The sequence below is a fragment of the Vipera ursinii genome, assembly GCF_947247035.1.
Source record: "Vipera ursinii genome assembly, chromosome: 5".
In the NCBI taxonomy this organism is placed as follows: Eukaryota; Metazoa; Chordata; class Lepidosauria; order Squamata; family Viperidae; genus Vipera; species Vipera ursinii.
The window spans coordinates 17,000,407-17,072,495 of record NC_139518.1 but is presented as its reverse complement, the minus strand read 5'-3'; positions in this window follow the sequence as shown (position 1 = coordinate 17,072,495).

Genomic DNA, 72,089 nt, shown 5'->3' with positions numbered 1-72,089 from the left:
AAACATTTTCAAAATTCATTAGTTGGGTGTGTCAGCTTTTTAATTTTATGAAATTGGCATCCTTGCTCTGTTGGATAGTTTCCAAACTACAATGAATTTCTTGCTCCAACCAAGTAAAACAAAAACACAGATATGCATCTATTAATCAGTAGAATAGAAGGTTTAAGATTAGTTACAACTCATCCCTCTGATTTCCAACAAACATAGGGTAGATGGATTAATGCATAATTATTATAAGTTTCATTTAACAAAATTATTTTAAAGTATGTTCCTACAATCTATATGTGTGTTTTTCTAGATTAGAATTCTCCTTGAAATATTTTAATAATAATTCATTAAAAAGTATTACTCAACAATCAAACTGAAACTTAAGTTGGTTTTTAATTTTGAAATTATAATTATTCTGGTTAGGTTTTGGTCAGGGCTTTTTTTGTCATAGAACGCTCAGAACAGAGTTCCAACACCTTTTTTGGATGGAACCTTGTAGGGTAGGCAAGGCGCGTTGTATGACATGTGTGAGTTCTGGCAAAAAAGCACTGGTTTTGGTTATGTTTTGATTATGGCATTCCCAAGATCAATCCTCCAGACATGCAGCCCAATATATTTGAGAACATCTGATCTATAGAGCTGTTGCAACATCTGATCTATGGAACCTTGGTGGCGCAGTGGTTAGAATGCAGTATTGCAGGATAACTCTGCCCACTATCTGTAGTTCGATCCTGATGGGCTCAAGATTAACTCATCCTTCCATTCTACGAGGTTGGTGAAATGAGGAACCAGACTGTTGGGAGCAATATGCTAACTCTATAAACCACATAGAGAGCTCTGCAAAGCACTATGGAGCGGTATATAAGTCTCTTTAAGTGCTACTGCACTTAAATGTCTTCAACATTCTTAAGCAGAGTAGCACAATGTGGAATGAAATATAGAATAGAATAGAATAGAATAGAATAGAATAGAATAGAATAGAATAGAATAGAATAGAATAGAATAGAATAGAATAGAATAGAATAGAATAGAATAGAATAGAATAGAATAGAAAGGGACCTTGGAGGTCTTCTGGTTCAGCCCCCTGCTCAAGTAGGAGAACCTATTCCATCTCAGACAAGGGACTGTCTAGCCTCTTTTTAAAAATCTCCAGTGATGGAGCACCCACGATTTCTGGGGGCAAGCTATTCCACTGGTTAATTGTCCTCACTGTCAGTAAGTTTCTCCTTAATTCTAGGTTGCTTCTCTCTTTGATCAGTTTCCAACCATTGTTTCTTGTCCTGTCCTCTGGTGCTTTAGTGAACATGACCCCTTCTTCTTTGTGGCAGCCCCTCAAATACTGGAATACTGCTGTCATGTCTTCCCTATTTCTTCTTTTCATTAGACTAGCCAAACCCAAGTCCTGCAGCCAGGGTCTGTTTTTTCCCCTTTTTTCCCAATCCTCAGGTACTTTCCCAGTGCTCCAGGATTTTTGAAAGTATGGTGCAATGGTTCTGAGATAACATCTGACAGCTCCTTCAGAACTCTGGGATGTTGTCTGTAGGGTTCCGGTGATTTATATTTGTGAAGGTTGGATAGGTGTTCTCTTACCATTTTCCTGCTTATTTTAATTTTTGTTTCTAGATTGTCTTTTGCAGTGGTTTTTTTGGTATGTTGCGCTATAATTTCTTTTTGTGTGAAGACTGATGCAAAGAATGAGCTAGGCAGCTCTGCTTTCTCCCTACTGCCTGTTACTTCCTTTCCATCTTCTCTCTTTAGCGGACCTACAATTTCCTTGACTTTTTTCTTGTTATTAATAAGTTGAAAGAAACTTTTTTTTATTATCCTTGATTTCAACTGCAAGTCTTTGTTCATTCTGAGCCTTTGCTTTCCTGACTTCATCTTTGCGTGTTCTGGCTGTCTGCTGATAATCAGCCTTAGTTATGTGCCCCTCTTTCCATTTTTTGTATTTGTCCTTTTTGTCTTTCAGTTTGTCAGAGCAGTCTTTGTGCAGCCATGCTGGTTTCTTCTTGAATTTCTTGTTTTTCTTTTTTAGTGGTATTGTGCTGGTCTGGGCTTTTATGATCCCATTTTTCAGTGTTAACGTAATATAGAATGAACTGTCAGCCCTGAGATCTATGCAAAAAAGTGGGTTAAAGGAGACATTGCCTCCAACCTCCCATAGCCCATACTTCTCCAAAGACCAAATGGGAAATGGAGAGCCCTCCTTTTTACATATAATGTTATTAGAATTTTGAATATAGAATAACAGGAAGGGAGGGAGGGAGGGAGGGAGGGAGGGAGGGAGGGAGGGAGGGAGGGAGGGAAGAACCCTCCTGAAAAAGTTTTCTGGCTTGTTTGGAGTAATTGAGTTTCTGATTAGAATCTGACTCTGGACTATCAGCATGATAAATGTTTGTTAGCCCAGTCAGAGACACCTAATAGAAACTGTGAACAAAAATAAGATACTCTTCAGCATCAAAAGGCCTTATATGGAGAAGAAATCCCTGGGAGATATTGTCCACTTGGCTGAAATCCCTTGATTTTTTTTTCTTTTTGGCACCAAGTCAAGAAGTCCATAATATACCACTATATTTAACATTTATGAGAAACTATGTTCACCGATAAAGGAATTTATCTTAGCATTTGGGGTTACAGTTTTAGACACACTTTGGATACATCTTTTTTCCTGCTGAAAATCAGTGGAAGATTTGTACCTTCAATGGTTAGTGTTTTTCCAGCAAATTTGACAGGTATAATCAAAGGTTGTTTGAACAAATTGGAAAAAAGAGGTTGAGTTATTCTTGATTTCTTTCAATTAGAAAAAAATCATGTATTGTTCACCCAAATATACTCCTATAAATCCTGGGTCATCTTGCAATCCAAGCAATTCTCACTAGATAAATGCTTATTTTTCTTAATACTTTAAACAAATTCATTTGCAGTCTGCTTAATTAATTCTAACACTTAGAACAATTAAAGATGATAATAACAGCATTTGCATAGCAGTTTGCAATTACAAAAAGCAATGCAATTACACCAATTAGTTAAACTAATTAAACTAATGCAGTACTCATTTATCTACCACTGCTACATTCATTTACACACAGTTCTCTGTTCTGGAAACAGCACTTTTGAAGGAAAAAATATGTATATATTTCTACATTGCTTCTTTAGTTTATCTTTATTTCTAGGTTATATATACAATCTCAGGGATAGTTGAATTGTTTTGATAAATAAATTAAATTTAAAATTATTAACACCTCTCTGGCATGGGAGGAACCAGGACTGAAAAGTTAACAAAATGACAAAGCTTAAAGTTGGTTAAGAACTGAGATGAATCAGACCAAATGCCTGTCTTGTTCATCATTTGGATCCCCCAGTGATCAACTCTATGCTTATGGGAAGATTACATAGTAAACCCCCCCCCCATTTATCTTAAACATAACTGGCATGTTATTACCTCTAGAGGTAATATATAATCCCCAACTATAGTATGAACTGGTACAGTTTCAATAAAGCTGTAACATGTGGTTTTTAAATATGTACATTGGCACTAAAAGGTCTTGCTGAGATCTGACATGCAGACTTAAGAGCCTATGAGGAAAAATATGGGAGTGGGCCATATGCCAAACAGAAAGGAACAGTGTAAAGAGGTTACAAGACCTAGTTCATCTTCTGAGGGTGGAAAAAGACAAAAAATATGAGAATAGAGGGTTATCAAGGGAAATCAACAGCATGGCTTCAAATCAAGGATATAACATGGTGATCTTCACCAACCTGGTGTGCCCAGTTGTACTGTCCTAAATGTCTCAATCATTATGTTGGCAGAGGATTATGGTAGATGTAGTTTATCACAGTTGGAGTCCTCTAGGTTGACAAAGGCCACAATAAAAATAATATTTTGTTGCACTGTGAGGGTCTTTTATACCAACTTTTCTCGGTTGGATGACCAGAGGAAAAGGGAGGGGGAAGCATTTTACATGCGTGCATGCACACGGGGCCACAAGCACACACGTGATGCAAATGGGGCAGGGCTAGCACTTGTGTGATACTTGCTAGGCCTGCCCCATTCTTGTGAGGCACAGTGCCATCCATTTTTGAGCCCACAGCACAGCGGCATCCCATTTTCCCCTGAGGCACAGAGTTGTCCTGTTTTCATGCCCCATGGCACAGCAGCCTGTTTTCAAACCATGCAGCACAAAGCCATCCATTTTTGTGCCCACAGCGTGGTGTCATCATCCCGTTTTTTTTCCCCAGGTGCGGCAGCATCACATTTTCACATGCTGCTACCGTGAGTGGGTGAGTGTGCATGCACACATGCACGCACTGGTCAGCCTGTCCTGTGGCCCGGTGGCCAGCAGGTCATGGCCCACTACCAGTCCATGACCCACAAGTTGGGGACCTCTGTTTTATATGCAGCAGATCTCTTGCCCTTGTCCTTTCATCTGTGTTGGCACAGAATAATCTCAGTCAACTCACGTCCATCAAACCAACTGTGACAGAAGAAGAACTACTCAAGATTTCAAAAATGATTTTGCAGAAGCTTTTTTTTTTTGAGATTGGCTGCCTTCACAAAAACACATGGTTTGGTTTCAAGGTGTTTCTGAAAGTTTGGGGGATGATAACAGCGACAGAATGGTGGTGCTGTTAACCTGAAGTTGCACATGACTAGTGAACAGCTCCAAAAAGTCATGACTTTTCACATTGTGATTTTAAGGAACAGCGGCAAAAGCATTCACTCTTGCGGAACAGAAGCAACAAAATTCACAAAGATGTTTTTGTACTACAGCTTAACATTTCTAAACTGTTGCTTCAGCTTGAATTGAATTCAAAATACTCTATTCAGATGTACAGTTTTAGCATTTAAGAATCTGCAGAAGCTATCAAAACACTGAATGTGAATTGGAAGCCCCCTTGTGGAATGTAACTATTTAGAAGAGACACCGTGGATTTTATTTAACTGCGGTTACACTATGGACTCTGTTATCATTTCTGGCACTCTAGATGATCTTTTTATTATTATTTTCATAATAATAGCTGCTACAGGTTTGTTTTTTTCGCCCCTCTGCAACTCAGTTTAACCCAGAAGACTTGGAATTAAGCTGATTTTGTGCCATTGATTTAATAGGACAAAATCATCTTAAATCCAATTACTTCAGGTTAACTGAGTTGTGGAACAGTCGGTAAGAGACAGACAGCAGTGAACAAAGGCAAATGCAATTATTATGAAGGGGGATAAAAATAAAGCTCCAAGCATCAGAATTCTACCCTGTCATTTTATGGAGTATCAACAGAATTCAATAATTCTACTCGATATTTAAAGGGCTTGTGTTGTTTGAAGCGTTTAACTGGGAATGAAGACTTGCCTGATCTCCTCTTTATATCTGCTGGAATCCAAGAATCTCCTAGTTGAGTTTTGCTGAAATGATATGCTCTACATATGGATCGCTCCTTGCACCACTCCTATTTTTAGAATTACTTCCATTTTATTAAGGGACAATGCTAAAAATGGTCTTCGCATACTTTCTATAGTACCAGATTTCTGCAAATTTTGCACTGTGCAGATTTCCCAATGATAAGTTCCCCAAAGTGACTGTCAATCAATATAACTGTCTCATTTTTTTTCCATTCCTCAACATGCAGCAAATTCCTTTATACTCACACACAAAAACCTGCAAACCTTTACAGAAGGTAAGCTGCTTCCATAAAACAAAGGAAGTCCATCCAACTACAAATGTTTGTCGATCAAAAACAGGTCAGAAAGCAATATCCTTAAAAATACCATTCCATCGAATTATTTCAGATAGCACCAGGTTTTAGAGGTTCCCCCAAAGGTGTGCCTTGCTAACTTTGACTGATTTAACTAAGCTGAATAGGGACAGGTAAGGATAGTGTATGGATGAGAGATATTGGGAAATCCCAGAAGGCAATGGCAAATATTGTTGCCAAGATGTATCAATAAAGTCATCAGGAATCAACCTTCACTTAAAAAGGCCTCATCTTATTTTCCTTGTTGATACTCAAGAAAGATTTTGGCAGCTGGGACAGTGGTTAAATACGGAAGGTAATATGGCCAAATTACTGCATACAAATAATATATGAGCTATGTCTGATATCTCTGGAGCAACACAAATACTGTACATTTGTTCCAGAGATAGATGGTATAGCTCATATATTATTTGTATACCAGTTGCATAAGAAAGATGAATCATTGGATGAATGGCCCATTGGCATCCACACTGTAAACAATATATTTCATGTGTGGTCAGAAACCAAATATTACATACAACACAGCCCTAGAACTGAGAACTGCATACAGATGTACAGTTTGTTGCAGATATAGGATTTGTATTTCCTTTACGTTCTGTATTTCCTTTACGCCTTTCTCTTTTGTTATAGGTAAAGGTAAAGGTTCCCCCGCACATGCGTGCTAGTCATTTCTGACTCTAGGGGCCGGTGCTCATCTCCGTTTCAAAGCCAAAGAGCCAGCGCTTGTCCGAGGACGTCTCCGTGGTCATGTGGCCGGCATGACTAGACGCCAAAGGCTCACGGAACGCTGTTACCTTCCCACCGGAGTGGTCCCTATTTTTCTACTTGCATTTTTACGTGCTTTCGAACTGCTAGGTTGGCAGAAGCTGGGACGAGTAACAGGTGCTCACTCTGTTACGCGGCACTCGGGATTCGACCCACCAAACTGCCGACCTTCCGATCGACAAGCTCAGCATCCTAACCCACTGAGCCACCGCGTCCCTCTTCTCTTTTGTTATACATGGTCTTATTATTTTCTATTTTGATATGACCTTATGGCTAATCAATAAATTATGGTGGTCACACAGTGTCTATACTGGGTTTGGCACTTTTGTCCACCTATCAAGTCCTTCCCAAGGACCTGGGATAGGCAGATGTGGATGTTTAATGATGTTAAAGGTATCATTGCAGGATGTAAGCTGTCCCAAGGTGCCTTTTGCAATTGACTGATGATCATTTCGTCAATGCCGATAGTGTTCAAATGGTGCTCCAGTTGTTTTGAGATTGCACCCAAAGAACCTATTACCATTGGGGCTATTTTGTCATGTTGTTCTATTTCTGTTTGCAGTTTGGTATTTTGTTATCTTCTCCAGTTCTTTCTCTTCTATTCTGCTGTCTATTCTCCCACATCCACCATCAAGATTTTTTTAGTCTTTCTTATCGACAAGTCTGTATGTCTGTTATGTACCTAAGGCACCTATTGCTATAGGGACTATCTTTGCTCTACTCTTGTTCTACTACTATTAGCAGTTCCTTTAATTTTGTGAATTTCTTCAGTTCTTTCTCTTCTATTCTGCTATCTCCAGATACTGTAACCTACATTATTATTATTTCTTTGTTTTCAGTCTTTGTGATTTGCTATGGTTTGTCACACAGATGTTCAGACTGGATTTGACATTTTTATCCTCCTATTGAGCCATCCCAAGGACTTGGGATAGGCAGAAGTTGGATGGTGTTAGAGGTATCATCACAGGATATAAGCTGTTCTGAGTAAAACCGTCTTTTGCAATTAATAGATGGTGAATTTGTCAATGCTGATATTATAGAATAGAATAGAATAGAATAGAATAGAATAGAATAGAATAGAATAGAATAGAATAGAATAGAATAGAATAGAATAGAATAGAATAGAATAGAATAGAATAGAATAGAATCAGGGCTTTTTTTCTCATAGAACGCTCAGAACGGAGTTCCAGCACCTTTTTTGGATGGAACCTTGTAGGGTAGGCAAGGTGGGTTGTATGACATGTGTGAGTTCCGGCACCTTTTTCTTTTACAAAAAAAGCACAGAATAGAATAGAATAGAATAGAATAGAATAGAATAGAATAGAATAGAATAGAATAGAATAGAATAGAATAGAATAGAATAGAATAGAATAGAATCAGGGCTTTTTTTCTCATAGAACGCTCAGAACGGAGTTCCAGCACCTTTTTTGGATGGAACCTTGTAGGGTAGGCAAGGTGGGTTGTATGACATGTGTGAGTTCCGGCACCTTTTTCTTTTACAAAAAAAGCACAGAATAGAATAGAACAGAACAGAACAGAATAGAATAGAATAGAATAGAATAGAATAGAATAGAATAGAATAGAATAGAATAGAATAGAATAGAATAGAATAGAATAGAATAGAATAGAATAGAATAGAATAGAATCTGGAAAAGACCTTGGAGATCTTCTTTTATCATTATTATTTATTGTCAAACTCCCCACTGCTGGTTGAAGAGAGAGAAGCAATTACCACAAAAAAGCTGCTCACTATTTTAAGGCAAACTAGTGGGTTAGGACGCTGAGCTTGTCGACCAGAAGGTCAGCAGTTTGGCGGGTCAAATTCCGAGTGCCACGTGACAGAGTGAGCGCCTGTTACTCGTCCCAGCTTCTGCCAACCTAGCAGTTCGAAAGCATGTAAAAATGCAAGTAGAAAAATAGGGAACACTACAGTAGGAAGGTAACAGCGTTCCGTGAGCCTTTGGCGTCTAGTCATTCCGGCCACATGACCACGGAGACGTCCTCGGACAAGCGCTGGCTCTTCGGCTTTGAAACGGAGATGAGCACCAGCCCCTAGAGTTGGAAACGACTAGCACGCATGTGCGGGGGAACCTTTACCTATATCCAAGAAAAGACTAAAAACCTTATTGCAAGCCAAAACATATAAAGGGCAGGAAGCTGTCAAATATGCATACCAGTGACAAAAGGAAACTTTCCAGGGTTGTGAGCTTTTGAGAGACATTTTCATGACCACAAACACAACCAGAAAGTACTGGACTGGGGAAGGCCTGACTCAATCAACTCAACTCATTTCATTTTCTCCCATAGCTCAATTTTATATCATCTGCTTTTCACCATCAGAAAAGCTGAACAACAAAACACTAAACATTTTCCCTGCACTGCTGGAGAACATAAGATATTGCACACATAGATAGCATTCCACTACCTGGACATGAGATTTTAAATCACCTAATGACTGGATTCGCATGTTGTGCTGAAACATATTTTTGTTAAGTAAAACATAATGCCTTGGTAAGGCCACACTTGGAATACTGCATCCAGTTTTGGTCACCACAATGTAAAAAAAGATGTTGAGACTCTAGAAAGAATACAGAGAAGAGCAACAAAGATGATTAGGGGACTGGAGGCTAAAACATACAAGGAACAGTTGCTAAAATTTAGTATGTGTTGTTTAATGAAGAGAAGGACTAGGGGTGACATGATAGCAGTGTTCCAATATCTCAGGGGTTGCCACAAAGAAGAGGGAGTCAAGCTATTCTCCAAACCACCTGAAGGCAGGACAAGAAGCAACGGATGGAAACTAATCAAGGAGAGAAGCAACCTGGAACTAAGGAGAAACTTCCTGACAGTTAAAACAATTAAACAGTGGAACAACCTGTCTCCAAAAGCAGTGAATGCTCCAACACTGGAAGTTTTTAAGAAGAGACTGGACAGCCATTTGTCTGAAATGGTATAGGGTTTCCTGCCTGAGTCCCTTCCAACATCATCATCATCATCATTATCATTAATAAATTATTATTATTATTATTATTATTATTATTATTATATTTATTATATAAAACTTTTATTCATAAAACATGAAACTCAGTCAACTGAACACTCAAACTGACTGGCACTATTGGTTGACACGGATTGCTGCCAGCATCCTAGGTATCAATCAGGTATCTCCTTAAAATGTATTACTTTTTAAATAATAATAAATAATAATAATAAAGTATTATTATTATTATTATTATTATTATTATTATTATTATTATTATTATTATTATTATTATTATTATTATTACTATTATTATTATGAATGTGTGAAACCAACAATGTGGGACTACAGTAATTTATGCCGGAGCAAATGGAATGCTTAATGGTATCCACTTTTTATACATGCAATCAGTGTAATATAATCCACCTCCCCATAGTGTAAAAACAAAGAAACAGAGAAGATATATGTGTAAAAATTTCAGACTGTGATTAGTTTAAACTTTCTCTCATTTGACCATTACCCACCAGGATAATAGCTGGATAGCAACCAGTTGCTTCCAGGTGCAATTCAAGGTTTTTACTACCTTGAAAGTTCTTTATGGAATGGGTCCAGAATATCTACGGAACCGTCTTTCCCCAATGAGATTGGTCCGCTCCACTGGCAGAAGGGGCCTATTGTGGATCCCGTCAGCCAAGGAATTCTGGCTGGTGAAATCTAGAAGGGTCTTTCTGCCTCGGCCCCTGCCCTTTGGAATTCCTTGCCACAGGAGCTAAGATCCACCCCCTCTCTTTTAGCCTTCAGGAGAATACTTAAAACTTGGCTAGGCATCTTGGCTGGCATGGGGTCCAGAAGAAAAAGCTGCTGGTTGGAGGTAATTCATACTCTAGCAGAGAAGCCAACCCTTGTATTTGAGATTGTTTTACTTTTTGTAATTTTAATTTAATTTAATATAATTCTTATATTTTTAATTGTCAAATGTTTATATGTCTTATTTTGGTTGTGAGTCACTCAGTTGTCTTAAACTGCAAGATCGGCAGCAAATAAATTTGACAAATAAATAAAGATATAAATATATAAATTTTAAAGGCTATCTTCTGAATGACCCAGCTTGTACTGAAGTTGGTCCTGTTGAGACCCATGACATTAACTTTGGCTGGATTTTATTCCTTTGCACAGATGTTATAAAATGTATCAATACAGAAAAGAGTCATAATTCATTTTTTTTTTAAAAACTTCCTGTGTTTTCATTTTATACACATAGCTATTAATTTCAAAATCATTTTTACGATTTTGGTCAAACCACCCCCCCACCCCCCAACATTTAATTTAATTTAATTTAATTTATTAATATTTCTATACCGCCCTTCTCCCGAAGGACTCAGGGCGGTGTACAGGGCAAGAATAAAACACAAAGCTACAAAAATTAAAAAGTAATTAAATACATGCCCATAAAAAAAACAATAAATACATTAATAAAACCCCAATAAAATGATAGTAAAAACCCCACCAATCCCCCCTCAGGCCAGGCCGGCTTGTTCGAACAGGTATGTTTTCAGATCGCGGCGAAAGGAGCGAAGATCGGGCGCCGTCCGGAGCTCAACCGGTAACTGGTTCCATAGCTCCGGGGCGCCCACAGAGAAAGACCTCCCCCTGGGGGCCACCAATCTACAATCTTATGTATGTATATATGTAAGCAAGGAGAACAAACACGTTTTGTATGAAAATTTATACAACTCCATATATTTTTATGCTGTTTATTTGAAAATTAATTTTGGTTTAGGGCTCTGAGACAGCAAACACTGTCAAGATTTGAGGGCTACCTGAAAAGCCTTGGGGACAGCATTACGCTTATGCATAAGAAACAGCAAAATAAAATAAAAATAAATGAATTTCCAAATACGTCATGGCTAATCCCTGGAGCTGCCCTGCAAATGAATTATGGAGGTTTGGCAGTGGGACTGAGTCGATCTTGTGAGTTTCACAGAGAGATTTATCTTATTTTCCCAACTTATTTTCATATCTTATTTCCTTTTCTTTTTGAATTAGACTGTAAATTAAAAAAAGCAAGCAAGCAAGCACAAAGATGGAATGAAGTCTCCTTTCTTTACCCTCCTCTTGGATTGATAAATTAAAATGGCAAGATGAGTTTTTGTATGACCCATCCTTGAGGATTTGGGAAAATTTAGCTGATGCAAAACAAGGCATTAATTTGAAGAGGCCAAGCCTCTTACAATGCTTAGAATTCTGACAATGATGAATGGCACCAGTCCAAGCAAATGGTAATTTCACTTTTTGTGACAGTACTTTAGAGCAAAACCGACTTTCTTCACACAAAGAATTTGCAATCCCATTGAAGAGAGGCTGTACCTGAATATCAGAAATCCTTCATTGTTTAAGTATCATCTGATATTCTTGATTGGCTTCAGACTGAAGGTTGCAGTTGAATTAGGAGAGAACTGAGGTTAAGTCCTAACCTTGAAAGATTTAGCAGCCATTGAAACACTGCCTTTGGGCACTTATTGGGTCTGTATTTATTAAAAAAAAACTTTTCAGTTCAATGAGGGGAGGGAGAAAGCACAAAACTTGTCACATTCATCAAGTGAAGCCACTGGAAAGACATCTACAGAAGAACACCCAAAAAGCATAATCTTTCAGAAAAGCTGATAGAAATGGTAATTGGATGGGTGAGGGATAATGCCACTAAAGCATGGGTAGGAAAGAATATAGTTAAACACAACAAAACAACACAGAGACAAAATCAAGGTCACTCACAGAGAATGTAACCTTTTTAATTTATGAAAATGTACATTTGGCATTTGTATAGTAAAAAAAACAGTGATTGGGCATCACATAAACCATTACATTGATAGGAAAATTATTTCAAGATAGAGAGAAAAAAAATCAGGCTAGAGATCAAATCTGCTTTTTTTTAAAAAAAAAAAAGAATAAGAAGAAGAAGCATATTGTAAGGTGATATTAAGGGCATCGTATTTCTGACAGTTAGCAAACTGACATTCCGAAATGTGCATCCTTGTTTTAAAAAAACATTGTCCCCAAGGTATAGAAAAATCCTCTTTGACGACTGCCAAAAATTCTAACATTGTCTCCTTAATAGGGAGCAGAAATGATGAATCATAAAAACCCTATTGCCTACCTTCCTGCTTTCTTACAAAAAAGCTAATCAGAGCCAGCAAAGCAAGTGACATGTATAAACAGATGAGCTGTACATGGATGCAAGATTGTCCCTTTGTTATCTTACATAAACACCTCTTGCGTGGAATATCAAGTATTTCTGGCACATTGCAGAGCCTGTGTGTCATGGGTCCCAGCCAGCTGTGCACAAAGAGGAAGCACTCAAGTGTTATGTCGATTCAACTTGGGTTTTATGGCACGGATGCAGGTGTCTCCTTTTCTGACGAAGACATTAACCAAGGAGATACTTTACACAAATACGTGCACAGGCAAGAAATCTGTGAAAAGTCAACTTTCTACAGAAATCAAACTTCCCGAGAGTTATCTTGAAATTCAAAAATCATAAGATATGAATAGCCCTGAATTCTTTAATAACCCCAGGAAACTATGTTGTTGGCTGTTGTTAGTTGCAAAGACATGTCCGACCCATCACAACCCCGTGGATAACGTTCCTCCAGGCCTTCCTGGCTTTATCTACCTGAATCTATCTATTCCTGGATATTTAGAGTAATACAGCTCATCACTAAATGGGATCCCTCATCCCCCATCTGTACCAGTGGAATCTGGCTGTCACACCAAAATTAAAAAGCTTCAGAAAAAGAATGTCTTCAGGACAATGGAAAAACGAGGCAAAATTCTGAGCACCATCAACATCACTCTTTTTTCTGCAATATAAAAAAGAGGCCAGGCTTTGATGAGGTGGTTCTAGCCACAGTGCTGACTTTTTTTGTCACTCTTCCTGATCCCTAAGCGCCCTTAGTACAGATAGACTTCGTCATTAAAATCTGCATTGACACTCTGTCTGCTTTTTATTTATTTATCTGCTCAGACCCTAAAAGTATGTTTTTCCATCTATAATGAGAGGCTGCTCTGCCTGATGTGAAGAAGAAAATGGCATTTTTCCATTCCATGTACTGTACAAGTAACAACTGGAATTTGGGATTATTGTTTTCATGCTAGCAATGGGGCAGTTTCATCTAAGCAATTAAAGGCTAAATGCCTGTGGAGATTTTCAGCCATCCAGGTCATGGTCCTCCCAAAAGTGCTTTTTCAAAAGGCAGCTGGACTTTCCGAGGAAGCTTCTTGGATGAGAAGCGAAATGTTTTCAAGCAAAAATAAAGAAAGCCCAGTTGCCTTTTGAAAAAGCAACTTTGGAACAACTAAGGGCTAGTTTAGGGCCCCAAAGATCAGTTTTTCATTGTTTTCAGTTGTTTCCTTTGCTAAGGAGGGTTTTCTCTTTCAGCCCTGAATTAGACCCTTTTTATGTTTCCTTTTTTTGGTTCAAGAGCCAAGGTCTGATATGATGACAATCACAGTGAGATCAAGAAACTGGGGAAAAGGTCTTTGGTTTTGAATGGTGTGTGTGTGTGTGTGTGTGTGTGTGTATCTTTGCTTTGTTTTACTTTTTAGTTGTATTAGGTCATTCCAGTCAACCTATTCTCCAAAGCACCTGAGGGCAGGTCAAGAAGCAATGGATGGAAACTAACCAAGGAGAGAAGCAACCTGAAATTAAGGAGAAATTTCCTGACACTTGGAACAGCTTGCCTTCACAAGTTGTGAGTGCTGCAACACTGGAGGTTTTTTAAGAAGAGATTGGACATCAATTTGTCTGAAATAGTATAGAGTCTCCTACTTGAGCAGGACGTTGGACTAGACGACCTCCAAGGTCCCTTACAACTCTCTTATTCTGTTAGTCATTATTCTTTTTAAGTTATGAATAATTACGGTACTTGTATTCTTGTAGGCAAATCTCCAAGGCCCCTGGAATGCCCAAAAAGAGACTCCAGGATTCACATGGGACTTAGGAGCTACTGTACAGTATATATGTGGGGTCTAGAGGAGGGTGTGTCAAAATCAAAAGGACGGCAGACAGCACTGCAATAAAAAAACCTCACTCCTTTTGAACATACATGGTTAACATGACATTCCATCTGACCTCCATCTTGCCAGTTCAGGCCTCCCCATACAGACACCACTGCTATCAATTCCTGTTCTATGATTTAAGATGACAACTGGCATCTACCTGGCATATGCATGAATGCAAACACATCCTTAATTTCTAAACTGCATGAATAGCTAATAAATAGTGATGGTTTCCTTACTTCAGTCATAGGTCCAGGTTGGGGGTTCTTAGAAGGATTATAAGGTTAAAATGTATATGAAGAACTTAAACTTTCATTAAGTACTTGTTACTGGGAAATTACAAGGCACCATTATTCTCTTTATAGCCTTCTCTTTATGTGTCATGGAATAGCTGCCATTTCTGATTAGTTGTTGGTTTCAAACATAGCGATAACTGGATGTGACAACTGTTTTGGATGTGAGAAATACAGGCCACCTTATGCAAGAGTTACGATTACAGCTATTTGAAATGGTAACTGTCTCATTAACAGACTAAAGCGTCTGAGTAGATTATCCAACCACATTTTGCACTCATCATGCATTCACCTCAGATTAAGAATAGCAAGGATTTTCAGTGACTGAAATACACCGAAGAGGAAACAACCACAAACCTAAGGCAAGTGTCCAGTTAAGAAGCTCAAGGTGGGAATCACCACCTCAAACTAACTTTCAGTTTGTTATGTGAACATAGTAGGTAAAGTCGATAAGTATTGCTAAGCACATTGATTTGTGCTTTAGATTGTAAGCCACCCTGAGTCTTCGGAGAAGGGCGGGATATAAATGGGATTAAAAAAAGAAGTAAGTCAGATTTTAAGGCATGGGTAGTTGATCTTCATCAGCAGTTTTCCATATGCAACCTATTGGCTTTTCTGTGAAGATTCATCCTGAAGTTATAGCCCTTCCTGTTCTTCTGCAATAAGACACATCAACACAATCTCTTCTTTTCTTGGACAAGAGATAATGGATTCATATAGTTAACTCCAGGGGGGAAGAAACATAAGTGGTATTTTATTGCAAATCTTGGAAAGGAAAAAAGAAATGTCTGTATTCTTCGGTGTAAAAGCTGGAAAGATTTATTTGTGACCAAATTCCTTAATCAAATTTATATTGATTTGCTAAATTTGTGCAGGACAAGGCTAAAATGGGACATAACTACCATCATGCCATATTACAGTATGTGAACCAAGCCAGATGATGTATTTCAAGTTTGAGAATATCTTGAAGTTATTTCTGTCCACATACAATAAGCAATTTATAAGTAAACTGAAAATGTTGAAATCGCTTCTTAAAATGTAGTCATTGGAAAATTACAGAATCGCACTGGATTTGCCTGAAATAGAAAAATAATCTGATACACTCAAGGGTATTCTATGAACCTCATGAATACATTACAAAATGCCCTGATTGGCACAACTTCCATAATTTTGGTTGTGGAACTAACACAATTTCCAGGAACAAACAATATATGGTTTGTATAAAACTGCAAATGAGTTAATATTAAACTAGCCAAAATGTGCTTGTTGTATAAATGCAAATGCTTTTATTAATTATCCTCGTTAATTATGTTATATAAATGCAGCTGAAGAATAAACAGAATAACAGATACATTACCCAGATATGCATATTTATATGACTAAGGAAAATCCCAACCCACCTCATTGCATTCACAAGGAGAAAAATATCTGCAGACTTAAGGAAATCCGAAGTTTTACAGAAATATGAAAACTTCTCTAGAAACAAAATCCTAAAGGGCAGGGTAGGAAAAACAATAAAGCAATGAGTATTTTCTAGGCTAGAAACTGTGAAATCTAATCCTGGCTTAGGCACAAACTTAGTGAGTGATCTTGGGCCAGTCACTCAGCTGTAGGTAGGAAGGAAGCAATGGCAAATTATTTCCGAAATCTTGCCAAGAAAACTGCAGGGACTTGTTGAGGTAGTTATCAGGAGCCAAGACTGACTCAAAGGCACCAAATAGTAATAGTAATAAAAATAATAAAATTGTGTAATAAAGGGCTGAAAAATAAAGACGCAAATAGAGGGGACTGGAGTCTAAAATATATAAAGAAAGGTTGCTGGAATTGGGTATGTCTAGTTTAACGAAAAGAAGGACTAGGGGATGACATGATAGCAGTCTTCCAATATCTCAGAGGTTGCCACAAAGAAGAAGGGGTCGCGCTATTCTCCAAAGCACCTGAAGGCAGGAAAAAGAAGCAACCTAGAACTAAGGAGAAATTTTCTGACAGTTAGAACAATTAACCAGTGGAACAACTTGCCTCCAGAAGTTGTGAATGTTCCAACACTGGACATTTTTAAGAAGAGATTAGACAACTGTTTATCTGAAATGGTATAGGGTTTCCTGCCTGAGCAGGGGGTTGGACTAGAAGACCTCCAAGGTCTCTTCCAACTCTGTTATTCTGTAAATTCTGTAAATGGATGGGATGGACCATCATGGAAAAGTCTATTGAACTTTAAACAGAAGCATTCCATGTTGCATTTGCATTTCAGAACAGTTTATCTTTTTTGTTCAGGATATGAATTTTACTTAGTCCTAACAGTCCCAAGAAATACTGAGCAGATAACAACTCACTTTCCCCATCTTACACCTCTAATTACAGTGTAGTAGTCTTTAATTGGGTGTAGTAGTCCAATACCTATTGAGGTTGAACATTTCTATATTTGGTGTGCGAAATAATTATTTGAGTAATATGCAGAATTGGGATGCCTCTTATGATGAAATATTGATGAATGGTTATATGGTTGTCCATTCTTTCCCCTCCTTCTCTATTCTGCTTGCTCTTCTGAAACTATATTTGGTAAATCATCTTACCAAATTAGTATGGCCCTTCTGCATAAATATGATTTCAGTTCAGATTCCAAGATGTGCAATTACCGTATTTTCCGGCGTATAAGATGACTTTTTAACCCATGAAAATCATCTCAAAAGTTGGGGGGTCGTCTTATATGCCCAGTTGTCTTATACGCCGGAAAATAAGCGAGCCCGGGAAGGCACGCCCTCCCCTCTCACTGTGGAGGAAGCAGGGCAGGCTGGCATCTGGCGGGAGCCGGCAGGGCAGTCCTGCGCATGCGCGCGCTCCCCGGTTGTTAAGGAGCACTCCTTAGCAGCCGGGGAGTGCGCGCATGTGCAGGACTGCCCTGCCGGCTCCTGCCCGACGCTCTTCCCTCTTGAGGCAGCATCGCTCCCTGGCTCCTAAGGAGTCCTTGGGGATGCTGCCTCAAGAGGGAAGAGCGTCGGGTGGGAGCCGGCAGGGCAGTCCTGCACACGCGCGCACTCCCCGGCTGCTAAGGAGTGCACCTTAACAGCCGGGGAGCGCGCGCGTGCGCAGGACTGCCCTGCCGGCTCCCGCCAGATGCCAGCCTGCCCTGCTTCCTCCACAGTGAGAGGGGAGGGCGTGCCTTCCCGGGCTTGCTGATTTTCCGGTGTATAAGATGAAAAATCTTGAAAATCATCTCAAAAGTTGGGGGGTCGTCTTATACACCCAGTCGTCTTATACGCCTGAAAATACAGTACAATTCTCCAACTCCTATTCTCTAAAGAAAGGTTCTTTTTTAAAGCCTATTTTATATTGCTGTGCCAAACATGTTGTGTTTTTTTACCTTTCTATCAGCCAATCCAAGTGTTAAATCACTTGGGGGGCGGGTTTTTCCCCACTTTTTAAAATTCTCTTTTTTCTAACCCAAACCACATTCCTATCTGGGATTTGGAAGTGATTTACCATCAACATTTGGATCCAAGACCAGGCTAGTCTAGCAAGCAATCTGGGACTGTGGTGTGGAGTCACACAATTAAACAGAGGCATGATTGAGAATGTAACAAATATGTCTTAGTTTCTGGCACACAGCATAAAATCTCTGGTTTGGATTGACCTCGCTTGATATAAATGTTAAGAGGCTGGCCTTCTGGGACTATCCCAAGGCAGACTATTGGCCTACTACACTGACTAGTAAAAGATCTCCAGGCTTTCAAATGAAGGATTAAAAAGAATTTTGTTACAGAGTCTGCTGGAAGCACATTTGAGTGTTTTGCCACAATGGATATGTGCTGGATTCGTGGTGGGATAAATGCTAACCTGAGTGAAATGTAGCTAGCATTCAGAGGTAGAAGTTTAATTTATTGTTAAGCTGCATTAAATAAGAGATCTCTGTTATAGCTTTTTAGGCTTGTAAGTACATCTGTACATTTAAGACAGTATTTCTCAACCTTGGCAATTTTAAGACGGGTGGACTTTTAACTCCTAGAATTCCCCACTTAGCCATGCTGGCTAAGGAATTTGGGGAACTGAAGTCCATCCCTCTTAAAGTTCCTAATACTAAAAAACACTGGTTAAGATAACACTGAAAAATAAAGTTTTTCCATCATTTCTGAGATTGGTAATATCTGTGCAACATCACAACCTCCATTTGTACCTAGAGCTGGAAAATCTTTCTCAAACTTTAGTTTAAAAAATTAAAGTGAAAACCTGTCAAGCTACAAATCTTTTCCAAGGCAGAGAATTAAGCAGATGGATCTATCTTGGTCTCTTTCAAATATAGGTTTTCCCAGCCTTACCAGAGATCAGCCTAGGGCTAGGCCAATTCACATTCCTGGTCTTAGCTAACCTTTTATTTATCATAGGCTAATCTCTTCCTCTAAATCCAAGAAATTAGGTCATTGTTGCTATGAATTTGGCATATTCCATGGCTGCATTCTGGCATTAGAATCAGGAATCAATGGCAAGGGGGTAAGAAATAGAGATTTTTCTTCCATATTATCTCTGCTAAAAATTGATAGAACAGAATATCATGCAAAATTCTGCTGCACTAATGTGGAATGGAAGGAGATTGATTTCCCATTCCTTATTCAAACAATCTTAGAAACCCAAATAAACTGGACATTATTTATTTGGGAAAACGTGGTAACAGAATGTGCCTGTCCAAGTTTTATGAAAGGGCATTTTGTGGCCAACTACAGGATGAATTATAAGCATCTTTGTGACATATTCTCTGTTATGTACTGGGCTCGTTAGTAATATCACGTGGGTTGCTGGAGCAGCTAACGGCTCTCCAGCAATCCAGACTACAAGTCTCCTGTGCTACTATTGGCTATCCCTAGGTGGCAATGGTTGCTTCAAACCTATTGGATGCCGCCTAGGGGCTAGACTAAATATTCCAGCTAGTTGCAGCCAGTTCAGATTCTGCACGAAATAAACCATGAGTTTTCCTGTACTCATTTACCTCATCTTCATTCCTGCGCCAAAGAACCCGCTACACAACACTGGCGATGAGGGTGGGATCCTGCTTCCCTGAAAAAAAGCTGAAGTCTACAAGGGGAAGGCATTCCCCCCACTCAAGGTCGGCTAGCAAGCTACGCTAGCAACATCATGCTCAGTGGACTCATTCCCTGAGTCTGGGAAGCAGGATTCAGAAGAAAATGCAGGAACCAGCAAAGACAGAATGCCGAAGGTCGGGAGACTTCAAGAATTCGACATGAAGCATCCAGAGGAATGGCCATCCTATTTGTCCCAGGTAGAAAACTACCTCCGGGCAAACCAGATTGCAGAAGAAGGACTGAAGGCCGCAACGCTACTCTGCCTGTGTAGCCCAGCAACCTTTGATTTGGCCGAGAACCTTTTCACTCCAACACCGATAGAAGTGGTCTCCTACGCAGGCCTCAAAAAGAAGCTAACCAGACATTTCCAGCCCAAGATGTCTAAAATAGCTTGGTGGTTCAAGTTTGACCAGAGAGTGCAGCAACCCGGCGAATCAGCTTCAGAATTCATAGCGGGCCTGAGGCAGGCCGTAGGCCTTTGCAAATTTTCAAACTTAGAAGAGCGACTACGAGACTAGTTTGTCTACGGCCTACAGAACCTAACGCTTCAGCAGAGACTCTTTGCCAGACCAAACTTAACGTTTTCAGAAGCACAAGACGAGGTAATGGCTGACGAAGCCGCCGGGGGCGCACATTGATCAACTCAGAAAACGGTTTCCAGAATGGCCACTAAGTGAGCACTGCATCATAAGTCCCTCCTAAGGTCTTCAAACTTGCGGCCAAGCCAGTCCTCACATGGACTCAGAACTTTTCCTTCATAACTGAGGAGGAACCAGAGGGAGAAGTGGGGAGTCCAGGAATGCAACATGGATCCCTTGAAGGAGCAAGCCAACCGGACTTCAGTAACCGCTGTGCCTACTCTGCTGATCAGTCTGACTCTGGGGTGGGCCAACCTGGAGAGGCCAGCCAGAGAGCATCTAATCCCCTTGACTCAGAAGCACCAAGGGACACAGGTCTACGCAGCCCACTGGGTAAGCTGGTAGGCCACAAAGTGACTGGAACAATGAGACGTTCCACTAGGGCACACAAACCTCCTTCATATCTTGCTAATTACGTTGTAAAATAAAGAGCTATAATATTTAATTTAATTTAATTTAATTTAATAACATTTATATACCGCCCTTCTCCCTGAGGACTCAGGGCGGTTCACAGGGCAGAATAAAATAGTGAATACAAACATTAAAAAAGATTAAACAAATTGCCCTAATTAAAACAGTATAAATACAACACTAAAAACCCCCAGAAAAGTTAAAAAAACAAAAATAAAATAACCCCCACACTCCCCCTCAGGCTAGGCCGGCTTGTACAAACAGAAATGTCTTAAGATCGCGACGAAAGGAGCGAAGATCGGGCGCCATCCGGAGCTCAACCGGTAGCTGATTCCACAGCTCCGGAGCGCCCACAGAGAAGGATCTCCCCCTGGGGGTCACCAATCGACATTCTCTGATCGGTGGCACCCTGAGGAGGCCCTCTCTGTGGGAACGCACAGGGCGCAGGGAGCTTGATGCCGGCAGCAGATGTTCCCTGAGGTACTCCGGCCCCATGCCATGGAGTGCTTTAAATACCGTTACCAGTACCTTGAATCTCACCCGGAAGACAACTGGCAACCAATGCAGCTCACGGAGCAGAGGCGTAACGTGGGAGTATCGGGAGACTCCCAACACCACTCTCGCGGCTGCATTCTGTACCAGTTGGAGCTTCCGAGTAGTCCTCAAGGGCAGCCCCATGTAGAGAGCGTTGCAGTAGTCCAGACGAGAGGACACGAGCGCATGAGTGACCGTGCATAAATCGTCCCGGCTAAGATAGGGCCGCAACTGACGCACCAGGCGAACCTGTGCGAAGGCCCCCCTAGTCACGGCTCCTATATGGTCTTCCAAAGTGAGCCGTGAATCTAGGAGGACCCCCAAGTTGCGAGCCCTATCTACGGGGGGTAATAGTTCACCCCCCATAACTAGAGGTTATAATATTGTTGTATTGCAGCTTGCCACTGTACTACAGAAACTAGCGTTATGATGTTAACTGTCTGGCGTACTGTCAATGAAGGCATATTCATTCAGGTGCTACGATGTAACTGTCTAGTGTGCTGTCAATGAAGCCTATTCATTCAGACATTGTTTAATAACATTGTAACCTATATGGGTTTTTTTCCTATTACTATTATTTAAGTTTGTTTTGATAATCAGTCTTGATAATTTCATTAAGACTAACTTGTGTTAATATTGTCTGATCTAAGAGGGGAGGGGTGTTATGTACTGGGCTCATTAGTAATATCACGTGGGTTGCTGGAGCAGCTAACGGCTCTCCAGCAACCCAGATTACAAGTTCCAGTGCTACTATTGGCTATCCCTAGGCAGCAATGGTTGCTTCAAACCTATTGGCTGCCACCTAGGGGTTAGTCTATAAATTGCAGCTAGTTGCAGCCATTTGTTCAGTTCAGATTCTGCACGAAATAAACCATGAGTTTTCCTGTACTCATTTACCTCGTCTTCATTCCTGCGCCAAAGAACCCGCTACACAACATTCTCTTACGATTTCAACATGCCGATTCGTATTTTGTGCCTCATAGCTTCAGCACCTGACCAGTTTATTCATTCATCTTAACACAGAAAAAAGAGAGCAAAAAGCCCAATTCTGTGCCTACAGTTCAGAACACAACCACCAAAATCTGAAAAAGCTAATGATTAATAACCGCCAGCAAGTGAACCAAACATGACTCTATTTTCATCTCCAAACCCACCACGCATAGCGAGGCTGAGCTGCATTAGACTGCGTGTTAATAAGCATTATTTAATTAACAGATGAAGAAGCCCTTCAAAAGCCGCCCAGGCAGATTTTGAACTTGATCTTCCCTCATTTGATGTCCTGCAAGACCAGATAAATGACAAGTATTTCAAGAGTCTGCAAACGCCTTTCGAACAGCTGCACAGAGTTCACCCCTTCTTTCCAGCAGGTTTCTCACTTAAGAAAAAAAATACGCTTCATTACATCGCCTCTTACTTGAGCTGGAAAGATCTATTCAGAGAAGATAAGCCTCTTAGAAATGAAGTAGCGTTGAATATAGGTTTTGAGTGACGGCAGGAAGGTTTATCCATTCAGCAGACAATGCTGCTTTCTCTGCATTAATCTAGGAGGCGGACAATGATCTGTTTTTAAGGCCGCATCTCATCTCTTTTCCCACAGCAGAAGGTGATTAGAGTTAGGAAACAGGGGCTGTGAAAGAAAACTGAGCGCTATCTCTCCAGCCCTCCTGTTTCCTGAATGGGGAAGAGGGAAGTTCTAGGCCAAGGACATCAATCACAGATTCACAATCAGGATGTTTCTGCTTTATCTGATGGGGCTGAAAAGCCTGGCAAGGGCGAGGGCACAGAGTCTATGACCCTAGGGGGCAAAGTGGACGTCTTTCTGAAGATAAAGGCATAGATAGGAGAAATGTTCATCATCATCATCACCACCACCATCATCTTTGGGGAGGGGCGTCTATACATCGTAAGTTCCAAGCTGAGTGAACCACTAGTCCAAACTTGAACCGGTTTGCCCAACTGACCATCTTCTCCCTTTTATTTATGTGCTCAACGTCTAGATAAAGTCAGGTCCATTAAAATTAGGGAAAATAAAGATATAATAAGCAGCCTTACCCAAAGGAACAATGAAAGAAACCAACTTCCCACATCACGTCCAGCCTTGAGAGGCCCACCATACACATTAACACAAGACCTGAGGGCACACCCATGTGTTTAAAGTTCACCTAAGGGTGGATAGCATGGGAGCCAAATGAACCTTCAGAGAGATGATATTCCAGAAGGCAGGCATTGTAAGAGAGAATGCCCCTTTCCTGGCTCCTGCTAGATAAGAATTACTTGACAAGACAGAAACATGACAGCTATCTAAGTCTAGGTCTATCTGGCTGATGGTACAGGGTAGGCAGATACTACAAGAGACTACTACTACTACTACTATTACAGTTGTGTCAGGAGCGCCTAAGCGCTTCCAGGTTGAACGAATTAAATGGTGATATCACCACTGCCTGGGGGAGCACTTCATAAGCATCCCATCTGAGACAAAATGAAAGGTTAGTTAGAGCTGGGGCTGACAGGCTTGTTGCCATTCTTTTCCAATCCAGTTAATAGTTTTTCAATAGAATGAAATTACAAAGGGAGTGTTGGGGAAGTTGGCAGGCTAGCACCATATCCTTCCAAGTAGACCTCAGCCATTTTCCCTTTGCAAGATGTGATTTAATTGTACTTTTGTAGTTGGAATTGATGATTGGGTAGGTAGATGGTGCTAGTCATGAGTTGAAGTTAGTTGCTCTGTAACATATATTCTCTGCTGTCTTCTGTTTTTTCAGGGATATGAGATTTTCATATAATTAGAATGGACAATTGGGATTGCTTTCTGAAAAGACTATGCATAGCTCAGTGACAGCACCTATTTCTATATATGGACCAAAGCTGACCAAACTAGCTCCAATCTTATTCAGCTTTGTGACTATAATAGCAGGTACCAAAAGAAAAACTGAGGCTACCAAATTCAGTCCTTTAATACAGACAGTCCTCAAATTATGACCAGTCACTTAGCAATCTTTCAAAGTCATAACAGACCTATCCAGAGCCAAGTTCTGATGTCCTCCCCATCCCTATGGTCAGCTGATTGCATTTTGGGTGCTTGGCAACCACCCCAAATTTACAGCCATTTGCAATATCCCATAGACACATGACCATGATTTCCAACTTTTTTTGCCAGAATTCAGCATTTATTTCCTGTAGCCTGGCTAAAATGGGCTCATTTAACAACTGTGGCATTTGCTTAATGACCACGGCATTTGCTTAACAACCACAGTGGTTGCTTAACGAGTGTGGGATTTGCTTATCTTTACTAGCTGTTGTCTAAAGCAGTTGCCTCACCCTGTTTGCTGGATATCCAGCCCAAGACTCATGGCTTCAACAGCTAATTGCCTCATTGATTATATGCCATCAAGTTGGTGTCAGCTCTTAGCAACCATGTTCTTCAAAATGATCTTCCTAAGTTGTGCCCGTTGCCTTTGTAAGTGAGTCTATCCACCTTGGACTGGTTGTGCTCTTTTTTCTTTTCCTTTCATGTTTCCCAGAATTATAGACTTCTCCAGAGAGCTAGGTCTTCACATAATATGTGCAAAATATTATGATGGGAGCCTGATCATTTGTGCATCAAGTGAGAATTAACTGCTTGTCTTATTTTCAAGGCATCTTTCACTTGCCCTCTGTGTTCTAAGCCTCTTGCAATATCCATCAGAAGTTTATATACCCTACCCTAATTTTAAAATACGTACTGATCAATATTTTCAATATATTAAAGACTGGAGTATACTTGAGTATTGTGCTTATCACTCACTTGCTTTAAAACTATAAAGCCAGATTAAACTGTATTGCCTCTCTTGTTATTCTAATGAGTAGGCTTGCCATGAGTTTTAGTTTCAGGAAACTCAATCTGAAACATTTTAAAGATGAACATTGTAAGAATGGCAGAAAGTAGGGCTTGAGGCTGCCTATTAGTAGTAGGACCTGAACAGCTGACTGGGAGGGAATAGAAGCAATTTTGTTACCATGGACATATTATATTTATACTTTTAAATTATACCAATTCCTCCTAAAAGTACATCTATAATGGTTAAATGTATATGCAAAAGATAAATAGATATATGCCCAATCAAATTTTGCAAAATGTTGCAGGGCAATTGTGCAGAAAAACTTGTGCTATCTTGCCACTTTAAATCAATTCCCATCTACCAATATAAGCGCATAGCATATAACAGTCTTTCAGACTGGGAGAAGAAGAAATTGCATGCTGGCTCTTCAAAATAAAAAATAGGAAATGGATAAGGGCTCTAATTTTCCTTAGTGAAATTCGGAAAGTTATAGCAATGTGATCTGCACATGTATCTATTTAAAAGCTAAGAGAAGCATGCTGTTTAAAAAAGCAACCACTAATGTCTCCATAAAGTAAAGCGTATTGCCGTTTTCTATCGTCCCCTTTCATGCTCCAGTTCCTGAAAGTGGGAGCAGAAAAACTCATGTAATATACTCCCCCAATGAATGGCGTTTTTTGTTACCCTTATCTTTGGGCCTCCGCATTCCTTAAAACACATCTGTCAAAGCACAGCATGATAACCAGTTGCTAACAACTCCTGTGCATCTACTTCCCAATCTCACTGAAAGACACTGACCTCCCAGAAAGATACAGATATCAAGCCAAGGAAATCTTCATTATATCGAATTCTGTACCTAGCCAGCACCCTGCTATTTATATTTAATTCACCGCTGCAGTCATCACCCTCTTCCTTACCACTTTTTTTTTAACATAGAAGTCCTAATTGTATTGTCTTGAGATGTTATGTTTAATCTCAGGAAAGGGTGCTATAGGTATGGCAAACAGGTTTCTGGTTGTTTTAATCATTCCCTTATTATAAAGTCCAGCCAGTTAAGAATCCCGTTCATTTGCTCAGGCTGAAACCTTGATCACATTTGAATGTCTGGGGAGCAAAAGGTGCTTAACAGGCCCTGAATTTCAAAAATGGGAGCAGAAAGTCTAGGCAACATGTGGGAGACCCTGAAAGTTTTCATTCTGACTCCTTAATGAGGCCGACCTTTGACCAAGGCTGATGAGTTCCATACCTGTCCTGGTGTGTTTTCTGAAAACCTTTGACATGGGTTGAAGCTTTGACGGGAGATATGACTAATGAAGTCTTGGTATAAAAATAATGGGCTGCAATTGCAAATAATCTGTGTGAAACCAAACTCCTTAAAAAGTTGTCTCTGCTCACTCTCTGTTGGTTCAATGAGTCAATAATATGAATCAGATGGCTCCGAGGACTAGGCCTCCAAATATTTCCTCTCAGTCTCTTTTCTATAAATTAGCTGCCATTTTGTGCAATTTTGCTTGCCTCCAGGCGTGTCTTAAATTGTAGTTCCTGCGACTGGAGCTATTGCAAAATGTGTAGACTACTACATAATGCTTTTGGAAGGTTGTTAAATATAGAGTAACAGCTCTTCTTGTGAGGTCAAGAGGCCCATTTTGCTACTACTAGAGGACAATTATATGCAAAGTGATGGTGGGAAAAACATATTGAGTATTTGATTTCTGGAAGAAAGTCATGGAAGATCAAAACATTTTTCTCCATCTCCTACTTCCTCCTCTGGGCCATAGTCATCTCAGCCTCTGTTTACTGATTGACCCTTTCCCATCTGAATAAAATCTAATGAATACCTTGAAAAATTTGGTTCAGTTACCTGACTCAATTACACTCCATTAGAGACCCCACAAGCGTATCCTAAAATTTGCTCTCCCTTCCATTATTAGAAAGGTTAAATTATCTCTTTGTTAGTTAAGTGAGCAAGGACTGCATTTTTTAAAAAGGCAGAGATTTTGTTATCAGATCAGAACGTAAGAGACACAAGCTAAATGAGAAAGGGGTATAAGGAAGCAAGAGCATAGCACACACACCCAATGTTTGATTTATTTATTTATTTGCATAGCCCATTTCACTGATCAGGTGACTTCCTTCCTTCAAGAACTTCAAAGAAATAGGCAGAAATCAGACAATGACATTTTGAAACTGTCACATTTGAGCAACAGCCACTGGTGTCTGCCATTGTGGTATTATTGATTATCAAAATAAATGTGACTTTCTAGAACCTCCTTCTCCTACATAGGTAAGAAGGATGTCCTCCGCTCATGTTAGACATCTAATTGTTATGTGTCTACAGAACAGCAGTTGCATGTGGGAAGTATGACATTGGTGTCTTGGGTGAGTCTCCCAAGGAGCTCTTTGACACAGTTTGCAAAGAGAACCACAGGGCATATAATTACTCTTGATTCATGCTAAAAAAAACATGTTGCAGTAAGTTATTATTTCATGTGCCATAAACCTTTAGGATCATTTTGACAACTGGCCCTGAAGCCAGAACTAGCTCTACAAGTGATGCAACAAGCATTGATTAATTCCACTTTCCCACTCTGTGTCTAAAGAAAATGAGTGATATAACTGAAATTTATAGACTTAGGCAATGGGTGGAGAGAGGACCGTTTTTATCCTTTTCTTCTAATTTTAGCATCAGTAAAGTTAAACAGGAAGAGATTCAAAATATTCAAAGGAAACCAATCTTCACAAAGGGTGTACCTCCACTTTAATTAATCATGGGTAAAAACATGTATAGGAAACTTATTTCTTCTGCTACAGTTCCATGCCATCTCTGTCTCTTCCTCAACTTATGAGACAAACAAGGCTTAAATTGTCCTCAATTATAGTGATGTAATTCTTCTCCTCTTATTCCAAAACTTTCCAAGGGCAGCCCCAAGAGTTTCAAATCTGGTAAATTTTGTCACCTACAATCATCCAGGTGACAGGTAGCGACTAAGGTGGATCAGACAAGAAGCACAGCCACAAGAGGCTGCGCTCCCACAGGGAGGGTCTACTCAGGGTCCCGCCGGTAAGAGATTGCCGGCGGGTGACACCCAGGGATAGGGCCTTCTCAGTGGGGGCGCCTGCCCTCTGGAACCAGCTGCCGGTGGAGCTGAGGACTGCTCCCGACCTCCGATCATTCCGCCGGGGCCTGAAGACCTGGCTCTTTGAGCTCTCGGGCCCAGGCTGAGGAGACATTCATTTTAATTGGGGTTTTTAATAGTACAGGGTTGATTTAATATTTTTTAAATTGGGTTTTAACTTTTGTATGGTTGATTTTAACTCCCTGTAAACCGCCCTGAGTCCTCAGGGAAAGGGCGGTATATAAATGCAATAAAATAAAATAAATAAATAAATAATTTCACTTTATTATTAGATTAACAGAATTTTGCAAGTCTAAAGGTACATTTCTCACCCATCCCCTTTACAGCCCGAAAGACTAGGGGGGGGTGTCTTCTAAGGTCCTTGCCCCACCCACATTCCTACTGTGGGCTAACCTGCCTCTTATCCTCTTATCTGGCAGTGGGCAGAATTCGCCTCTATTACTGCATTCTAACCACTGGGCCACCACGGCATCCAAAATGATTGTACAGCTGAATAAAATTCAGAAACTGAAATAAGACTAATATGATTTCAGGAAGTAAGGAGGATCCAACACCTTTTTTGTCCCATTCTAAAAGTGTACATTCATTTGTTGTCAATGTCATGCATGCTATTTACACCACAAGAAGAAAACCTTTAGTCAAATAAGCCATTGAGTTGCTTACAACCATTCACACATTTGTTTTTACTGTAAACAGAAAGTTCAAAGATCCACATTTTGTTGGAGGGAAAACGCATGCTAATGCAATGAATATATCGTACAATCGATGGGAATTTTGATGTTTAAAAATTCATCTCTTATCGTTTTTATTTGATTTTACAGTATTAAGTTTAGGGGGGGAAACTAAAAATAAATATGTAGGAATGCAGATAGAGGTTACAAGAGAGACAGAAACCATTTTTAGATTTGTTTTACTCCCTACAGAAAGATTGTGAAAGCTTATTGTTACCACTTTAAGTACATTTTCCATGGTTAATTAAATACTTTTTCACTTGATAAATGGATCCTTCTTTCAGAAAAAAAACATGACTGCAGTTGAAGGTCAAGAGGGCATTATATATTAAAATGGGCACTAGAAATCTATTTTATCTTTCTCATTATAATATGAAAACATCTTGTACGTTTTATTAATTGTCTGTCTGTCTCTCTCTCTAACGTTTTGAGCAATTTTTCAATATGATCTCACTCTGCCTCAATACAATGAAAATGTCTACTTGAAGTTTTAAAATAATACTTATATTTAACCTCATGATTACTATGGTCACTCTTTTCTAACTAGTTTACAACTCCTGCTGAAATAGGAAATTCAATATTGTTGCATGTGTGCTGACTTCAAACTTCAACATTTCCTTAGCTCCCTTTTAAGAACATAGTTCCCTCTGAGTATTTCTACACAAAATACACAAAGGGGAAAAAATAGATGGATACGCTATTAAGAGCTTGAGTACACAGGTTATGCTATGTCAGGTTTTCTTTTAATCATGGTTTGCTAACATCAACAAAAGAGTCCATTCCTGTTTCCATTAATCTTACTTTATCAGAACACTGTCCTTGTAAGACAGGAATATCATATTGCGCTTTGTGAGTTCCCCAAAATGTCTTCTCCTTGAAATAATCTATACAACAAAATATCACACATATGGTATTTTGAAGGATTAAAGGAGCAGGTGTCACAGATCCTCTTTTAAAAATGAAAGCATGATAATATTGAAATGGGTTTCAGAAATCATCCACCTGTATTCTTCTTGCAATTCTTATCATTTAAATAGCTCTTCTAAAAATTAGTGGACTCACTGCACTTAACACCAATTAAACAGTTTCAGAATCAGACTTTTAATTAATTTTAAAAAGTTACACTACCCATCAACAGTTACCTAATTTAGCAGAATATATTAACTCTCTGCTGTATAAATCATAATTAAAGTTGTTACTGTACTTATTATGCACTTAAGTAATGCTTCATTAAAGTTAAATGGTTTCTACAAGCAATTTTGTACATTAAGTGACTTATATATACTCACATGAGCATGCGCACAAACACACATACATACATTATAGAGAATGTTTTAAAATTAGTTTGCATGTTCTTTAAAGAAATATCTATTAAATCAAAATAATGCAGAATTTCATTATGATAAGAATTTTTTTTATGTCCCAAAAGCCCAGGTTTTCCCCCAGGATCTTTGCTGCTCAAGACTGCCTCCTTATAATTCAATTTATAGCTTATACTCACAACTAAAGTATTTAAACATTTGCAGAGGTTGTCATAAGTGCTTTTCTTATTTTCTGTCAAATTCAAGCCTACACTTTAATACAGTTAACTGTAGCCACTTCGTTTCAAAACTCAAGAATCCAATTCTCAAACATTTACAATGTATAAATTCACTTACTTTGCTATAAGGTATGTATGCTACAGGGAAAATCCTTTTTGAACTAGAATAGAGGAATATTAAAGTCAAAGAAAAGATACTTTTAAAATGAGCTTTATTTCAATAAAACTGGTTTGGTTTCCTAAACATTTGCTTTTCAATGCTATAATGTGTCCATTATTTTATGTGGGTATCAAATGCTCCCCTCTCTGGGATTTTTATTCTGTTTTCTGAACATTTTGTGGATATACAATTATTTATTTGAATTTCCTAATGGAATTGAACTTAATTGAACTAGTACAAAACATTATGATTTATTTAAATGAGTGTTTAAATTGATTCTTACAAATTTTAGATTTGCTAGTACTCTATAAGGAAAAGAAACAATTATTTGATATAGGTGTTCATATTCTTTGTGTTCATGCTGCATACGGAGTTGGTTTTAGTTACAGGTAACATTATATATAAATATCAGCCAACAATGGCACAGCGAGTAACGTTTGAATCAATTCAACTAACACCAAAATACAATTTTTATTTAACTTTTAAGGACTTATATTCAAGTAAATTTGGGTTTCGGCAATATTTGACTTTTTTAAAAAAAAAATCAAATAGTGTCCATATGAAGGAGAGTATTTTCAGCTGAGGGATCCCTGGTGCTCTCTGAGCTTGGTTCTTTTCTTGAAGAGGTTTCATTACCCAAACTACATAACATCAATGGTGCTAGAACAGACATGTCAAACACAAGGCCCGGGGGCCGGATCCGGCCCGCTAAGTGGTTTCATGTGGCCCACAAAGCCATCCTGGAAACAGTGAGGGAACGGCCCCCACTGCCTTGGCCCTGGCCCAGAGACCCTCCTTCTGCCAGAGACCCTCAGATCTGTCCCACTCCTGCCCAGGACCCCATAGGCACCCTTGATGCAAACAATGTAGAGCTGGCCACGCCCACCCAGTAGGCCATAGGCACTCTAGCCACGCCCACCCAGTAGGCCACGCCCACCCTGGTCACACCCACCTGGCCCCCTGAGGGCAACCGCAATGCTGATGCGGCCCTCAGTGAAATTGAGTTTGACACCCCTGTGCTAGAATGTCCGAACCAAAAAGACACCAGACACCAAATGGATAGTCAACATGTCCAGCCGTCCATTATCCACTGATGATGGTTCCTAGTTTGGGTAATGAAACCTCTGCAAGGAAACAGCCAAGCTCAGAGAGCACCAAGGACTCCTCCATGTCCAAACGGGGCTCAAACACACGTGCAAGTCTAAGAACTACAGAATTAAAAGACTCTCAAGTACAGACACCCAGTGAAATCACTGCCCTGTTATACCAAAGAACATCGTAGAAATCTTGAATTTTTAAATAACATTTTTGAAAACATGCAAGCAACTCTCTTCAGTTACACTAGTGTAGCTTGAAATAACTACTGAATACGGTGACTCCCTCCCTGTGGAATATCGTCCCTGAGGAGAAAAAGATTAGCCACCACCTTGATACACGGAAGACATGGTTTTGCCAGGAAGCCCAGAGACCCCAAGGTAATACAGAGCCTGTCAAGGGGTTTATTTGATTGTTTTGATCAGGCAGGGGGTTCACTGGGTCTTGTATTTGGGGTTTCAACTCTTATCAGCCTCCACAGCTGCCACTATGAGTGAGTTGGGTGGCCATTATGCATTTTCTTAATACATAAATATAATAAAAATTGTATTAAAATAAATTCAGTTCCAAAAATAAAAGCTAAGTTTCTTGTTTGATTATTTTCTTCTGTGTTTAATTTTTGAGCAGATTTACAGCTATATAAGCATGAACATTTCCTAATATCCCCTATCCATCAAGCCCAACATATTTTCTGATATTAAACTTCTATATTCCAGTTCTATCATTTTTCTCAATAACCTAAAATGCACACAACTAGCTGTTTAAAAAGTATTGGGTGAAGGAGAAACTTCCTGACAGTGAGGACAATTAACCGGTGGAATAGCTTGCCCCCAGAAATCGTGGGTGCTCCATCACTGGAGATTTTTAAAAAGCAGGCTACACAGTCACTTGTCTGAGATGGTATAGGTTGTCCTCCTTTAGCAGGTGGGCTGGACTAGAAGACCTCTAAGGTCCCTTCCAGCTCTATTCTATTCTATTCATTTTGAAACATATATACATATCTTCATTAATGCAAAACCACCTTCTTCTAAAACATTAGCACATTACATATTCATGGATAATATATCAGGTTTCAGGAGTTTAAATGTTGCCAAGACAAATGAAAACAGATTTTTTTTCTTTCTCCCAGGAGGGATTAAATTTCTTGCTAAACGTATGGCAATGAGCATAAAATATAATAATAATGGGTTGACATTCCTAACATGATGCCTTGTCCTGGTTTTAAAATCGGCAGAATAAGGAAATAAAATAATGAATAAATAAAATAAAATAATAACAAAATGCTATGTTGAAAATAAAGAAAAAGAGGAAGGAAGGAAGGAAGGAAGGAAGGAAGGAAGGAAGGAAGGAAGGAAGGAAGGAAGGAAGGAAGGAAGGAAGGAAGGAAGGAAGAGAAAGGAAGGAAGGAAGGAAGGAAGGAAGGAAGGAAGGAAGGAAGGAAGGAAGAAAGAAAGAAGGAAGGAAGGAAGGAAGGAAAGAAAGAAAGAAAGAAAGAAAGAAAGAAAGAAAGAAAGAAAGAAAGAAAAGGAAAGGAAGGAAAGAAAGAAAGAAAGAAAGAAAGAAAGAAAGAAAGAAAGAAAGGGAAAGAAAGGGAAAGAAAGAAAGATAGAAAGATAGAAAGAAAGAAAGAAAGAAAGAAAGAAAGAAAGAAAGAAAGAAAGAAAGAAAGAAAGAAAGAAAGAAAGATCTCTACAACCAATCAAACTGAAATACCAGACCAAAGGGCAAAGGGGTATGGAAACTGAGAAGACAGACTACCACGGTCTTTCCTGAAAGTGCCTGGATTTTGAGGAGAGTCCAATCTTGCTTGACAAAAGTGTCTTTGTATTGTGACACTGGGGAATGAAGGAGAGTTAAGGAGCCCAAGGTAAACAGGCCATGCCTTGTACATTAGACCCCATTGAGAATTTTCAATCATAGGAGCTGCAGACAAGCCCAGAGTATGTGATGCTAAATTTAAGATCACCAAATATGGACAGCCTCAGAGTAACAGTGGGTCAAAGGTACTCGCCGCACTCAGAAGAGTGCTTTCTCTTGCAATTCATGTCACCTTTCTTGTCTAAAACCTGAGCTGCAAGTGTGTCGTTAGAGGGTGTAGGAAGAAAATATAATGGTCATAGGAGCCGCAAAGTTCAGAGAGCTTTGTTTTGTAGCACTGCTGGCATAGCATTCGGGGGTTTTAATGAAATGCCTTGTCCCTTCTTAAATAAGAAATATAGGGAATATATTTAAATCCTAGCAATCACACTTTGACCCATAAATCCAACAGGGTATGGAACTGGATCATTGGAAAAATGGCTTGTCTTCAAATAATTACATTTGTTCATCCCTCACCTTTTTTTTTCAGTTTAATTATTACAATCGTGGTAAGGCTAGTGGTGGTGTATCTGAAGATCACCATGTCAATTTGGGCACAGAATGTTGCTGCACATGTTAGACAGACGTGTAGGTACTGCAATTGTTGAGCTAGCGGCTCTGATTTTACACAGCTTCTGTTGTGCTTCAGCCGTGCCTAAGCTTGACAGCCCCTGAGAATAAGACTACACCAAAATTGTGCCAGTATTTCCCAGGTGATCAAGTAACTTCGGGAAGGGTTTTAATGTGTAATTTTAATGTGTTTTTTTCTTCCCTCCATGAAAGCATTTTCTAGTAGAGCTGCTTGGCTATTTGCTGCTTTAGCATACAAATAACAAAAGCTGTTATGTCCTCTTTCACTTGAGAACCCCCTAGACCAGGGGTAGGCAACCTCGGCTCTTTTATGACTCATGGACTTCAACTCCCAGAATTCCTGAGTCAGCATAGCTGACTCAGGAATTCTGGGAGTTGAAGTCCATGAGTCATAAAAGAGCCGAGGTTGCCTACCCCTGCCCTAGACCTAGAATCTAGTCCTCACATCATTTTTCAGCCCTGACTCCAAAAGGATCTAACCTTAACCTTAACTTGAGCTCTATCCCTAACTCAGGTTTCATTTTCATTGTCAATGGGATTTTCTACCCATTATGTAGACCAGGGGTCAGCAACCTGAAACAGCAAAAGAGCCACTCAGAACCGGTTCCATCACACACACAAAAAAGTGGGAGCCGCAAAATGTGTGCACGCATGCATGCACACACACACACATGCGCAGAACAAGGCAAAATGTGCACGGACGAAGGCAGCAGCTCTCCAAATAGGCGGCGGCGCCACCCGTTTGGAGAGCTGTTGCCTTCGTCAAACATGGATGAAGGCAGCAGCTCTGCAAACTGGGCGGTGTAGTTTTGGAGAGCTGCGCGCGCAGCTCCCCAAACCGCCGCCGCCCGTTTGGAGAGCTGCTGCCTTTGTCCCACTTTTTTTCCAGAATGGCGGAGGAGGACTGGGAGCCGCAGGAGACGGCTTAAAGAGCCGCATGCGGCTCCAGAGCCGTAGGTTGCCGACCCGTGGTGTAGACTGATGGTAGACTCAGCCTTCCATCCTTCCGAGGTAGGTAAAATGAGGACCCAGATTGTTGGGGGCAATTAAGCTGACTTTGTAATAATGCCGCTTGGGGGGGGTGTGAAAGCCCTAATAAGCAGGCATATACATAGAATGAAGGCTACTGCTAAGCTTGTAAGCCGCCCTGAGTCTTCGGAGAAGGGCGGGATATAAATGGAATTAAAATAAAAAAATAGACATGTTTTAGATCAGGGGTCCCCAACCCCCAGTCCATGGACCAGCATGCCAGAAACAGGCCCGCGCAAACAAGCAAAAGCCCCATGCATGGCATGAAGGCAGCACACGAAACCACGCCTCCTCTTGTCCACGAAAAATCCTTTATCCATGGAACCAGTCCCTGGTGCCCAAAAGGTTGGGGGCCACTGTTTTAGATAAAACTTCAGTGTCTGGTACTTTGTCTTGCCATCTGATGCTTAATATCTTTTGAAGACAAGTCATGTGGAATTGCTATACCTGTCTTGTACATAGCTCTGGAGACCGGGGCTAATTCCTTGATGTTTCCACATAGTGGAGCACAATTTATCAAAAGCAAAAATTGTCACTCCTCAGGAGAAGATACTGCCAAAAGGTAGTTAAAAAGGTTCGCTATCTGTAGTTTCTGCCCTTTGACTGTGACTTTGGATTCTGTGTATGGTACATAACAGGCTAGTGCATGACTTCTGTCTTTTGGATGATGATAGTAAATCAAAAGTTATCACAAACCATGGAGAATTTATCCATACCGATTTGCATATATGCCTCAATATTACATTTAATTATAAAAGGTAGTTGTGGTATCTTTTTCTCATTTTTAATATTTAATACTTGTGGTAAATGATTTGCTCGACACATTTATTTATCATTAAATAAATATTATTTGCTCACTTAACCCAATTTTCTGGGATTGCATAACACACTGGACCTGGGCTGGATTTACACAACATAAAGGTAAAGGTAAAGGTTCCCCTACACATGCGTGCTAGTCATTTCCAACTCTAGGGGCCGGTGCTCATCTCCGTTTCAAAGCCGAAGAGCCAGCGCTTGTCCGAGGACGTCTCCGTGGTCATGTGGCCGGCATGACTAGACGCCAAAGGCGCATGGAACGCTGTTACCTTCCCACTGCAGTGGTCCCTATTTTTCTACTTGCATTTTTACACACTTTCGAACTGCTAGGTTGGCAGAAGCTGGGACAAGTAACAGGCGCTCACTCTGTCACGCAGCACTCGGGATTCGACCTGCCAAACTGCCGACCATCTGATCGACAACTCAGCATCCTAACCCACTGAGCCACCGCGTCCCTTTACACAACATACTAGACTGCAATTAGCTTGGTTGAGCTATGGTACCACATCATGCAAATACATCTGATGTGTTTCATGGGTTTCCAGTGCTGTAGCATCCAAACCATCAATCAAATTTATGCCAGGTATTCTCTGTGATTTTTTGCAAAGATCAAGCAGTAGTTGTTTTCTACAGACATTTAGGAAGAAAAATATGAAAGAAAATATGAAAAATATGAAAGAAAAGAGAGAACAAGCATGATGACATGTAGAAGAAATAGAGGCAACTAGGTGATTCAACATGAAGCATGCAATATGAGAATCTCTATAGACATCATGGTACTTTGGTTCCCAAACCTGCACATCAGCTAATGGTGCCACAGTTCTTTTCCATCCACTTCATACACGTCTCTTGAAAATTCAAGTTTTTAATGTTAAGAAAGATTAAGAAAATATTTCACACTTATTGCTGGCACTTCACTGGCACATCATCATACGCAAGCATATTCTTTTGTAGCACTTCTGTCATAAACCACATTTTTCAAAGGTTTACTACTTGGATGTGTTTAAATCCCACCGGGCATACTCACAGCACATGATTCTTAGAGTAGAAATGCAAAAGAGTTTGTTTAGTAGCATTTTTCCTTTTCCAAATGCCTGTGCTTTGGTTTGCTCTCTGCAAAACCTGTAAAGTTCTCATGACTTGAGGTTATATCTGTCTATCTATCCCTCCATGCCTCCATCCATCCATCCATCTGCTTAAAATACCTACACTTTTATAAAATGGGCTAAAAATAAAGGCCATAGCTAGAGTGGAAAAGTAGTTTTTTTCTTTTTAAATAATGAATGTAAAATTAGGGCTACCCGTTCTGAACTGCTAGCATCCAGATGATTTAGGCATCAGGAAAAAAAGCGTAGATTATCACGATCTCTCATGCTCTGGACATGTCCCAGTTGGACTACTGCAACGCACTCTTCATGGGTATGCCCTTGAAGAGTATCCAAACATTTCAGCTGCTTCGGAATGCGATGGCATCAGCAGTTATGTATGTTTGTGGTAAAACACTTTTCACCCCTGCTTTGGTTACAGTCACTTTTCCAGGTCCAATTCAAAATGCTGATGTTGACCTTTAAAGCCTTCATGGCATAGGACCAGGATACTTGAGAGACTGCCTCTCTCAGATTTCATTTGCCCAATCCATCAGATCTAGCAGAGACAGCATGTTACAGATTCTGGCTATTAAAGAACTACATTTGGTGGGCCCTAGGCAGCAGATTTTTCTGTGGTGGCAGACATATTGTAGAATCTTCTTCCTACTGAGGTGAGGTTGGCCTCATCACTTTTGAGTTTCTGTCAGTCCCTTAAAAACTGGTTGTGTCAACAAGCCGGGAGACCCCAGGGATGGGTGAACTTGGGAGGAGACTCGATTAACATCCCTTCATCTGTTATTTCCTTGTGTGTTTTGTTTTTAGTGTTTTTAAATTAACGATGACAGTGACATATATATGTAATTATTCATTGCTCATTGTTCTTAGCTTTGTTGTATCCCACCCAGAGTTGCTTTATAAATGGCTATATAAATTAAATAAAAAAAACAATTTATCAATCTGATTAATGCAACCATTTTCTTCTGCATATTACTTCATAAAGATTATATTTTATGTAAAGGACTGTTCAGTTTAAGATAAGAATCCAAAACCAGCATTATGGAGCTGGACTGAGTCAGCTACGGATGTGTCCATGTTGTTTTCTTGCTGTGCTACTGACCTAGCTTCCCACTCCTTTCTTCCAAGATGTTTTAAGAATTGCCTTAACATTTAAATTATTTTCTGTGGAATTCTTGATGCTGTCTGAGTTTGTTTGTTTGCAAACATTTCTATATCCAACTAAGTAACATCAATAAAGGAGAATATTTGTAGCTCAGGGTCGAAATGAGGGTCCTTGGTGTTCCCGGAGCTTGGTTGTTTTCATGCAGCCATTTCATTACCCAAACTATACACTGATGATGTTACCTAGTTTGGGTAATGAAACGTCTGCAAGAAAACAACCAAGCTAAAGAGCACCCAGGATCCCTTGTAAGTAACAGTATCTGGGCACTGATGATGTTACTAGTTGAGTAGTGAAATCTTTGCAAGTAAATAATCAGGCTAAGACAGCACCATGGACCAAGAACTCAAAAGTTCAACCTTGAGTTACAGATATTCTCTACTATTATTTTCCATTTATATAAGCAAATTAGCAGGAAAATTTCTATTTCTATTTTTTTAAAAAAAAAAAATCTTGTTTGGGAGGTGATCAGTTTCTTTATTTTCTGTCTACTCCGGTGATCCAGTAAGGATGAGCTTTCGTGAATCGCTCCATTAGGAATACAGGACACAAAGAAGGTAGTTTTTCCCCAGGATAAAAAGAAGAAATAGACAGTGCACACTTTCAAAGTGGTGTTTAAGTAACGTTTATCTGTTTAGGAATGATCCATGTCCATCTCTACGCTACTTCAAATAAAAAAAGAAATCATAGCATCATAGAAAGTAATAGTTGTACAGGATCTTAGTGATCAGCTAGTCCTACCTCCTGCCCAGTGCAGGAGTCCATTGAAAAAGATTTTCTATCTGGGAAGGCAAAGACTTGGCATCCTACAAACCATAAAGTTTATGCACATCTCTCTAGTTCTGAAAGGTGTAGATGGTACACAAAATGACTGACAGAAAGCTGACTTACACTAGGACAACAGTAGAAGAGCACCAATTCAAGGCACTATTACTTCATCTGTGACTGATCTAAATGATAAGATGAGGAAGGGAGGAGTAAAGGGAGAAAACAGAAGATTTGAGTACAGGGTAGTTATTTTGGAAAACATCCTATGACGGGTTGTAACTCTAATTTTATTGTCTAAAACAGCACAAATTCCATATTTTTGGTTTTAAAATGTGCCTCCCTCAACAAATCTTCTTAAGCACCCAGATGCCTCTTCTTATTAAAACGTAGGGTAATAATTCTTTTTGAAAAAAGTAATCAGGCCATCTATACATTATTCTTAAAAACCAATGCCCCATTCCTCCTGTTAAAGCCAAAACCTTCCCCTTTTTTTGCTTCCTTTGAAAACATGCATTGTATTTTCTAATGTGCAGCCCAGTTGTCTGGCAAATCTCCATTCCTTTTGCCCTGACAGACTGTTTGTCAGTTCAAGTCCCCTTGTCATGTATCTCTACCATTGCCAACTCATGCACGGAGACCTTCACTTTTACAGCTACCGCTTGCACCCTCTGCAACCTTTGTCATTGATCACTGATCCAATCCACTGCCCACATGTTCTTCAAGTGCCTACACAAGTAATGAGGTACTTGTGGTGTAAAATTAAACTGTCAACTGTCAGCGATTGATAACCACAGCGAGAGTTGACCTAGAACACCTGCACTAGTGGCCAAGACAGGTGTGACACGTTTGATCACTGAGTCCTACCAGTCAGCCTGACCCAAGAGCGTCCCTTTCATGGATTTGGTAAAATCCAATGACAAAAAATGGCAGTAGATTTCAGGGCTGGATATAAAATGTTTCAGAACAGATAACTGTAAAAGTTAGAACATGGTTGATCAGCAGCAGAAATTTGAGCTCCCTACCGGTATGAGCTACTCTGGATATTTGTTCCTCACTGCTAGTTCATAGAAGGGGCTCAAATAAAAGAAGGAAATATGAACCCCAAACATTTCCAGAAAAAGAACTCCCTAGTTCTTGGTGCATTTGAGAAATCAGACTTAAAATCAGAAAAAAAGAGGATCATATCTAGGATGGAGCAAAGAAGTTGAAAAGGAGTCTTATTAGATTCAGGGGCTCACTGCATACATTTTACATGCTTAACGTTAGTAAAACATTTTAAATGATGAACACACATGTATAAATTAAAGGTTTCATATGTAGGCCAAAAATGCAAAGTGTTACAAAATCAAATGTCTTACAAATAAAGCGTCATTCAAGTTTGTTAAACAAGGAATCATGGTTGGCTGCCTTTTCTACTGGAGACGATATTAGCTCATACTTGAGTTTTGACCCTAAATAATGTCTGACTTGATCTGTAAAAGGGCCTCGTCAAGGCTAACCTCCAAAACATATTTCTGCACTAAGTGAAATTGTATGCCTTATGCAGTTTAGTTTGTAGAGTAATAAACACTTCAGTTGATTTTTCAACAGGGCTCATAAAAAGGGTCTGATGTTAAGAGCACATGTTTATTTTTTTTAAAGTCACTTCAGCTGTACAATTGGGAGTGAAAAAGAAAACCTTTATAAAAAATCCATCCTTTAACACAATTAGAAGTTATCAAACTACAAAATTATCCGCATAAAACCTAGCTTTATTTAATCTGAAGAGCTAATTATGATAAAGGATTTATAATTACCAATTAAATGCATGCCAGTGAGCAAACAACAAAATTATGGAATTCTGGGGAAAAACTGATATTAAAAATCCATCCATTCATTTTCACATATTTTTTTCAACTTTCAGAGATTACTTCCTCATTTCCCCTTCCCATGTCTCTCTCCCCAACTCTGGTCTTCCCTAACCATTCCATCTTCCTCTTTTCCCCTTAGCTAGTTTTTTTTCTCATTCATCAAAATTGTCACCCTTTGTGTCAATGTTTTGGGTGAAATCTGCCAACTCTCACCTGGGGCCTTAGTTTCTGCATGTGTCTGAGTGCAATGAGAAACAAACATCAATAGTGGGGGTTTTTTTTAGATAGCTTAAAGCCTCTGGTTCTTGTCTTGATTTACATGAGGTAGCATACCACCAGCACTGAGCATAAGATTTCAGTGGCACCACTGACATGAATTTATTTGCTTTTGTGGAAAGCTCCAAATAAGAACACTTGCTTTGTTATGTTTGCTCACCAGACACAGAAAAATGAGAGACAGAAAATGCCTATCTATATATGTGTGTGTGGCTATGTCCCAGAATTCATAGCCATATTTCTGTATAAAGGTGAAAAGTAAATCAGGCTTTCTAACCAGAGGAGATAAACTTTAGATTCCGTAATTCCTAACTAGCCCAGTCAAGGGTTAGGCCAACTTAAAACTATGGGAGTTGAGGTCCATTACATCCCTGGCATCAGATTAGGGAAGGCTGAGATAGACCAACTTTCCCAGATAGAATCAATACAAACCCACACATTCAAGAGATGGTATAGTATAGGAGATGACATGATGAGACTGAGGGAGAGGTCAAATGTGTCCCCAATCTTGAGTCCCTTCGTGCTCACAAAAGATCTAAGTCCAGCCCAATTTAATTATCTACTGAAAATTTCCTTTGACTGTTAGTTCAGATTCTTGTAGAAAATGTTAACAGATAACAAACCTGCACTTGACAGATGGGTAGGTACAGGGGGCTAAATTGCCTTGTTGATTGAGGAGGGAACTATAGCTACCTTCTTTAAAAGCCTGGAATCCCCTTATAGATCTTTTGCTCAAAATGGAAAAAATGAACAGCTGATTTCATGATGTTGATGAAAAATGTTTGTTTATGTGAAGAAAATTGTGATATGCAATATGGGAGGGAGGGTGCAGAGGATAATTGCTATGTTTGTTAACAGCTGCAAAGAAAGTTGGAAGTGGCTTCTTTGGATATCTTTCTTTTTTCTTGCATTTTACCCTTTAAACAAAAAAATATTTCTTCTTTTGTATATGCAGCATTTTAAATCTTTGTAACATTTTTTAATCAAAATTATGCATTTAAAAAAGAAAGAGATGATTTAGGGAATGTCATAAGATTTTTGCATGCAAGATGTGAACCCCATCCATTTACTCCCAACCCTTTCCCACTCCAGAGAAGCCTCTAGAACAGGGGTAGGCAACCTCAGCTCTTTTATGACTCATGGACTTCAACTCCCAGAATTCCTGAGTCAGCAATGCTAACAAATGACTCTGGGTGGCTTACAAACATCATGAAAACAGTGGTGCAAACATTAAATATTAAATAAACTAAATTTAAGTTAACAAACAGAGGCGGACCAAGTCAAGAGAGGAATCACTCTGGAGTTGTTACATTCCCACAAGCTACCCAAGTCTGCCCCCCTTGAAATCCATTAACTCATATCTTGAGGCAATTTAGCACAGATCACTAGTTGACTAGATTCTTATTTGTGTGCATGAGCAATAAATCAGCTTAACTGGAATGTAACGTGTGATTCTGATTGCAATTAAATATGATGGCTTCTCAGTTAATTACAACTCCTGTCCCATGAAAAATTGCAGTTTGGGGGCTTCTTGCAAAAGGAATCCCAGGATCATGTGAAAAGTCTCTGAGGGAGATAGGCATTTCTAGGGATTTTGGTTCTGTCCCCCATGGTGTAGATCTTAGTTTGCAGTGATTCACCATATGTGGGGGTATCCTGATCTATCCAATAGTTGCTCACATAAAGATTCTTGACAAAGAAGGGGGAAAACCAAGACTCCCTTGCAAGACTGACTTCTATAGAAGATATGAACAGATCCTCCTATTCTATATTTCTATATTCTATATTCCCCTCTCATTACTTTCTCACATCTGACAAAACATCACTACTGGGATTGCCTCTTTTTCTTTGTCGTAATAAAACTCTATCTCATAACATAGACTGGAGTCCTCAAAAGCTCATGCTGTAGCAGGTCTGTTTGCCGTCTGGTTATATGACTGAATACTATGTAAATCAAATAAGCTAATTAAAAGAAACCATTAGCACATTTGTGCTTGTAGTTATCGCTCTAAAGAATGACTATTTACAAAGTGACTGCAGCAAATATTAATATTAATCTTCATTCTTCATTCTTGAACTTGCCTAGAAAAATACACTTGAATCTGTCTTACCTCCTCAAAAACAAAATTAGGGCTCAATTTTCCTCTTTTATGTGATAAGCTATAGCTTACTGTAATTATTATTATTAAGCTGTATTGATACAGGATAGCATTGGTGGATAATGTCCTCATTCATAAGAACTGAATTACATTGCCTACCCCAGCACTGGTAATTTTGCATGTATTTATTTATTTTAAGGCTGCTTCACTCCAGAAAGACTCTAAATAGTACACAATTTCTTCCATTCAGGAGAAATCTCTGCCATTGGATCCAATTCCAGTTTTAAATTATTTACTTTTACGTAAATCACAAAAGCACTGAAGAAATGACAATTTAATATCTTTTTTAGAAGGGAAAAAGTTCACCCTGATCGCAGTGAAAAGCAATGGCAGGGGGGCAGGGGGGAAGAGATATTTTGGGGCTGGGAGGGAGAGAGGGAGAGAGCGAAAGAGAGAGAGAGAGGGAGTGGGGGGGAGAGAGAGAGAGAGATTCTGGCACAGTTGCACTATATTAAGTTCATGTGATGAGAAGATAGAAATCTATTAACTTGCTGTTTCCCTTATTGACACAAAAATCTCTGCAGACCTTACAGAAGCCATATCTCCTTTGACTTTTACATTCATAACCTCACGCCCCGCAGTCCCAGACCAAATGTAAACTCTTCGTGATGAGTGAAACAGTGACACCAGTTCAGATGCTAGGCTGCCTGGCAGGCAGTGGATGGAAAGTCCTGAAGGGATAAAATCTGGCCTACACTTTAATTTGACTTTAGGGGCAATTTTTATGCCATATGCTACTACCGGCACTGAATCAAAACACTTTCTGTGGAACCATATGCTACCTGGTGCATATGCTGAAAACTGAAAGATACAACCTCCCGCATATCAGGATGATGTATTGCAAACATAATTACATCAGAGTAAACGTGCAGCCTTGTTTCAGGAAGTGAACATTTGTTTCTCTACTGCAGTCCCACCCTCTCTTTTTCCTAGCTCCGTATCCAGCTTAATCTTCTAGTGTAAAGAAACTGAAAGTTCATCTCCTCCCTGCATCATAGTTAACTGTGCACAAGAAAGTAGTGCAAATGCAAAAAAAAAATCCTATCAAATGTTTTAGAAAGTACCTTCACAAATATTTCTGTATGGTAAGAATGAATCAGCAGGGTTGTCTCATCGTATTAGTTTTAACTATACGTCAATTGTAGCTGTGAAATTAATTGAATGTGTTAGGAAGATTACCATATTTGGCCTGAAAAAAATCCAGTGAGCACTAGAGGGCAACAAAGAGATGAAAGAGATGAAAAAAAGTCGACTCTGTCTTCTAGCGTTTTTCTGGATTTTTGCAATCCAGATATGATAGTTTTAATATGATAAGGCTGCAAATAATTATGGCCTTTGCCACACCTCCGTTAATATCCAGTTTTGATACAGCAGCAGTCTAACAAAAAATTATTCCTAGGAACCGGTCACAAAAGATTCAAAACACATGAGTGACCCTAATAAATGGTTATGGGATCTTAATATTAGCAGAGCTTTTGTGTGCAGCCTACAAAACATAACTAAAAGTGATCTGTCCCTTTGGGAAAACCCAATTTGACCTCCCATCAGGCAGCTTGCTCATTACTCGTGTATGTGTGTATGAGCTTTTCCTAACCTGGCACACGCCAGGTATGTGCACATTAAATCACAGTACACCATTCCATACATCTGGAAAACATCAGACTGAGGAAGACTGAGCTACAAAAACATTAAGGTATTTGCACTAGACCTATCCTACTAAAGGAGGCAGTGTCCGTGCCTTTAGAGATTCAGTAGGTGGTCATGAAGCCTAAAATGTTTCTTCTGGGGCAATCCATCCTTTTCTCCGGCACTTATGGAATACATTTTCCAGCAATACTTGTCTGATGTAATCTCTCCTCTCAAATGACAGCTCAAGTCTTTAAGAAGAAAGTTTAATACACTACTGTCTTAGAGACCTATTTGTATTATTGATTTTAACAGTGTTCTACTTTAGATGCTGTTGGTGGGCGTCTTTCAGGTGTGAAGCCAGGATAAATGTGTTTCTAAACAGAAAATAAATTAAGGATTGCTGGATCAATGTTTGTACATTGCTAGCCAAGGGAGAATTAAGCATAGATATTCCTAGGATCAGAATTGGTCTTGCTATGCAGGTTGGACAGCCATCAACTCAAAGCATCCTTTAGAAAATAAGGTGAAAATAGAGGCATCAGACTGAAGGATGCTGCAACACAAAAAGTACTAGAAGAATGGGCATGTTTCAGAAATCTCAGATTATTTAGGCATTCTGGTCTGGAATTAATATATTCTAGATCAAGTTCTACATATATCAGGCTACATCTCCCAGAATTCTAGATGATCCACCATTAATTCAGCCTAATGCATCCGGAGGAACCACTCCTGCAACAAAATGGAGTATGTGGAAGTATTTCCTCAAACTAGAATTGCATCTTTTTATGCTTTGCCCCAGTTTCCGAACTTTGGATACTCTCTTCCACTGCCCCCTTATACTACTACATTTGTGTCACAAGCACCTACCAAGGTGCTTCCAGGTTGAAAAGATTAGCCATTAGGGGACACTCAAGGGACCCCTTTCATGTCCCTGTTATTTTCCCACCAAAATGGTACCTATTTATCTACTTTCATTTGCATGCTTCCAAACTGATAAGTGGGCAACAGCTGAGACAAATTGACAGGAGCTCATTCCATCACATGGTTCGCACTCCCAGGTTTTGAACTGCTGAGCCATTGACCTCTCAATGGTCTTCTGACTTAGTGCCCTAGCCACATGATCCATCCCGATTAAAAATAAAATACCTCCCCTTGTTCTTAAGCTGCCTTCCATGCCTTCCACTTTGTTCTTACTCTTTTGTTAACGACCAACACACCCCCACATCTCAGTGGTTAGAGTTTGCAATCAGCTGTTCATGTTACAGACTAATTCATCCCTCTTCAAAATATAACTATGTACTGCCAAGTTACATTTTGAGCTGAAACTAGCAGCAAGTGTATTTGCTGTCATTGCCTCCCGCAGAAATCCAGCTGATCAGGGCTCTAGTCAGTAAATAACTAGAATGAGGTGGCATTTTTTTGCAATCAAACCTAAAACTCTAAAACTTTAGAATTCCACACATGCATTCACCTATAGGGGAAAAGTAAACAAAAGAGATTCCGGGTGCCCTTTCAAAGGTATTTGAAACTGCTACATCAAAAAGTAGAGTTGTTTACACCATTTAAAAGACCCACCCTACATGCTCCTTAGCATTTTGCAGTATAAAAATATTATTTCAGAGACAAGGATGTAAACCTGATTCAAAACAGGATTTCAACCATATCCTGAGAGTGAGGCATCTCTTGAGATCGCCCTCCCATTTTACGGGCCACTCCAGAGGCCTGCTGATTTTAGTTTGCACTGCTTGTTCCAGGGTCACAATATCAGGAAGCAGGAGATGCCTCATCAAAGAGGAGAGGCTGGCCTTCACCACTCATCAACAGGACAGTCGCAGGGTTTTTTAAAAAAAAAATCCAAAGGAAATGCATCTCCAGTAACCCATTGTTAAGAACTTCCTTTTGTCTTCGAGCTAGCTGCAAGATGTCTTAGGGCCCCCTTCTTAACTCTCTTTTTCCAATAGGTAATTTTTCCCTAATTAGGACTCTGATTACAAGAAAGAATGTGTTATCCAGCATCACAAAAGGCATCTTATCTCTTTCCTTTCACCTCCTCCCAGCCATTTTCCGATTTCCCAGATATGTACTCAACCCTCAGATCTCCAAGCAGAAGAAACAGGCTGGCTGGTGGTGTCAGATTTAACTCTTGATATACAGATTAGGTGCCATGGCCACTTCTGTTATTACAAATGTATGTGTCTCTGTTTAAAAGAACAATTATATTATAACTGCATACTTAAAGGTATAAATCTGGAAGGGGGAGCATGTGGTCCTCCAGACAACCCACCAAAGCGCCAATTATATCCTAGTTAATGGGGACAGATACTGGGAGGTTATAGTTCATAAACATATTCCTCAACCTAATTACTTCGTTTAGGTATGCAAAAGCTTGCAGCAGAGTGTAACAATCTTTAACCATCTCTACCTACATATCTATATACTACTAAAATGCTCATTGTCATGACCTTTAACTGCCTGCCACAGTGCATTATAAGGTAACAATGTTTGAACCAAGATACCTCAGTTGAGCTAACTTACAGAATGTGACCAAAATCTGGAAGCCTTGACTCCCGAGATTTGGGGGAGTCATGGCTACTTCAATACTATTGGCTGCTGCTACATTGCTGGGCTACTGTTGCAGTCATGTGATCTTCATTTTCAATGTTTCATGACAGTTTCCCAGCCAATCTCTCAATCCCTCACTCAGTCCCCCAGGATTTAGCTGCCTTCTGAGGAGGTGAGGGAAGGGAAGGGAAAGGAAGGGAAGGTTTCCAATGCTCCCTGTCAGATTCTCACAAGAAATCTCAACGGACATGCCAGCAGGAAATCAGAGGTCATTCCTGCTCCCAATGCTTTTTTGCCAAAGGGGCAAAAAAGGGTTGTTTAGTATTTACTTAATATTCTATTTTATGGTATTCTGATCCTGTATAAGTGAATAAAAAATGTATGCAATAAATTTTTACTCCATGAAGAATGCACTTCTCTCAGAAACAACTGTTTGCTTGATTTTTCTGTATTAATTATACGTTTTTCATTCAATTATATACCCATTTCTGAACAATACGTTTGTGTTTAATCAGATGAAACTCTTCAAAATTAACAATGATCCATGTATAGAAGGATGGATGGACAGATAGACCAATTTAGCTGGCTTTTTACTTTGTTTCAAATATAACAAACAATTTCATGTGGTTAGCATTTGGATCAGAAGGCACCAAAAATTCCAGGACTATTAGGTAGAGTAGGAAGTAGAAAAGTATCCTGAAAGAAGATCGTGGTGAACGACTTTCTTACTGTTGCCCCAGAATAATATACATGTGTCCATAAATTCAACAAATTCAAGTGCATGTTTTCATTGGTTTACATTATTCCAAATTGTTATGTTATTTAACATATTGCCTTAGTTTCTGCTTAGTTTCTACTTAACTAGTTTTTATATTGTCTAAATTTCAAAAAGTTCTTTCTGCAGCAGATGTGATCCAAACTGAATGTTGTATTATCCTACTTGATTTGCTTCAGCCACAAAGCTATTGCACTGTACTGAAACAAATGGCTATCTTAAGTAATTGTTCTATAATTTCTGCTTCTTTCCAACTCCTTGAAAATAGCGGAGACTGTCCAACCTTTGAATAATAATTTTTTTAAAAAAAATCTTCCAAAGGTTTCAGTAAACATTTTCTGTCACTCAGTCATCAGGTCAGCTGTAGCACATTCTATTGTTTCCCTCTGGTTTTTTAGAATCTGACGTGCAGAAATGTACTGTCTATTTGAAAACAACTGCCTGGTAAATTGAATGACCAGCAACTCTAAATAATATGTCAAAGCAAAAGCATTTGGAGAAGTTTCCCATCAGCTACTGTTAAATGAACAAAACAATAGAGAAGACAGAATACTGTAAAAATAAAGATGTTCGAGGTTTATGCAAGATTAGGCATTTCCAAGGACATCTTTAAATGATTATTTATTTTTAAATAATAAAATAGAAAAATGTCCTTTCTCCCTTGGACCAGAGCTCCAGAATCTAGGCCCGTGGTGGCAAACCTATGGCACGCATGCCACAGGTGGCACGCAGAGCCCTCTTTGTGGGCACGCGCGCTGTTGCCCCAGTCCTAGGCCTTTAGCTGGGTTTTATAAAACCTTTCCGCTTTAGGCCTCCGCTGCCGTGTGCAAAAAGAAAAAGGGTTCAATCAATCAATCAATTTCAACTTCTCACAGGAAAAAAAATCTTGCAAAGTTAGAATTGGTTGATTGAACTTTTTAGTCCCACCCAGTCTGCTATTACCACCGCAGCCATGCACAGCCAATGGCCCAGGCCCACCCAATGGGCCACACCCACCCAATGGGCCATGCCCACCCGGCACCCAACGATACATAAGTGGGTTTTGGGTTGCAGTTTGGGCACTCAGTCTCTAAAACGTTTGCCATCACTGATCTAAGCCTTCATCTAGAAGTCTGAGAAAAAAATTCTCTTCATAGAAAGAGAAGCGATCCACAAACTGTATATTTGAGAGCCAAATTGGTTATTGAAAGCAAATACTTGTAACTGTTTGGATCCTTTCTGAAAAAGAAAATATCTTGGCAGTAGGGAAGGGGGGCAGGTAGAGAGATTGGCTGAAGCATGTCGGATAAAGAGAGCAATGGAAGATGTTCATCTCCACAACTCACTTTCTGCAGTACCAGCTCTGCAGTCTGCAGCATATCCCTATACCACAAACTGCTTATTAGTCATATGCAATGCTACATCCCACATGTGTGTCCTAAACAGTGTTTCTCAACATGCTGACTGGGTGAATTCTGGGAGTAGAGATCCACACATTTTAAAGTTATTGAGGTTGAAAAACATCGTACTATAGAATTATAGAAAGTAGCACTGTGTTTCTGGGTTATTGTATATGCATACATTACCTAGTGTCTGTTTCCAAATGCACAATTATCTATCTGTTAGATTTAGATCTTGCCTTTTGTTCCAAAGGTGGCATAGTTAGTATTCTTCCCACCCACCCACCCACCCATCATTGTCTCCTAACAACAACAGTCTTGTGAGGTAGGTGGGGTTAAACAAGAGCAATTGTTCAAAATTACTCACTGAGCCTCTGAATATGTGGATAGTTTTGAATCTGTATCTCTTCGGTTCTTGGTCAATAATTTAGCTACTATAAACACTCATTTTTAATAGCAACCCTATTGCAAATCAGGATGAGGAAGTAAAAGACCAGGCAATTATCCTATGCTAAAAAATTGTGCTATTAATGGGAGCCAGTATATATTTTTTTCTTTTTCCACTTTAGTGCTCCTAAACAACCAATGAAGTGAATTAGGTTGAAGGCTGATAACTGAGTGACAGATTCAAATTTGGGCAAAGGAAAGTTTCTATCAGACATTACCAATATTCATTGTATCCAGGGATATCCGCTAGAGAAGTCAAAAGGTCAAGATGGTGGCCACAACCATGTAATTGAAGCCCTGTCCTTTTAATATACCTCATGTTTGTGGCCACCATCTGATTTTTTCAAGTCCCCTTATACTTCTCTGAAACGTGCTCAAGGAAATGTTGCCATTAACACTGCTTTTATCTTTTCTAAAAGATATTCTGTTTTACCTTTCAACGCAGTCCTCTGCTACTGGTACCATGAATGGTGTCTCAATATAATTGTATACATCTTAACTAAAGCAACATTTTCAGTACAGTGTTAACCTTAAAGGGAACCACAAAATCCACTTTCTTACTTCCTGTAACAGTGCCACCTGCCTGACCGGAAGAATAACAACAAGAGAATGTCATTTAAAGTTCTCCATACTGAACCCTCTATCCACAAAAAAAATGCTTCACAAATTCATACATATGTCAACAGCATATAACTCAGGGACTCAAAAATGAACATGGTTCATGGTGGTAGTTAATGTTTTATTTATACCAGAAGAAAATTACTTCAAATCAACAAACAGGTTCTTCCAGCCTAGTGGATTTTCAAAAAGCATTTCCTTGTTTCAATTTGTCAGAATATTCAAGACAAGAGAACATTCATATGCCTTTAAATCAGTGATGGATGATCTTTTGCTCATAAATGACATCTAGACACAGGAAGCTTTTGCCTCATGCTTCTGACATTTGGTCGCCCAGTTAACAGGCCATTTCAGAGCCAGCTTTTTTCTTGATGGCTTTAGTTGAATGCAATATCTTTGGGGGGACATTTTCCAGACTTTGATGATTTTCTGAGATTTTAAATTTGTCCTGCCTAATCTTTGCCCATTGATATTTAGTACAACCTTTAAATTTAATTGACTGGTAGACAATTTCATCAGATAAGAAACAATTGCCCACCCCTAGTTTTACCTTCCCAATATGATGTCTATGGAGATTCTCAATCATCCAGGTCATGGTTGTCCCAAAGGTGTTTTTCCAAAAGGTAACTGGATTTTCTTGTTTTTTTTTCTTTGAAACCATTTCACTTCTCATCCAAGAAGCTTCTTCAGTTCATCGAAGAATGAAGATGCTTCTTCACTTCTTGGATGAAAAGTGAAACGTTTTCAAAGAAAAAACCAAGAGAGTCCAGTTCCCTTTTAGAAAAGTGCCTTCAGAATTCCCAGTATGATGGCAATGTGGCAAACTTGTCTTCTTCTGCTCTTCCCGATCCTTTAATCCAACCTTAATTCCAAAATTACTGTAATGATGGATTCTGTTTCTAGGAGGGAAGAAATAGGGAAGATAAACTTTGTGTGCCTTAATTCTGACTCTTTGGGGATACTGACAGATGAATACAGCTTTCCCATCAGCATGCTATATTCATCTATAAAAGCATTTCCCATCAAATAGAATTTGAGTTATTTTCAGACTGACAGCAACATATACCAGTGGTTGCCACTCAACCTCTAGATGGGGACCCAATCAAACAAATGGTCAAAAGACCAAAGGAAAAATTAAATGTGCTTTAATTTAATGAGCATGTGAATTAAATTATGCTTAAACTGATTGTTCCCCATGTAATGAACAATTTCTAAGTGCTACATCGGTCATAATTTGGTTGTAACTTTTAGAATTTTTCAGGGCCTTTGAGGGGTCCTTGGAGACCCAAGTTATGCCTGCCAATCATAGGGAAAGGGTTGGAGGAGAAAGTCCCTTGAGAAAATTAGTGAAGAGCCCATTAGATTCAAGGAACAGGTTCCCAGTTCTGTAGATTTGAGCTATAATTTCCAGGGGTAGAGGAAGACAGGAGCCTGAGACGATAACATGCTTTTTCCCCTTTTCCTCTTTCAAAATTAAAAATAAAGATTGTCTTTTCTTAGATAATAATAGCAAGTTCTCATGAGAACAAAGATCACACCTGTTCTGCAAATACCCCAATAAACATTTCTTTTAATCTAGCCAAATTAATGCATGCCAAAAAAAATGCTAACAGTTTCTTTGAAACTGTTTCCTACTTCTTTTCCACACAAGCTCAGGGATGCCAAAGGAGGCAATCTTCCTTCCTTCTTTTGTGCTTCATTGGTATGCAACTTTAAAAGCTTTCAACAGCTTCATTTCCATTGTAGTTCCCAAAAGCTGTCGCCATTCTGGTCTGACTAAGGGATTATTTTTCTGCTTCCTATCTCTGGCTATTGCAAGGTCTTGGCTATTTCAAACAGCTTTTCAAAAGATTCTTGAGTTATTGAAATAGGCTGAAGAGAGCTAGAGCCAAAGAAATGGGGCTCTTTCTTTTCCCCCACCCACACCCCCCAACCCCTTTGCCAAACATTCAATCATCGCTAATTCATTTTGTTCTCACTGCAGCAGGTTAATTATGACGTCTGTTTCAAGTTTATTTATCTTTGCTCTGTGCATGTTTATTGATCAAGTGGGGGAGCCCTTCTGGAGGAATTGCTTTGCTGCAATAAGTTGCTCTCAAGTGATTGAAATGAGGGATGGTATTTAAAGAGATGGGCCTACAGCACAGGAAACAATAAAAAGGCAGCAGAAAAACACAGAGAAGATATTGATGCCATAAAGTCTGTATTGTGTTCTCTTTTTGCAAGAAATACATCCGCTGATATTAGCAAAGCTAGATCATAAATTTACTGGGGCTTCAGGTCATGCAGCCAAATAAGGTAGCTTCTCTGGGATACCACAGCAATTCATTGTTATATATTGTACCAGGATATGCACACCTCAGTTCAAAGATCCTAGCATGCCCTTAGATGCACCCTTAATTACAACTCTATCACTTGAGAATTGTCTTGCTTAGCTATGGAAACTTTGGGCTCAGTTGTGGTCATAAGTTAAGAACTACTGTACGTATTAATTTGTTTTACATAGGGATCATTTTTCAAGAATACCACCTCCACTAGGAGCTGAAATCATCCCATCTTCCTACTACCCTAGCGATCTCCCCTGCCTTATTTGGCTATACTGTATGTGCATTGTCTTTTCTTGGGCATTAAAATATAGGATTTCACAGTCCTGGGTCCAAGTATTCCTTATGCAGTCTGGAAATGTAGATCTTCTGAATCTAAAAATGCTCCCCATTTCATGGGTTCTTTCAGGATTCACCACAAAAGTAGGTAGATGGAGACTATGAATGTATCATCCTTACAGAGCCACATTCTCTCTGAAGGACCTCAAGGAATAACCAGCAGCTGTAGTGGAACTTTGTCAAATGGCAAGTGTCACTGTGCCCAGATTTTGTAGCCAACGGTATGGGTAAACCTGTACCCAGCTTTCAGCTGTAACTTAGCTTTGGAAGGCAGGACTTAGCTTTCTTTCCTGGCTGAAAAGACTGAATGCTATCATTTGAAAGAGTTAAACTGAGAAGAGTAGTATACATTACAAGGTGATGGCCATAAATAGATTGATGACCTGGAATTTATACATGCTAGATATGACAGTGCATAGTTATGACCCATTTAGCTCTGTCACAGATAGGTGATAAATCCAGACTGTTCTATACTATACTAAGGATGGAAATTTGTACCCTTTTGATTCCTGCCAACTTTACAAGTCCCTGAAATTTTCTTGACACTTCTTTTTAGAAGTAATTTGTCATTGCCTTCTTTCTGGGGCTGAGAAAGTATTGCAGGCCAAAAAGTCACCCAGCTGATTTTTGTGCCTAAGGCAAGACTAGAACTCCTGGTCTCCTAGGCTTTAGCCTGGTGCCTTAACCACTGGTCCACTTCACCATCACTAGCTTTGGCATATGGAGAGTGTAATGTATTGGGGTTTTTGCTTGTACTGATTCACGTGTCTGTTTAAATGCTGCATTAACGGTTGCTCATTGGTGTGTATGTGTAACAGCTACTGACTAAGCCAGACTTGTTGTCTCCAGGACTATCATTGGTAGATTTGGGGCAGGAATAGCTTCCTTCAAATCAATTAGCCACTGCCTAGTGGCCAACCGTATAAATAGCTGCACAGCAGCCACTGTTTCAGTTCTATTCTGTTTGACTGCAATAAAGCATGTTACTGTTTGGAACCTTCATCTCACTTATTGCCTGTAATGAACTGACTACACAACAGAGAGTGCATGCAATAGCTGGAATACTTGTTTCCATAGCTCTCATTGAGTATTTTGTGTTAGTTTAAAACAAAACAAATTACATATTTCACTGAGCCTTGAATCTCCCCCTCCCTCTCCCAATCATACACCAAACACCCAGGGAGAAAATGGGCACAAGCCAGAAAGATCAGCGAGTAGAAAGCAGAACCATGGCTTGATAGAGTATAGTAATTTTCATGAATTGTCCTGCCATTTCTTGTAAAAAGAGAGATCACAGGTGGTGAGAAAACCAACTTCTTACATACTTCTTGGTTTCTTATTAATTGTATAGAAGAGAACATTGCTTCAGAAAACACTTTTCAACCCAGTATGGAATGCTGGTTGATCCATTGATAATGTACATTTATATCTCTTCCTCCACCATCGCGTTGGCCCATTCTGCTGCCCCGTTGGTACTGGGGTGGTATACCGAGCTGAGTCCCTGAGATGACCCGATGGAACGGATGACCTCACACCAGAAGCGGGCTGTAAATTGCACCCCCCCATCCGAGATTATCTGCCAGGGCACCCTGTGCAGGCAGTATACCTGCGTGATGAACATCTTAGTGAGTTTCCACGCAGACGGTAACCTCTTACATGGTACAAAATGGGCCTGCTTGGAGGCCTGAACTGTCCGCCACAGCGGGTGATTAATCATATGTTTCTCCTTATTTTCCAGGTGGAGCCCTGGTAGAGGGGCCGCCTGTCAAGCCCTGTGGGCTTGCCACTTCAGGGAAGGGACAGGGAGGGGAATTCCCCTTTGCCTGGGAATCCCTCTGCCTGACCTCTGAGCAGCTGAGGCTACCAGCTGCATGCTGACTGCTGGAGGCAACGCTGGAGGGGGGGAGGTGGAGGCCAGCTATGCAGGTTTTAGGGATGGATGCTGGATGCTGCCTGGTTGGATGGGAGGTGGAGCTAAGGGGATTGCCTGTATATAAGGCACTGAGAGCAAGTCACTCCCAGTGCTGACTTTATTTGCTGTTAATTGCCATCAATAAACACAGGTCAGAACGTTCCTGCCTAGCCAGCTACCTTGTTGACCATCATTTATCATTTGTGGAACCAGGGCTGGTAAGGACTCTGACACTTTACATTGGGGTGGGATCCCACAGCTTAGAAATGCATATAGAACTCAGCAATAGCACTTAGACTTATATACCACTTCATAGTGCTTTACAGCCCTCTCTAAGCAGTTTACAGAGTCAGCATATTGCCCCCAACAATCTGGTTCCTCATTTTACCAATCTCAGAAGGAGGGAAGGCCGAATCAACCTTGAGCTGGTCAGGATCAAACTCCTGGCAATGAGCAGAGTCAGCCTGCAATACTGTATTCTAACCCCTTTGCCACCGTGGTTCATCTAAATCCTACATTTCTTTCTTGTGTTTATCCTGGAAGAACACAGCGCAGTAAAAAAAATCTCAGGGATAAGATTATATTCTTAATTGTCAGCCTCATTGGTTGGCTTTAGATGGTATTGCTTATGCTTTAATTAAATTTTAATAAATTAAAATATGTTGCTGTTAAATTGGCAAAAACATGAATTAAACCAGGCAAAATCATACAGACATCTTAATTCTATCAAATTAAATCCACTAAACCTAAGACGGCTTCCTTTTGAATGTACAGGGTTCTCCTATGGCATGCTGTTTAAAATTGTGAAAAGTGGTTCATATATCTAGCTGATCAACTTAGTTCTCTGCACATTATTTTCTCATCTAATTAACTGTAAACATTTTAATCCTCCTTCAAACTTAAAAGACTCTAGGTGGTGCACAAAGAGTAATGCTAGCAAGCTAATGCAATAATTAATACACAAAATGTAATGAATATAAAAATTAATGTCATATTAATCATTGGACTTCATAATATGTTGTGTGGATATTCCTGCCAATTGAGATCAAAAGGCCTCCATGTTTTTCTAAAGGGCCTCTGTGATGCCTTGGAAGTCTTGGTGGGATAAGAGTTAAAGTTATTTCCTTTTTTAAGGAAACAAATAGCTCAGAACTACTAATACAAAGTCTAATATTCACTCCCTAGCAATTTTAATTCTTCTTATGATTCCCTGATCCACTGTTGTATCTAAAAGAATTTTCAGTCCAATGATTCTTATTGACCGAAACCACTTAATTATTACTGATACATTACATTATGAACTTTGACTTCAGCCCATGCATTTGATTCCACTTTCACAGATGACCTCTAATGGACATTGCATTTGAAGCATTTTGGTCCTGTAATATGACAGTTGTCCAGGTCATCAAAATTAAAATGTTAGGACACTAATCTACTCTGTTAATCTGCCCTTTGTTTTAATACTTTCTCTCGATTGGTTTGGATAACTGGGCAAAGAGCCAGCTTCCTGTCTAGTTTGGGACTGAAAACTTCTTTCCTTGGCAATAAATTACAATGGAAGGTCCTGAATAGCTCCCGGTTAACGTAATTGGTGTCTCGGACAGCTCAATATACCTCCCTTTGATGTATAGACAAGGAGAGGAATTTAGGAATTCAATTTCAGACACAAGGAGGCCATTCTCCAACTTGGAGAGCCCATCTCTAAAGGAAGCTTAATTAGCGAAAGGAGAAAACAACTTCAGATTCACCAAGGTTGCTCTCTGACAAATGCATTGCTTTTCATGAATGAAGCTCAAGTCTTGAGCAGGCTGTTGTCTTCATTTCCTGCAATCAATATCTTTTTTTTCACAGCAAGAAGTAATTCAGCTTTCTGAATAGAAACACCCCTGTCTTGAAATTTAAAAACTCACATCTGCAGGTTACATAAACCAACTATCCAAAGTAAATATTAAGTTTGCACAAAGTTAAGATTCGCATATTTCAAAAGCAGATCCCCAGCACAATCATCTCCTAGTTTACCTCATAAACTTTTTTTCAGTCTAGAATTTTATTCTGCTTGTGGCTTACCTATATCTAGGACTGACTCAATGCAGTGATCCATAGTGTATCTAAATTGTGGGTGTGGATTAATTACATATTGTGCTGACATGCTTGGGTGTATAAAACATGGTTAAAGTTATATTGGAAGGAAGGAAGGAAGGAAGGAAGGAAGGAAGGAAGGAAGGAAGGAAGGAAGGAAGGAAGGAAGGAAGGAAGGAAGGAAGGAAGGAGGGGATGAATCAAACTTCTCATATTGACTTTCTTCAAAAACTAAAATGCAGCCAGGTACAAAAGAGGGAGTTCAGGTACATTTAGGGAGTTCTAAATACAGGAATATCTAAATACAGGAATGCATTCTAAATAACAAAATTAAAAGGAATTCGCCATTTTTCACACACACATTGTGTTCTTTATTACATCAGTAAGTTTAGGTAGTTTTGTTGCCTATTGAACTAATAGAAGATAATGTATCCAAAAAACAGGGCGGTACTATGACTTGTTTTTAAATTGTCATACTCCTATCAATGTATGGACAGAAGACACAATTCTGTACCATTGTTACAGATTTTGAAAGTGGATTGATCAGTTTCCCATCTGGAACTCAAGCCCTCAGTTTTACAAAGTAATTTTGCAGTTCTACAAGTCTTTGGGGGCCCATGTAGAATTTGTTCCACGTTGATTGGAATGGACTGTGATCATTCATTGTCATGATCATATGATATTGACATTTTACTATTTAAGTAGGTTGGTCAACCAAATGTCTAGCAGTCAATTGCTTAAATGGTATCTTACTTAAAATCCACCCATTTCTGTGTCATTATTAGATCGTTTGAATTGCACCATCAGTTGGATAACCTCTATTTAATATCAATAGTCAAATGAGCTACCATCGTAATTTTAAAAGATTCCACTGGTTTAGTGTGCTAGATCAAATCAATGATCAAATTAGTACAGTATCCTTTTTCTCTCATATAAACTTTTTTGATGATCACAAATAGGGTATAAAATAATTTTTCTCTCCTTTCACTGAACCCCAATGGTAGATGTCCAGTGGGATGTACTGCTCCTATAATCCTGTAGATTATCGATGGTAGATGACATTGAGAAACTCAGTGTTCCTCAACCTTGGCAAGTTTATGTTGGGTAGACTTCAACTCCCAGAATTTCCCTGCCGGTTTGCCCTGCTAAGAGATTCTGGGAATTAAAATCCACCCATGTTAAAGTTGCTAAGGTTGAGAAACACTGCTCTGATTCCTTGTCAGTCCTGAGCTATTCTGAGTAGGCAGCATCCCGAGCTAGTTAGGGATGCTCAATTTCCCCTTTAAAGGAATGGGCTATATACATATCCTAGGTATATTTCAAAGCTGCTATTCTATTTATACTTACAATGTCATCTAAATTCAAAGATGTGTTGGCTGGAAGGAGTAAAAATCAGGCACAAGCCATTTCTGCCAAAAGAAAGCACTTTTGCTGGCAGAAATCCCTTTCTATAGGCAGAAAACATTTCTTGGTATACTTCCAGGAGAAAAATTACTTCCAGATCTTCTAAACGAATTGCCCTACTGGCCAACATATTCCAGCAGAGAAGCCAGAAAAAGGGGCAAAGAAATTAGGAACAAGCTTGAGTTGAATCACATCACAACCTACCCTAGATTCAATCCAGGAACACATTACAGTGTCAATGGAATTAAGAAGGGGTTGACACCCAAACTTTTTTTTTTAATATTGTATTTATTGGGAACTTCATTTTCTAATTCTCCAAGTTGAGCCAGGCCTACCTGAAAAACATTGGCTTAGAAAGAGCGCAAGTAATCTTAGACTCTTGATTTAATAGTCTTATCAGAAGCTCTCTTCAGAAGATAGCATATGTTGTTTAGCTCATTCAAAGTGTAGTAAGTTAACTTGGCTGTACTTGGGAGGTGCTTTTGCTGGGTAGGACCCTTAATTCCTGTCCCAAAGTCCTGTCTTAGTGTCATTATTAAGGATAGCATCAGGCCATCTAATGCAATTTCAGCAGGGCTCTGCACACTTAAAAGATAGAAAACAGACCCACCCAATTCACTAAATTGGATGGCGCTGAATACTCCCTTTGGGCACAGAAACATGCCTAAGCTTCTGTAGATTGTGTCCATTAGTTTCACTGCTCCTCGAGAAGATAAGGAGAGAAAAACATCTCTGTTTTGCTGCAGTTGTTTGTGGCAAAACGTGGCTGTCTTCAAACTGCTGATGCCAGCGAGTGCTTATCCCACCTTTTAAAAGGTCTGATCAATTAACCCTTTTACATTTATCTTCCCAAGAGTTATGGCAGATTCAAAAAAGAAAGGGGAGGAAAGAAAATAAAAGCACACCCTTTTAAACCATGCTAATGTATTCTTCTGAAGCAATTTATTTAGCAGCTTAGAGAGACTGTTGAGGCTATGAATGCAAGCCAGATTATGTGAGGAAGACCCTGAGCTACAGCTAATGGGGCAGCTACAGATCCCCAAAAATGATTTTGCCCCTCATCTAATGATACAAATAGCAGTCTCTAAACAGCAACTCTCGCATTTCATATACGTATATGGCATTCTTTTGGTTGTTATTCTTGTTGTCTATTTTATTTATGTATTGGTTTTATTCTGCTTTAGTATCTTAAGTATGCTGTCAAATTTGTACTATTTATTAAATCTATTTATTTATTAAATTTATATGCTGTCCACCCGATTGATAAGGCAACTTTGGGCAGCTTGCAAATAGTAAAAAGATAAATGTAAAAACACTTAAAACTGTTAAAAGCTGCATAAAAACTACAGCCAAGGAGAATGGATGGCAACGGGTTGAAATCTTTTTCTCACCTCATCAACCAACTCCAGAAGTGAGCACACACCCCCTCTAAAAATAGAATGTGCCTATTTAGTTAGCACATGGCAACAGCTAAGGAAAGGATCGTATATAATAAGAAAATCAATATTCCAGAATACTAAGCATCCAAAATCTTTCCCATGCTCATTAAGTCAGACCATGTCCTTCCTCATGGTCATCCCACTATATCTGTGCTTTTCCCAGTTCCCACACCCCATGGTGACGATAGGAGAATATCCGATATGTTGATGGAAGATATGAAGTCCCATCATATGTACGTCTGTAATCAGAACTGGCCCTGCAGTTGAGCAGAATGAGATGGCCCAACCAGGAGACAAAAACTGAGAGATAGAAGGCAGTATTAAAAAGCTCTGCTCTTATGGCTTTCCACTCTATGCTTCCTAAACTAGCCTGCTAATCTTTGAAATAGAAGCGGCTCTCCTGTAATTCTTAGTTGCAGTGGAGAAAACTGTGGACGTAACCAGGATCAAACCCAGTTCCTCTCTTTGCCCAATCCTGTCAGATCCAAATTGACCCTCATTGTCTCTAGAAAAGCCTATCGCAGTCCCATCCTAGCCAAAGAATAGACCAGCTCATATTTCAGCTGAAGAACAGTCTTAACAAAGAAGTTGCAAGATAGAGAAGCCTCAATATTTCATCTTCAATCAGGGACATCACCTCACCCTGAATTATTTCAACATTCCATCTCCTTAAAAGGGAATTCCTTTTGATGATCCATTTGCTTATTTTCTTGGCTACCTACAGTATTTTCAGGAGTCATATCTAATACAAAAGTTCAAAAGCATCAAAAACTTCCCTGTGCAACTATTTTACTAAATATAAGCAGAACAGGTGTCTTCAAGTCAGTTTTTGATTCCTAGCAATTGCCTGTACTAGTCCCATTTTATTGGCAAGGTTTTTCAGAAGTCATTTGCCATTGCATTCTTCCTATGGCTGAGAGAGAGTGACTGGCCCCAAGTTATCAGGTTCCTTGGTATCTAAGACAGGACTATAATTCATAGTCTCCCCATTCCTAACCTGAAGAACTATCAAAAGTAGTAAGGAATCAATGAATACCAGGTGAGTGGCCCAAGTCCATTCTGCCAGAAAAGGCTACCACTGGACACATCTAGTCATTTAATACACACTCAATCTTTGTTGCAAGGTACACTGTCCACATGAATTAAAACTTACAGTTCTAGAATTCCCAGCCATTTTAATTCCAATATCCTTGGACGCACCAATGTGGAGAAGATGATAGTAAAATGCATCACTTTAGGTTTTGTCTTATGAGTAAAGAATGGGATTGAGATAGTACTGACACATACAAAAAAATCCTGGCTTTCATTGTCACGTGTATAACATGATGTAATGTGATAGAGGTCAATAAATTTGGCCACTAGGCAAGCAAAGCACATTATTGACTTTATGGCCAGACTTAAGTACTTTACTGGAATGAATCAGTTAGCAAGATATCTTTTACTTTAAGCCAATGTTCTAGCACAAGAAATTACACAGCATCTGTGTATGCAATGCCAGACAAGCACAGCCAGTTGCAAAGCAGGTATATTAACTTCTCATTTCTTTTTTAAAATTGGAGACAGAGAAAACAGATATCAGTGCAAAAGGCCTGAACTTAAACTTTCAAACCAATGGTAATCCTTATTCTAGCCTTATCTTTTAAGTTTGTTAGAACTTTTTATTATACCAGTTGTTGATTCTATGGCATCAGTGTGCCTGGTCTTTGCCATCAAGACGATTACAGGGAGAATATATACCATGGTAATACTTTGAATTTCCTACTTGTCTGCAGCTTATAATAATAATAATAAAGTTGGAAGGGACCTTGGAGGTCATCTAGTCCAACCCCCTGCTCAGGCAGGAAACCCTATACCATTTTGGACAAATGGCTGTCCAGTCTCTTCTTAAAAACTTCCAGTGTTGGAGCATTCACAGCTTCTGGAGGCAGGTTGTTCCACTGGTTAATTGTTCTAACTGTCAGGAAATTTCTCCTTAGTTCTAGGTTGCTTCTCTCTTTAGTTAGTTTCCATCCGTTGCTTCTTGTCCTGCCTTCTGGTGATTTGGAGAATAGCCTGACTCCCTCTTCTTTGTGGGAACCCCTGAGATATTGGAACACTGCTATTATGTCCCCCCTCGTCCTTTTCTTCATTAAACTAGACACCCAATTCCAGCAGCCATTCCTTATATGTTTTAGCCTCCAGTCCCCTAATCATCTTTGTTGCTCTTCTCTGTACTCTTTCTAGAGTCTCAACATCTTTGAGAGATTTCCGTGCTGGATTTCATTTGGCAGCAAAGAGGGGGGAAATGTACAAAGGAGAAAAAATACTATTGTGTATGTACCCTAAAGGGAAAGAAACAATCACATTGACTATTTAAGTACCTAAACAGTATTTTTAATATTAAATAATATTTTCTGTCCTGATTCTAAGTCAGCTTTGAGATGTGTCAAATCCGTTAGGATCTGCCACTGTTTCCTTGAGTTGGAGAGCTGAAAAAGGCTAAAGAAACGAACTGGGAATAATTTTAAGTTGGCAGGCAAAATCTCTCAACCTAGCTTTTGTCTTAAGGATGGATGGATGTTAAGAGGAGCAATATGCAGGTAGTGCTCAACTTGCAGCTGTAGCTAGGACTGGAACTTCCATCACTAAGCAATGAGGTCATTAGGTAAGTCATCACATGACCATGCCTGATTTTTTTAACATTTTTTTGCTGCAGTCATTAAATGAATCCTGCATTTGTTAAGCAAGTCTTGCTACTCCCATTGACTCCCATTGACATAGCCAACCAGGAAAGTTGTAGACGGTGACCATGTAGCCCCAGGAAGCTGTAGCCTTGCAAATAAAGTACAAGCAACTTGCCAAGCACTCAAATCACAACCGCATAACCATGAGGATGCTGCACTAGCCATAAGTGTATTGATCAGCTGTAAGCCACTTTTTTCAGCATGTTGTAACTTCGAACAATCACTAAATGAATGGTTGTAAGTCAAGGACCACCTGTAATTTCCTTAAGATGAGCAGCATAATCATGGCCCTCTCTAGGCATCATCTGATAACCTCATATGATGGCTTGGATACCTCTGTAAAAAATACGGTATCACCCGCATTTCACATGCTAGAAGGATGAAAGAAAGCCTGAAATGTTTGCCAGATGGGGTAGTTTCGTGCAAGAATTTGGCATGCTTAATGGCTTTGTGAGATTTGCCCTAGTAAATCCTAAGAGTTAAGGTTTTAGCTTTCGATGTGTAGCTTGGTCTGTTTGCACTGTGCCCTGGCACATAGACAGGCATAATAATTGATAGTCCAAGCCAGTAAAGTGGGAAAGATCTCTACAAATCTAAGCCTATCCCTTCCTTCAGTGGATGATCTGGAGAAAGATTTACTCTCTTGTGCAATATTAACAGAGCAAGAATTAATGGCCTTTTCTAATGATTGGTAACGTAAGCTTTTTTTGAACAAGTGTTATTAGCAAACGAGGAGAGGGAGAGATCATAAATTAATTTAGATTTATAAGAGACAGCATTAGGAAAGCATGTAATTTGCAATTTAAATTTCAGCAAAAGCAACCAGCAGGGCAGAAGTCAAATGGTCTGTTTTCAGCACGTCCACACTGAAAACAGCACATGCACACCACCTGTTTACCAGGCTGAAAATCACATTGTGTTGCTGGTTGCCAGTGAAGAGGGGGAGAATTTTGTTCACCTTGCATTTTAATGCTAGGTTAACACAGACTGCATTTTCAACCCAACAAGAGCCCTTCTCTTTAAAATGAGCAGTTCTCTGAATCTTACAACATGCTTATCCAGTAAGAAATGTAGGAATGGCTGCGCACAAAGAATTTATAAATTCAAGAAAATGAAATAGAAAAAATAAAGAATCATGCTACAGAATGCATTTGTTGTTAGCTGCAAAGTCATGTCTGACCCATCGTGACCCTATGGACAACGTTTCTCCAAGCCTTCCTGTCCTCTACCATCTTCTGGAGTCCATTTAAGCTCATGCCTACTGCTTCAGTGACTCCATCCAGCCACCTCATTCTCTGTCGTTCCATTCTTCTATTGCCCTCAATCTTTCCCAGCATTAGGTTCTTCTCCAGTGACTCCTTCCTTCTCATTAGGTGGCCAAAGTATTTGAGTTTTAGCTTCAGGATCTGGCCTTCTAAAGAGCAGTCAGGGTTGATCTCCTCTAGGACTGACCGGTTTGATTGCCTTGCAGTCCAAGGGACTCGCAGGAGTCTTCTCCAGCACCAGCGTTCAAAGGCCTCAATTCTTTGGCGCTCGGCCTTTTTTATGGTCCAGCTTACATGCACTGGGCTAAATTGCATAGATTAGAGAAGTAACTTCTGCTATATGAAAACTTCACAGCCACTGTGAAATCTAGAAATAAGGACCGAGTTGCTGATCCTTCTCTTAAATTCCCATAGCTACGTAGAAGACATTTTACAGCAGTGTGGCACAAAAGCAACCTCTGTGGATTTATTTTTATTTATTTTCTTAAATGTTTAAAAACCTCTCATATTCAAAGCTCTCTGGGTGGTTTGCAATTAATTATTGTTACTTTGTGCCCTCAAGTCAATGTTGACTATTGCCTAGACTAATCTTTGCATTTTCAGAAGTGGTTTCCTCTTACCTTTATCCTAGGGCTGAGAAAAAGAAGCTGGCCCAAGTCACCCAGTTGGTTTCATGCCAAGGCAAGACTAGAATTCACACTTTCCCAGTGTTTAGCCTGGCGCCTTAGCCCTCATGCCAAAGTGGTTCTTTTATTACAACAAAGCAAGGTCAAGAGAGGTTAGTCTAGACTGGAGGTGTCAGATTCATTCAGAAAATTAATCCGAGGTTTAGAGAACTTTATAAGAAGCCACTTAAATGGGAAAGGGCTGTTTCTAAGGTAGGAATGCATCTACTTTTCTTCTGCTATCAGTTTCATAATTCATAAGTATATAATTCCTTAGTAATAAGTATTCAAGAGCCAGTTCAGTGAAGTGATTAAGGCACCAGGCTAGAACCCAGGGCACTGGGAATTCTAGTCCTGCCTTGGGCACATAGCCAGCTGGGTGACCTCAGGCCAGCCATTCTCTAGTAAAGAGGCAAGTACAAACCACTTCTGAAAAAATCTTGCCAGGAAAACTGCAGGAACCTATCCAGGCAATCTTGGAGAATCAGATAAATTGAAAAGGGGAAAAATGTAAGTATTTGGCTTAAGGCAGAAACCTTAATTGTACAATAATAGTTTATGTAATCTACAGTTGTTTATTAATGCTATATTCCATTTTGGATGTAAAATTGAAGCAATTCTAGGTTCATTAATTAACATTTCAAATCATAGTTAACACTGATACACTTCTTTTTCTTTTACTTTAAAGGTCTAAGTTATCTAAATATTAGAATGTTAACAATTTCCAGTCAATACTCCATGTGTGTGTGTGTGTGTGTATCAATGTATCAAAATAATATAATTTATATCTTATAATAATACAATAAAAAAATCATAGTACAGATCTTCCTGCAAACTACAGCTATTGTTTGACAACATAAGCTTGTATATAATATGAAAGGACTCAGTTTAAACAACAATATTATGTTCACAGTTCTGAGAATAACACTCAGGAAGTGATAAGGAAAAAAGAGCACAAATAGGGCAGGAATACAAAGAAGAAATATATATGTAGCAGATAAATCACCAGTAATATTACCTTCATACATCAGTGAATAGATGACGATGAGGACAAGAAGGCCTATTCTGTGGTAATTATGTTTTGAAAGATTTGTCCTCTCAAATCTTTCCAAAGCTTAAGACATCCTTAAGACATCCTGTGAACACCCTGATTGTAACCAATGGAAAACGGGCTAAGTTGGAGGTCTTAAACACACTGGGACCACAAAAATTATGCTAGTAGACCATATGCACCCCATGAGCCTCATATGAGATTCTCTGGTCTACATGGTTTATCTTGAAATCACTGGGATTTACTTCTGATCAGAGACTATTAGACTGCCTTGTGAAAAGGTTTTAACTAGATTTAATCAGATAAACCTATTCAAACCATTGTTTATCAAAACACCACCTGCATTCAGGGGAACATAAATGGAAATGCTCCACCCACTTTGCATCTGGCAACTAAATTCAGCTAATCCAAAGATAGAGAGAGCCAACCTGGAGATTTTTCAAGAGGGCCCAACATGTACAGTTCCACAGAAATATTTATATATCCTTCTAAGGGTTTAATTCTCATTGGTATTGATGAATCTGTTGCAAGAACAATGAAGCATGACTCCCAGTCAAAATTCAATTCCAATGAATTTGTTTTGTTTTGATTAAAAAAATATTTTTGTTTTTGCCAGCTCCCTTTCCTGTGTGTTTTCACACAGGGAGTACATGGATGGAGAAGGGAAGGGGAAGGGGAAGGGGAAGGGGAAGGGGAAGGGGAAGGGGAAGGAGAGGAGAGGAGAGGAGAGGAGGAAGGGAAGGGAAGGGAAGGGAAGGGAAGGGAAGGGAAGGGAAGGGGTGTCTATATTGATTATTATATCTGAATATGTTTCTTCTATAACACATAAACCTCCGACCTCCGTTCATTGCCCCCGACCTCCGTTCATTCCGCCGGGGCCTGAAGACCTGGCTCTTCGAGCTCTCTGGCCCAGGCTGAGGATTAATTTATTTTAATTGGGGTTTTATTTATACAGGGATAAATTTAATCTTTTTTAAACTTGGTTTTTAACTTTTGTATTTTTGGTTTTTAATTACCCTGTAAACCGCCCTGAGTCCTCCGGGAAAGGGCGGTATATAAATGTAATAAAATAAATAAAAATAAATAAAATAAATATATCATTTCATAACCCCAAATTTTAATATGAAACCCTTATTGTTCCCTGGAGATTTATTATGTGGCCAAATCAATTTCAGCCACCAGACTGCATCAAACCCAAAGAAAAGAGAACCCTAGGGTGAAAAAAATCAGAAGTTTGCCATCCCTGGATTAGCTCATCATTTCACAGCCATAGTATTTGATAGAATTGGACATCCCTGCTCAAACGTGGCTGGGCCTGGAATTAGCCGGGGTTTGGCCGTCGCAGCTGTGGTTGGCAAATCTCTGCAGGGGAACTTGTGTGATGTCAGTTCCTATTAGGTCTGATCAATCCTATCTGTCCCTTAGCCTTGGAAGCAGAGTTCCAACGAAGAGCAGTTATATAGGGCTGGACATATCAGATTCATTCCAAATATCTACCCTCTCCTACAAAATGATGCTAATATATCTTAATATAATTCGCAGCATGAATTAAGTAAGCTGGGTCAAAGCTGAGGGAAGAGAAAGTGGGTGTCGGGATATTCAGTAAAAAGGAAATTAATCAACAGGCAAAAACTGATATTGTGAACGTAATAAGTTTTTTAAAAGTCACGGAAACCTTCAGGGACTTTTTAAAACTTGGTTAATGTAATCATTTACCACTTTAATATCCTTTCCATTGACATCCATGGAGGCTCTGCAGCTTCTCTGTGATGTGATCACTTTTCTGTCATTTCCCACAATGGTCTCTTTTTGATTACATCACAATTTTCATGGGCTTTAAATCTCTTTGAAAAGATTTTTTAAAAAATGAATTGAAAGATGGCTGAGGACGATTTTCTCTTTGTGAGATTCTTCTTGAAATGTCGGAAACGTTTGTTGCTAAACTCAAAGTGGAAATGGAAAAGGCAGCTAACTTTTTACCTTTTCTCATCTGATTTTTTTTTTATTCTTCTATAGCAAAATTATACAAAACTGAACTCCTGGCCCATATGCAGTCCTTCAAAGTCTCAGAAGACCTTCAAAACTTTTTAGTGCACGTGGTACGAAAATTAATTTCTCGTTGTGCCATCTGGCATAACAGGCATTCCTCACAACCACAACTGAGCCAAACATTTCCATTGCTAAGCAAGGCAGTGGTTCAATCAATTTTGCCCCATTTTACAACCTTTCTTGCCCCAATTGTCGAGTGAATCACTGCAGTTGTTAAGTTAGTAACACAGTTGTAAAATGAATCTGGCTTCCCCATTGACTTTGCATGTCAGAAGGACACAAAACATGATCACATGACTCTAGGACAGGGGTCTTCAAACTTGGCCCTTTTATGACTTGTGGACTTCAACTCCCAGAATTCCTCAGCCAGCTTTGCTGAGTTGGGAGTTGAAGTCCACAAGTCATAAAAGGGCCAAGTTTGAAGACCCCTGCTCTAGGACATGGCAACTGTCATAAATACATACCAGTTGCCAAGCATCTGAATTTTGATCAGTGACTAGGGGTGCTGCCACAGTCCTAACTGTGAAAAATGGTCATAAGACACTTTTTTCAGGGCCATTGCAATTTCAATCTGTCACTAAATGAATGGTTATAAGTTAAGGATTACCTGTATTCAAATGAAGCTATTCAAATAGAGCCTTGGTGGAGCAGTGGGCTAATGCCTCCTTAAGTAACACCAGCTGCCTGCAATTAGTGCAGGTTCGCATCCCACCAGGCTCAAGGTTGACTCAGCCTTCCATCCTTCCGAGGTAGGTAAAATGAGGACCCAGATTGTTGGGGGCAATTAAGCTGACTTTGTAATAATGCCGCTTGGGGTGTGTGTGTGTGAAAGCCCTAATATGCAGGCATATACATAGAATGAAGGCTACTGCTAAGCTTGTAAGCCGCCCTGAGTCTTCGGAGAAGGGCGGGATATAAATGGAATAAAAATAAATAAAATAAATAAATAAAATATCAAAAGTGATCTTGCCTCCCCCAAAAAATTATGCCGGCTATTTGTACATTAATGCTGAATTTTGATTGTGCTTATTTTTTATTGGAAAAGATGTATATAAATGAAATTATTATTATCATCATTACAATGACTATTATTATTATTATTATTATTATTATTATTATTATTATTATTATTTTATTATTGTTCTTTTTAGGTACACAGTGAGAATTTGAACTGAAAGCTAATTCTTAGTTAATAAAACAGTACTTTATATATGTGTATCTGTACTGTTTTTCAATGATATGCATGTTGACATCTTTGATGTCAAAGGAGAACTAATGTTAAAACCTTTGCAAAACTTCAATCTTAGAAGCAGGAGGAAAAGACATTCAAATTAAATATGCAATGATAAGGTTTAATTTGAACAATTCATTCTGGTCAGAGAATTTGTGTTTCTTTGATAAAGAATTTGGATTTTTTTGGCAGGCTTAGATTGCCCACAGCCCTAAAGTATGCTATATATTTATTTTCTTTTCATTTTCCATCTTTTCCTATGAAATATTTTATACAAAAACTGGAACATGTGCCTATAAATTATTGCACTCTCTGGATTAGGTTTATGGTTTCTTTTAAAAAAAAGCAGTGATTTTTTTATACTGCTCTTTCATATTTAATGCTTGGCACGTTAGCAAAGTAACAATCAATAGCAGACAAAATGACTAGATATAATATTCCCCACTTGTGTCAACTTCTGTGCAATTAAAGTGGAAAAATTAAATATTGTTGAAAAGTTATGCATAATTGGAGAATCATTCACCCAGAACAACCACTTTGCAAGTGTCTCTTTTTTTGGTTTACAACCGATTACAATCAAAAGTTGGCATGCTGCATTGCACTGATATGTTGTTTTGTGGGATGCAAGATTACGTTATGAAGCTATAAAATGAAATGTTGATTTTCTTCCCATCATAAATATGATTTGTCATGGTTTTCCAGTCATTGAGAAGGCTGAGGAATCTTAAGAAACCAATTCCCTGAAAATAATATCTGCTTACCCTCAAAATTAGAATTAAATAGAATTAAATAGCTCTGGTTTTTCTGTTATACATGGGAGGAAATGTCCTTCTAGCTTTGGGTATTGTGGAATTTGCTAGTTGTTAGGAAACCAAAGTGGAATCAAAACAAAAGCACTCTGACTCTTTGTTAATCTTCTCAACCTAGTACTCTCCAATTGTCTTGGACTTCAATTCCCATAATTCCCAGCTATGCAATATGGAAGCCAAATCCCAAGATATCTGGAAGGCAAGACTGACTGTATTGTTGCAAGATGGAGGTAGGGCTTGCTCAAAATTGTTTTGGTATCCTAAATTAATTAAAATTTAGCCTGCTGCCTATTAATCAATGAATCCTTAAAATTGGTAGTGCATTATTAGAGAATATTCATTCCACTTCAGATATTTTTGGAGGAAAGATCTAGTTTGCTCTAAAGCAGACATGTCAAACACAAGGCCCGAGGGCTGGATCCAGCCCGCGAAGTGGTTTCATGTGGCCCGCGAAGCCATCCTGGAAACAATGAGGGAACAGCCCCCACTGCCTTGGCCCTGGCCCAGAGACCCTCCTTCTGCCAGAGACCCTCAGATCTGTCCCACTCCTGCCCAGGCCCCCATAGGCGAATGATGTAGAGCTGGCCACGCCCACCCAGAAGGCCATATGCACTCTAGCCACGCCCGCCCAGTAGGCCACGCCCACCCTGGCCATACCCGCCCGCCCCCCTGAGGGCAACCGCAATGCTGATGCGGCCCTCAATGAAATTGAGTTTGACACCCCTGCTCTAAAGAAAAGGTACATGTATGGATCCAGGTTCGTATTCCTTGCTTGCTAGACTATTTCTCTAAACAAAAGACATAAACCAAGTGAAACCTTCATGAATTCACATTCTAGATCATTTTCTTATGATTACCACTACACCAAACAGGTTCTGTAGGAATCAGCTAGAAGACACCTGATGACTTATCTGAGATCCCAATTAGTCAATCTGAATATTTGTCCTTGGTGGCTATTCCCATCTTTAGAAATGCTCATTGACTAAATTATAAATGACTTCAGATGGCTAATGATGAGAAAAAGCTACTTGACTGGAGTCCAAGAATTATCCTATAAGTGTCTTCAAAGGTTAGAGCTGCTGCTAATCATGTGTTGTTAAGTCTGATACGTTATTGCATTATTAGTTAACAATGACTTCGGATTCTTTTCTGTTGGATTTATGAATTGGTATACTAAATTGGGACAGGACTTGATCTCGGCTTTTTTTGCCTAATTTAGGAAATTGTCTTATCCCTATTTCAGAGACTGCTGGGTATACTGTACATGTTTACCTGGTTTTTAAGAGAAAGTCTTGTCCTTCTCTAGAGATGCATGGATCTGAGTCAAGATCATGCTGTGGATTATTAATTGTTGCAAATCAAGTGATGACAACATATCTATCATAGATATATATAATTAGGTAGGCAGCCTGTTTTACTCATAGATTTGTGTATATAAATGCCCTTTGTGTATATAAATGCCCTTTGGTTTTCACAACAGGTTTATTTTCAATAAACAAAACAATAGCAACATTTTGAATGCAGTTAGAAGCTACGCAGTCTACTTCTCTAAAAGTTATGCAAGGTCCTTCTACAATTCTCACTCAGAGTTAGCTCTATTATTAGACACAGGGGGAGGCAGATTTATAAAGTTATGAAGATGTCTATGGAGATTCTCAGTCATCCAGGTCATGGTTGTTCCAAAAGTACTTTTTCAAGAGGCAACTGGACTTCCTTTGTTTTCCCTTGAAGATGCTTCACTTCTCATCCAAGAAACATCTTCAGTTCAGCTTCTTCAGAACTGAAGAAGCTTCTTGGATGAGAAGCAAAA